The sequence below is a fragment of the Tenrec ecaudatus genome, chromosome 8 (genome assembly GCF_050624435.1).
Source record: "Tenrec ecaudatus isolate mTenEca1 chromosome 8, mTenEca1.hap1, whole genome shotgun sequence".
In the NCBI taxonomy this organism is placed as follows: domain Eukaryota; kingdom Metazoa; phylum Chordata; class Mammalia; order Afrosoricida; family Tenrecidae; genus Tenrec; species Tenrec ecaudatus.
In genome coordinates, this window is record NC_134537.1 from 143,007,574 (window position 1) to 143,071,085 (window position 63,512).

Consider the following 63,512-nt stretch of genomic DNA (forward strand, 5'->3'; position numbering starts at 1 on the left):
ACGAGGACTGGCTTCAGGGCCAACGGGGGAGTATCAGGAAATTGTGGGGGCCCCTCTGAGGTTGAAGCTGTGGGGGCACTGGGTTGTGCCCCCCTGTGGAGCAGGACCATGGAGAGATGCCCATACCCCACATGGGTGCCCCAAGAGCCGGCACCAGGAGCTGGCGCTTCCATTGTCTTCTTAGCCACCCCCTGTCTCTGCCCCTTCCCTGGAACAGCCAGAAATAGCAAGTGGTGGTGGGAAAAGGCGTCTCCTCCCCTATCCAAGTCCATCAGGTTAGGTCTGGTCTATTCTGGGCGAGGAAGAAAATTAACATGAAAATAAATTTGAGACAGAAATATGAAGCCAAACTGAGATGAACTGCATCTCCTTACACCCACGAGCGACCAGAGAGCTTGGGGATGGGCCCTTGTGGTTACCTAAGTGACCAGAACAGGAGATTCAACCTAGCGTTGCTGAAAGGCAGTGACGGAAGAGAAGAACAACATCATCTCTTCTCGTGGTCCACTAGGTCCAGGCTGCTCGATAACCCTGCCACAGCAGCCCATGAGCTGCGGGTCTTTCATCTCCTGGCAAGGGAAAAGTCACCTGGGTCTGTCTTCTCCCATGTCCTGAGGTCAGGGGTTCTGAGCTTTCCCATTCCTCCCCTCTACCATCCTCAGGACCCACAGTCACCTCCTCATGATCACAAGAGAGTTGCCACAGCCCCAAACATCACACGTAGCTACCACAGACAAGTGCAGGTAAAGCAATGAGGATGCGTTCTTCCTGGAGACCCTGCGTACTCAATGCATCTCGTATCCTAACCTAGTGCACTCTTTAGAAAGATGCTTGAGGCCACTATAACTGGCTTGGGCTTGGGGAATTACTGATAAAGAGTCCACCCTTGGTCAATGAGGAGTAGGGATGGCCTCTGATTAGATTACCCACATTGCCTGCCACAGTCGTGCACATGGTACCTTCTGGATTGGGGGGCTGGGGGTGGCAGGCGCCATGGGAAGCAGACCACCTAGAAATCCGGGGCCCCACTCTCACCGTCCTTGGGTCGGTGCCGACTCATGGCGACCCTGTAGGGCGGGGTAGAGCCGACTCCATTGGTTTCCAAGAGGGTAACCTTTATGGGAGTAGAAAGCCCTGTCTTTCTCTAGTGGAAGTGGCTGGTGGTTTTGAACTACCAACTTCAGATCAGAGCCCAGTCCTTCACCACTACACTGCCAGGACTCCTAGGGGCACTCACTCCTAGGCTGCATGAATGGGAGCATGGCATCCACAGCAAGACAGGGGAGGGCACCCGTGCTGGCCTGGTTGGGCTCCGTGTAGTACAGCAAGCTACGAGGGCCAGGCAAATGGAAGCTGCTCAGGAGAAGGGAGGCATTTCAACGGCAGAAGACGCAGAGGCGCCAGTCCATGCGGGCCGCCATCATGAACGGTGGAGAGCAGTGCCCGCGAAGGAGGGACGACTCCAGCTGGCAGAGGAGGGGAAGGACTGTCTCAGAGAGGGGGTGGTGTGTGTCCAGGTCAGGGCTGTGCAGGCGGTGCTGCCTCAGACACCCCACGCACTCCGCGCATTACTTTTCTCCCAAGACGAAGGTGATAGCGCCTGCCTTCCAGCTTTGAGATCTGCCAAGGGTGCGGCTCGGAGTAGGTGCTCAATATTGAGTGCGTCTTTTCTCCCTCAGCGTCTCCTTTACTGTTAGAGGGAAGCTGCTGGCAAGCTTGTCGAGGCAGCCAGAATGCCCTGACAGCCTTTTCTCATGGACAGGATCCCTCCTGATGATGAGAGTTTTCACGACGAATTAGGGCCAAGGACCAGAGGTATAGACAGAATACAACACAGTCCATGCCAACGTTCCTGCCCAGCGGCACCTCTGCTGCCCCCAGAGCCACTCAGGGATGTGGGCCTCCTTCCTGCACTCCCACCTGGTAGTCAGACTAGAAGATCCCACAGTCCGGAGGGACCTGGTCACATTCCCCTCCTCTAAGGAACAGGATGGGGAAAGAGTGCTGTTCCGGGCAGCTGGTCTGTGTGGGACGCACGAGCTTTTCACCCAGAGACCTGGTTTCCTCCACCTTGTCTTCCTGGGGAAGGGCAAGGGCCATGAGCTGCCTATTGGTTGTTCTCTGTCCGAAGCCTAGGACTTTGGGCAGAGGTGGCCCAGGGCATGTGTTGTTGTTGATGACCCTTTGTCCCCTTCTGCTAATGGGTCCTGTGCACCATGTCCACTGGGGGAATCTCCAACCTATCGGGTCCAGCCCAGAAAGCTGGGAGGCGCATGAGCAGGGACACTTGTTGGCCCAGGGGAGTTGGCCCTGAGATCCCAAATATCATGCCCCAAGGGAATGCCCTGTGCTGCCAGGGCTTCAGATGGAGAACTGGATGTGGAAAAGCCCACCTTCTAAGGCCCTTGGGTCTCTTTAAACCTCAGTTCTGTAACCTGTAGAAGAGGGGCTATTAATCTTTGCCTCCATCCCAAACTCACAGCCATCAAGTGGATGCTGACTCACAGCGACCCTGAAGGACAGTGTAGAACTGTCCCTGTGAGTTTCTGATGCTGTAATTCTTTGTGGGGGTAAGAAGCCTGTTTTTTTCCTGTGGAGCCACTGGTGGTTTTGAACAGCTGACCTTGCGGTTAGCAGCCCCACACGTCACCACTACACCACCAGGGCTCCTCCTACTTGTCAAACAGCTTTGTAATTGGAAAACGCTGTCCATGTGGATTCTTGGTGGCTCACTGGCCAGAGGGGATCACAGAGGTCCACCCCACCACAGGCCCTGCCTGTAAGTGCTGCGCCTGTCCCCACTCCCACCCCTCATGGCCCTCTGATGGCAAACAGGGAGGCTGAGGGGCGGGTGGTGGTAGATGAGTCTCCCGGTTTGTCCAGATGTGGATGTGGGAAATTTCCAGTCTCAGAATGACTCAACTCCAGAGTTTAACCACTTTCTTCTGAGAGCAGAGTCAGAGAAGGTCGGGCCTTCTCTCTCTCTCCCTCTCTCCCTCTCTGTGCATGTGGTTGAGGAGGGTGGTAGAAAGTTAGGATATCTGAATACTAACCTTGGCTACACCATTATCTTGCTTTACGACCTTGAGCAAACCACTTCCTTTCTGCAAACCAAATTTCTTCTTCTGAGAGAGAGAGAAAGAGAAAGAGAGAGAGAGAGAGAGAGAGAGAGAGAGAGAGAGAGAGCTGGCTCATGATCTAAAGGAGTGAGTGCGCACATGCACATAGATTTCATCATAATCTTTGACGAAAGGTTACGGAAGTGCCCAAGGCCTGTGGGTTCCAAAATGTCACAGCTCCTGCTCAGCTGGGCCAGGGGCGGGCATTCAGGGCCCACTGAGGATACAGAATCCTTTAGCCTTTGAACCTTCTCCCAGCTTTGGGTTTGGGGCATGGGAGGGCACTAGCTTCTTGTTGCCCATTGGCGATGATGAGGTGTGCCCTGGGGTAGGGGGTCATGGGGCCACTGTGGACAGTTACTCTTTCCTCTGGTAACACATCATCAATCAGGAAGACATCTTTCCCTGGATCTGGTTAACCCAGTCCCGCTCTCGGTTTCTTGGCTGAAGTTGAAGGGAGGCAACTCAAGGAGTGGGGCAGGCCTCAGGGAGGGGAGCAGGCTGAGACTGTAGAGAGAGACAAGTGGTCCCAGGTATGGGAGTAAGTGGACCTGGGGTGCATCGGATTTCTTAGCTCCAGGGAATTCTGTCACGTTGGAAAGGTGATATTTTAAGGTTCCAGTTCTGTATAAGAAGTGAGCCTGTGATTATTAGCTAGGTAACTTTTACCCAACCTGTGCAGGAGACATGGGACATCCCCGAGGCAGTGCTCTGCGATGCGGGTAAGAACATCTGCTTCAGAGCCACCAGACCTGGGTTCAAATCCCAGCTCAGCTGCCAACTCTGCCTGCTTGCAGGCAAGCCAGCTGCTCTCAGCCTAGGCTTCAGCAGCCACTCTTTGCCGCGAAGAAGTATTTTGCATTATTATGGTCTTCCATCACAGAAGCACTAAACTCCGTTCATAATTGAACGCGGGAGGGAGGGATCTGGCTTCTCTCTTCATCAGACAAGGAGCGTGCCAGGGATCAGCATTTCCCAAAGTGTGTGTGTCCTGGTGCGGTGGAACCCAAGCCCTGCAAGGATGCCCTGCGCATGCAGAGGCTGGCGTGGGGGCTGCGTGGCCGAGCCGTGCTGAGTGAGCAAAGATGGACAGTGGTCTGCGGCAGGCCCCTTCAGAACCCTCTCTAAGCTCAGGGGCTCCGTGAAGCTCCAAATGCACTAGACCAAGGAATGATTTTCCCTGAAGGGTATGCAGGGCCAGGTTTGGGGAGCAGTGGCTGGGACAGCTCGTGGCTCCGGGCAGACTTCTGTTGCCACGTGATACTCAGTGCCTACTTGCCATGTCAGCCCTGGTTCTGGGTAGGTTTCACCCCACACGCTCGCTTGCTCGCTCGCTGCGGTTCCGTGTTTCTATTTCTGTTTTTGCTTGTGTCTGTGTCTTTCATTGCGGGTGACCTCGGTCGGGCGCTGTGTGGAAGTGTGCAGGGTGGAAAAGCGTTACTTGACTCTAGGACCTCGGGCGATGCTGAGCTCTTAGGAGCGCTGGGCAGGGGCTGGGCTGCCGTTCAAGGCTGTCCCTATCCCCATCCTCACCCCTCATCCCCGCCCCCCAGGAAGACCGGGATGAACACAGCCTGTGGGACTTCCAGTTCTGTTTGTGATCATTTTGCCCAGGCGATGAAGAAAGGCTGGCAAAGGCTGGCAGGGTTACGTCCTGAAAGGACTGCTTTAAGATGGGAACAGTCACCGTGTCCCGACCATGGTGGACCTTGGAAATGAAACGGTTTCTGCGGTGGCTGCATTCATTTGGTGGTTCTAAGAGAGACCAAGGCAGCCGGGCTGCTGGGCAGTGGGCTCCAGCTTCGGATGAGGTGGCCTCAGGATGGGTGAGCCAAGGAACCCCTGAGGGATGAAGGGAGGTGAGAACCACAGGACCACAGGTTGGCTGGGTCCTGGCCCTTGGGGGACGTGCGTGTGCCATGGCTTTGCAGTCTGCACTCCCCGAAAGAAGCGTTCTCTCTGCCCTCTTCAATTGGACATGAGAGTGATGGAGAGATGGGCGAGGACTGCCCGTTATCCCTCTAGGGCAGTGGTTCTCAGCCTTCCTCATGCCGCGACCCTTTAATACAGTTCCTCATGTGGTGGTGACCCCCCCAACCATAAAATTATTTTCATTGCTACTTCATCACTGTCATTTTGCTACTGTGATGAATCGGGAGACCCCTGTGAAAGGATCGTTTGATCCCCAAAGGGGTCGTGACCCACGGGTTAAGAACCGCTGCTCTAGTGTATGTCAGTCTGCACACCTCCCTCCCTCCCTGCTGTTCAGCTGTTCCCCACTCCTAGCGACTCTACAGGGCAGGGGGGAACTGCCCCAGTGGGTTTCCAGGTTGTAACCCTTTATGGAGTGGAAAGCCCCTTTGTTCTCCCATGAAGCAGCTGATGTTTTCGAACTCCTGACTTTCAGTTTGCAGCCCAAACACATAACCACCAGAAATTGATTTAAAAAATACAGCCATGTAGAAAATGACAGTGCGCACTGCATGGAAAAGGGCTATGTACTATTTCACGAGTCATAGCTATTCAGGCAGGCGGACAGAGAGCTGAAGGTGGGGCCACAGTGCCAAATGTATTCAGTGTATTCAGTGAAATCCGGAAGCCAAGGGGCAGCTGACTCTGTGGCTGTTGGGCAGGGCTCAGACCGACTGACCAGGTCAGCCTTGTCCCCAGGTCAGAGGTGTCATTTCAGACTCAGAGGACAATGTGCCCTGAAGAAAGATATTTGCTGACCTGCCCCCTTAGAAGATGACCTTTCTGTGCCGGGAGGAGAAGGGCACCCCGACTCCTGGCTGGGAAGGAGGCAGGCCCTGCCAAGTTGGGGGTGTGTATGTGTCCGGTCCACTCCGTAGGCTGTGTGAGGGCAGGAGTGGCCCGGACGAGGGGGGTGCCGCTCAGCAATCAGCCCGGGCTCATTCCCTGTGGCCTGAGCCTCAGCTCACTCACTGACAAGGAGGGATCAGAAGGGGTGGGGGGTGGGGAGGTGTTTCCAAGGTTTCTGCGCGCTGATGGCCTGCCCCACGGTACTGCAGAAGGGAAGCTCAGACCCCGCCAAAGCCCAAGACCCGGAGTGCCACCATTGTGGACGCCGATCCAGGGTGTGCGGTGACAGAGGCAGCTGGAGCCCGAGCCTGGTCTCCATAGACAGTATTTATTAGGCGACGTTCTCGGTGTGAAGACAGATAGGCAGGAGGAGCTGAGGGGCGGCTGTGGCAGCCACAGCCCTTGGAATCCGGGGGCTGCCCAGGGTGTGAGTGTGGGGGTGGGGGCTCGTCACCCCCACATATTGCATATTCTGTGGCAGTGTGCCCAGGCATAAGGCATTGGGGAAGCAGAAAGGCTGCCTGCAGGGGCTGGGGAGGGGAGGAGGGAAAGCGGCTTTGCCTTCCGTTTCCCTAGGTAAAACCCAGGCCCTTCGCCATTCCCTCCTTGGCACCCAGGCCCGTCCCCTCTCCCTCCTCACCTCTCCCGCAGCGACTTTGGTTGAGGCTCCCTCGGGACTGGCTGGACAGGACCCCTCGAGGGCAGGGCCACACAGAGGACAGGAGCAGTTAGCATAGCCCTCCCGCCAACATACATAGACAGGGTACTCCACCCCCTCCTCCTGAGCCCCACTTTTCTTGGCCAGCCAGCTCCCCGACCCTGACACTGGACATCCACACAGGTCAGCCAGACCTTTCTTTCTTCTGGGCTGCCAGCGGCTAGGGGCAATGACTAGGCGGGGCTTGAGACTGATCACGTGGACCCCAGAGGTCCTTTCCCTTGCTGGGCAGTGCTGAGGAGCTGCCATGGGACAGCGTGGGAAGACAGGGTGGTGGGAGGAGAGGCCCCACGCCCACTCCCTCTGGGTGCTCTCCTGAGTCACTGTGCCAGTGCAGATGGGTCTTGACCATGGAGCTTAGGGTGTCGAGTCTCTCCCTGGGATTTCGGCTTTGTAGGTTGGTTCGAGCTGTGGGCACACTAGGTCCAAGGCCCCCACCAGGGAGGGGGTGCTCTTTGCTGCCGCAGCAGGTTAGCTCTCTAGGTTCTCGGGACACAGGCACCAACGATGGCCGTGGGGCCAGGATTAAAACCCCAGGAGGGTGGTTGGACAGGGCGGCCACAACAACAGGCTCAAACATAGCAACAAGTGTGAGGATGGTGCAGGACTGGGCAGTGTTTGGTTCTATTGTCACGATGAGTCAGAACTGACTTGATGGCACTTTACAATGACAAACAACAGGGCATCGAATCCCGTCCCCCACCCCCGGGACTCTTGGGGGGAGAGATTTGTGATCTGCTTTTATAAAGAGTACAGTCCAGAATACCTTCGTTCTGTGTCACACGTGGTCCCTATGAGTTGAGGTGACTCAATAACAGGATATGCCTGTCAGCTCTCTTGGCTGTTTCAGCCCAATTCCCAGACTCTGGGAGCCCTAAATCTTGGCCTTTCTTTTGCGAGACAAGGGCCTGTCTTGTCTTAGGGATTCATTGGGGCCAAGAATAGACCAGGCAGGACCTCTGATCTTGGGCCTCTGGTTCTGGTTTAAGACTTGAGTGCCTGCCCACTGCCCAGTGGTGGGCACGGCAGGAGTTGTGCTCTCAAGAGCACTTACACTGGGAAGATGCAGCCCGGACTTTTGCTCTCTGTTGCCTTCCGTCTGTCCGTCACCTCGGACAGATCCCTCCGCCCGTCTGGGCTTCAGGGTTCTTATCTGTAGCATGGGAATGAGACCCATTCCTCTGTTAGTCTAACGGGGGGTGGGGGGCTGTTGTAAGTCCCAAAGGGACGTGCAGCCAGGAGAGGGTTTTCAAAGACTCAATCACTCCTTGTAGGAGATGGGGGCTCTTAGCAATGGCCCTAAAGGGTAAGTCTGTTCTAGACTCCGAGGGCAGGCAGCTCCTCAAGGTTGACCCACCCCACCCCTCCCTCATGAGATGGTTAACTGGAGGTCAGTTAACCTCTCACAACTTGGGCCACCCCGCAGCCTGGGAAGCTACTGACTCCTCTGCTCTCTGCTTTCCTCCTTCCTGCACCTGTCTGTCCTTCCCGGTGTCAGTCCTGCCCTCTGGGGGCTAGCTTCAAAAGCACTGATAGGTTTCTACACTGCAAAGCCATGCAAAACCAACACAGAAGTGAGTGGGAGGGTAAGAGACAACAGCGGGGTTATGGGGAGGGGGTGTGGGATCGAGGGGTTGACCTGGACAAAGACACCCTGGCTTGGAGGGCCAAGGGGAGGTGGGAGACCTGGCAGGACAGAGTTATAAATAGAGATGCAAATGTACACAGAACATGAAGCCCCACTCCGGAGGTTGGGGTGTCTGGGGACCAGCAGGGCCTCTGAGGACTGGGGAGCCCCTTAGCTTTTCCAAGCGTTAGGGGATGCTCCCAGTTTCTGCCTTCCTGACCCCTGGCCCCCAAAGTTTCACATTTCTCAGAATCTGCAGCGTGGGGATGGGGGCGCAGGGGTCCCTCAGAGCCCAGGTTCCTGCCTGCTGGTGCTAGCAGGCACAGTTGGAGATAGGGGTGGTGGTGGTGATGGTGGTGGTCAGGGCCCGCCCCTTGGGGCCCAAGGCTGCGGGGCAGGCCTCTCTGAGGAGGGCAAGAGTCCCGGGGGTGGGGCGGGGGGGTGTTGTCCCAGCGCGACCCAGCGACGCTCCCTGCGTGCCAGGCCCGGGGTGGGGGTGGGGACCGGTGGGTCACACGGAGCTCCGGCGCTTCATGAGGCCGCGGAAGGTGGACAGACTGTGCAGGCCCGTGGACACGGAGCTGATGGCGGAGCGCGGCGCGGCGCTGCAGAGGCAGCGGTGCGAGGGGGTGTCGCTGTAGCGGCCGCCTCCCCCGGGCGACGAGTGGCTCTGCTCCACGCACGTGTCGGACGTGGAGAGGTCCCTCGGGATGATCATGGGGATGGAGTACTGCAGCTTCTCCCGGCTCTTGTACCACAGGCACGAGCACATGGACTGGAAGTGCAGCACCTCCGCGTACACGTTGCGGAAGCCGCCGCCCCCGCCCCCGCCCCCGCCGGCGCCGGCGGCCAGCGCGCACGAAGAGGCGGTGTCCGTGGTGTGCGCGCTCCCGCCCGCGCCCCCGCCGCCCGCGCCGCCCGCGCCCGCGCCGCCGCCCGCCTGCCCGTTGCGCGTGAGCAGCGCGCGGTGCTCGGCGTCGCGCTTCTCGTCCTCGGCGTTCATGGTCATGAAGCGCAGCACCACGAGGTTGAGGAAGGCGCCGATGACCGTGAGGCCCGTGAGGATGTAGACGAAGCTGAAGGCCACGTACTGCGGCTGCGTCTGCAGCGCCTGGTCCTTCTGCAGCGCCACGTAGTCGCCGAAGCCGATGGTGGTGAGCGTGATGAAGCAGTAGTAGTAGGCCTGGAAGAAGGTCCAGTGCTCGTAGTAGGAGAAGGCGGCGGCGCCGATGCACAGCGTGCTGATGCACGAGAAGAAGCCGATGAGCACCATGTTGGCCATGGACACGTCGGCGCGCCGCATGCCCAGCCCCTTCTTGGTGCGGTGCAACAGGTACTTCACGAAGGTGTTGATGCGCTCGCCCAGGCTCTGGAACATGACGAGCGTCAGCGGGATGCCCAGCAGCGCGTAGAACATGCAGAACACCTTGCCGCCATCCGTGCTGGGCGCCGCGTGGCCGTAGCCTGGGGTGGGGGTGGGGCAAAGAGGAAAGAAAGCTCAGGCCGTGCGTGCGTTGGGCCGCCCTTCCCTTCCCGCGACTCCCGCGCTCGCTCGAGCACCTGGAGGCTCGCTTCTCTCTCCTCGCCCGCCCTGCGCTCAGATTCTGGTCACTTGCTAGCCGCAGGGATGACAATAGATGGTAGGTAGGTCCTCAAGCCAAGTGCTGCTAGCCCCTCTGCTGATCCTTTCTTCTTCACCCTTGTGACAGTTCTCTAAGGTCCGGGAGACCAAAGGAGGGCGGCGGGGAGGGAGGGCAGGAGGAAGAGAGCAAAGAAGGGCTTGGGCGCCCCCACTCCCAGCCAGTCTGGGCCTTTGGGGCTCTGCTCAGGGGTACAGTGAATGGTGTGACCCTTTGCCTGGGCATGCCTACACAGTAGGGTATGCTGGGCCCCTCTAGGGTTTCCCGTATGGGCTCCAATGAATTTCTAATCTTTTGCTTAAAAAAAAGGCTTGGGAGGCAGAGTCACTCTCCTAAGGCCTAGGAGCCAGGCCCCAGGAGCCTGGGCGGCTAGGGGTTATGTATTAGGCTGCTATTTGAAAACCATCGTTCTGCGAGAGGAAAATGGGATTTTCTACTTTGGAAAAGAATCTGTTTCAGCAACTCGCAGGGAGAGTTTGCTGTGAAGCAGGATCTACTCCATGCTAGTGAGCTTGTTTGCCTTGGAGTCGAGTAGTCTGCCTTGGACTGGGGTCTGTCTGTCTGGCTTCAAAGACTGGACCATGTTGCGTACAGGTCTATGCAGTGAACAGACAGACTCTTGGCTGCTGGAGACTTCAGCTAGAAGCCCAGGGGATTGTGGGAGACTGGCTTATCAGCTAGGGACATGGGTTATTGTCCTGTGCCTGTGGACTTTGGACAGATTCTTGGTCCTTTCTGGGCCTCAGTTTATGGAGCTGCCTGGGTGTTGTGCGGTGCAGGGAGGTGGGTGGCCAACTTCCTGTGGGTCAGTATGGAGGGAGAGAAAGTGAGACCCGGATGGCTCCTCAATTTCTCTGCTGCCGCCCAGAGCTGATGGGGCATAGTTGGCAGTTGGCCGTAGGGTGGCTTGCCCATTGGTGCCTGACTAGGAGAAGGGAGACAATGCCCCGTTCTCCCTCTTCCAAGTATGTGAGTAACACCCCGGGTCCTGAGTTCCTAGACTTACCTTTGCCTGGCCCCAAATTGAGGTCTGCCCCATGGGGATGTGGTTATCCCAGAAACCTGGCATCCTTTGATTTGTGTGACTCCCACCTGTCAGATACTCTGTCCCCCTCACCCCCCTATGACCCACCAGCCCACACTGAACCAGGAGCCAGGCTGCAGCAAAACCTCCCTCTGAGCCAGCCACTAAATGGCCTTTAGCCTGCAATTCTGCTTGTCACGCTGGTCGGAGGAAGACCTTGATGGGAACTCAGGAGCTCTGGCCCTGTCACTCATGGCTGCATGACCTTGAGAGAGTTACTCTCCCTCGCTGAGCTCTTGTGTCCTCATTTGCATCCTGAGGTGTACTAACCCTGCTCCTGTCACCACCCTGCAGTTGAGATACTTAGTACTTTGGTTAATAAGAAGGAGAACAAGACAACTCAGGCAACCTTTCCCCCGTTTTCTTCGTATCAAAGCATAGCCTGATGCTGCTTCTTCCAGGCAGCCTTCCTGGGTTTCTCATAGCCCTGAGTGATCTCAGCCTGATTTGAGTGAGACACAGTGTGCTCAGCACCAATATCACCCCCCACCCATGCCCTCTACAAGCATACAAATAGACAAACACTGCCTTCAAGTTGGGGAGGGGCACTGTGGCCCATGTGCTCCTCTATGGCTTGCACCCCCACATGATCAGCCATGCCAAGGGACCCCAAAAATGTGTGAGTGAAGGGCATGGCAGATTGTACCGTGCACGTTGCTGCTGGCTCAGAGTTCGCCACCGGAGGACCGTGGACTAGCCAATTTTTTATTTAAAAGCCTCTCTGAGACTTAGTTGCTTCGTCTGTAAAATGGGGCTAATACATAGCACCAGCTCCACAGGGCTTTGGGGAGGAGGAAGTCAGATCCTGTGCGGGGTACACTTCGCTCGGACTGTGAGCTCACTAGCAGCTCCTTGGACTTGGCAGTGAGTAACGTGCCGGATTTCCTTCCCACTTCCAACAGAGCACCTCGTCGTGGGAGCATTTCCAGTGACACTGGCTTCTCTGCTGTTTCAGCCTTAAAGCTCAGAGAGGTCTGGGGACAGCTGCTGGGTGTGTGCATGTGTGTGCGCGCGCGCAGTTGCAAAACTGCCCTTGGAACAGGCTCCCTGGTCCCGACCACAGGGTGGGGCTGGGGACTCTGCCACCTCTTGCTGTTCAGCTGTTCAGCCACCCTGCCTGGCTCATCCACACCCCAGAGGGGTGAGAACAGATTGTGCCTGCCAGCTCAGCCCAGGCAGCCAGACCACAACTCACCTGGACAGCTGGGAAAGCCTGGAGCCAGGGCCGCCGCTCATCCTGTCCTTCCCTGTCCCCCGGGGCCACACTGCACTGGCTAGGAGAGGGCATGGTACTGTGGCTGGACAGGGAGTTGGGTATAGCCTTGACCCCAGCTTGTCCACGGACTGGCTGGAAGTCCCTCTCCTTCTCTGGGCCTTGTCCCTGGCCTAGCCTGCACTCTGGGCCCCATTTTCCTGGCCTGTCCTGCACTGGGGTGGGGGTGTTTGAGAGCGATCCCTCCTCATCCTGGCTGTCTGCCAGAGCTGCTGCTGCGAGCCAGGGAAAGACGGCTGAGAAGGTGCTGCAGCGCCCGCATCTGCTCAGTAGCAGCAGAAGCGCTGGGGTCGCAAAGGGGAGGGTTGCCCTGAGAATGCAGTCCTGGTACTGGGGTGGTCTCCATGGAGTTAGGCAGCCTCCTCCCACCAGTGGGGCGAAGGACCCCTTCTCTTCTCCACTGCCACCTTGTCCCGCAGTCCTTTATAGGCTGTGACTTCTCCCAGATGTACCTCTTAGAAAAACGTAGGGCCTCTGGCATCACTGCCCGTAGCAGGCCACACACCTAGGCCCTGCTCCCCCAACCCCCTGCTTCAAGGTGTAACAAATCAGTGGGAGAATCCCTCTTCTTTGGTAGGGCCCCTCGGCCACCACATGGGGTGCACCGCCCTCCCCCTCACATCCACAGGGCTTTCCTCACACACCCTCCTGCCCTGCTCTCCCAGCCCCTGGGTCCCTCAGGCCCAGCTTCAGGGTTCTCACACTTCCCTACCTCCCAGTTGGCAGTGACAACTTCGTCTGTCCCCTGCATTTTTGCTGAACTCAGTGACTTTAGAAGTGACACATCCAGGCTTCACGGAAGGCTCCTGTCAGGAGCAGAGCCAGCCCCGGCCCTCACGGCGTGGCTCTATCGAGGGCAGCCACTGCCCAGACAGACCTTATTCTTGGGCTCAGATACTCCACTGTCTGCCCTTAACTTTCTACCTCACCCACAGGTTTAATCACGATTTTGCATGCTATTAGCTCTGTCTTCAGCTTAATCTTCACAAAATTTCCACGGGGTCAGGATTACGATTTCATTTTACAGGTGGGGTCCTGGAGACATCTCGGGAGCCAACCAGGGTCATGCAGGGCACATGACAACAGGTCTGGGTGTCAGCCTCGGACTCTCTAACTCGGCACTCACCCTGATGCACTGCAGCCGATTGGTGAGCCCGGGAAGGGTGGCCAGCAGAGGAAGCTGATGTGGCGAGGAGAGCCTCACCACGGCCTGCTCTGCATTGCAGGTTGCAGAAGAGGCAGGGGAAGTGGGAAGCCTGGGGAGGCAGATGTTTCTAGGTCAGCATGCCCTGCCCCTTCTTCTGTCCCCTTGTCATTGGGTGAAGGGGTAAGGGAGCTGTGAGGACCTGCTGACGTCAGTGCCCAGCTAGGAAGGGTGCCAGCTAGGATGGAGGCATTCCCAAGGGACCCTGAAACTCCTGGGAAGTAATTGGGGATTTGGCAAGGCCTGCCTGCCTGCCCACAGACCCCCTGCCTTCCTGGTCTTTGACTACATCAGATTGGAGTTTATGAGAATGAGAGGGGGGAAGGTGTACAAACACCCCCCTCCCCCCATGTTCTCCCTGCTGCCCAAGGCTGCCTGTCTCTGCCCTTGGGTGCCACTGACACAGAGGCTGCTGTCCTCTGGGAGTCCCTCTCATAATACATGCTGACCAGCCAGCATGTGTGCCCTGATCCTAGACTCCAGCTAGTGCCTCTCAGAGTCCTGGCCAGGCCTTCCGGGCCGAGCTGGCTGTTTCCTCGCTCCTCTTCCTGCCTTGCCCTGAAGCTACCATCAGCTTCAGGATGCTCAGAACCAAAACGGCCCTTAGGCCAAGAGTTTGCATCGTGCAGATGAGGAAATGGAGGCCCAAGAAGGAGAGTGTCCTCAAGGCCACTCAGCCGGTGAATGGCAGTGCCAGTACTGGAACCCAGGATGCCCTGGGTCTGAAATGAATGCTCTGTCACTGGCCGCGGGAGCCAATAGAGCTGTTTACTCAGCCCAGGCCCAGCAGTTTAGGAGCATCTCACAGAGATGACTCTGGAAGCCGGTTGGAGACAGACTTCACCCCAGGAAGCTGCAAGGGAAGATAACAGCTGTGGTTGGACACGCTGGCCGTGGGGGTGGGGTGAGGGGAAGCTGGGGCCTCTGGGCCTCAGTTCTTTTCCGTTCTTTCTAGAATCACCAAGGAACTGAGAGACTGGATCTCTTGGCTTGTCTTTCTCGCTGCCTGGTCATTCTGTCCACATGGCTTGTTGCCTGCTAAGGCAAGCACCACTGGCCACTCTATGCCCTCAGTGATGGCCTTGGTGGGACAAGACTTGGCTGCCCGCCACACACTGGCCTCCTGTGCCCGCCTGACCTCCTACCCCTGGCCTTGCTGGCCACAAGGGCAGAACACTGGCCGAAGTCTTGGGTGGAGGAAAGAGCATGAGGCCAGGAGGCAGGCGACCTGGGGGGTCTGACCTAGCCTCGGCCACGACCATTTGTGCTTAGCAAGTCCCTTCTTTATGCCTCAGTTGTCCTCAACTGAGACATGGGGCGACAGGAAAAGAGATGAAGTCCCCACCTTTTTTTTATTGTTATGAAGATTTTTGATGATTTTCTCTATTCATCCAGTCATTCATCGAGACTAAATTTTGGAAGATTTTATTAAGTGTGATGTATTTATTGATCAGAGCACTGTGGATACTACACCATGTGGGCACTGAATAGATAGATAATTGTCAAATTAATAGTCTAATTGATCAAACCACAGTTAAATTATTTTCCCAGAACAATGGTTAAGAGGACATCTGCCAGTCAAGTTAGCATGAAAGAATTGATTTGATGAGACTGAATTAAGTTATTGTCATTTTGTGAAATACTGAAAATAGATAAGGAATCTTTGTTTTTGTGTTTGAGTTTAGGAGGAGTTATGGAAGCCCTGGAACCACATAGCTTTGGGACCCTGGCCAAGTTACTTAACTTTCTGGGCCTCAGTATTCTCATTGGTAAAATTGGAATAATGAGATATTTACTTCAGACAGTTACTATGAGGACTTTACGACTTAATAGACTTAAAATGCTTACTACGTACAGCTCAATAATGATTCATTATTATGATGATTCCACTGTGATCCTGTTTATTGTACTGTGGTGGCTGGTATGTTACTGATGATGGAAACTAAGCCACCAGGGGTTCAGATGCCATCAGGTCACCCATGGTGGGTAGATTTCAGTGGAACTGCCAGCCTAAGACAAACTAGGAGGAAAGACCAGGCCATTTACTTCTAAGAAAATTGGTCAGTGAGTAACAATGATAAATAGCAACAGATCATTAAGATGAGACCATCAGGTTGGAAGGCACTCAAAATCCGACTGAGGAAGAGCCGCCTCCTCCAAGTCGAGTTGACTGTCATGATGCGGACGGAGAAAAGCTTTTGGGACCGTCACCTGCTGATGTACATGGTGCAGACCGAGAAGAACTAGTTGGAAAGATCCACTAATACTCTGAACATAGACTGTACAAAGCATAAGTCTGTGACAATTAGAAGCCATCAAAAGTGAAATGGAATGGTTGAGATACACATTCGAGGCATTAGTCAGCTGACTGGTATTGGCCCTTTGGGATTAGACAGTCACATGGCTTACTATGCAGAGTGGAAAACTGGGGAGGAATGGCACTGCACATTCCTAAGTCAAAAAGGACATTTCGAGATCTATCCTGAAGTGCAGAGCTATCAGTGAAGAGATAATATCCAAACAACTACCAGGAAGATCGGTTCATGTGAGTATTATCCAAATCGACCCATGAACCACTCGTTAGAGATGAAGGAAGTGAAGATTTTTACCAACTTCTGTCACCAGAAATTGATTAAGCATACAATCAAGGTACTTAAATAATTACTGGCCATTGAAAGGCAAAAGTTGGAAACAAGAAGGATAGATTCTTGGAAAATATGGCCTCAGTGACAGAAATTACACTAGAGATGATATGTTATAATTTTGTAAGACCAATGAAATGCCATTGAAAATGCTACTTTCCCCCAACAACATAAATGTTTGACTCATGTGGACCACAGTGAATACACGAGATTCAGACTGACCACACCCGTGGGAAGATGACGGAGAAGCTCAGACCATTACTTACCCACAAGTTCAGGTCAAAACGAAAGAAAATGAAAACAAGTGCATGAGAGCCAACGTGAAGCATCGAGAGAGTCTCACCTGGATTCAGAGACCGTCTCAATGATAAGATTTGAGACCTTGAACATGGATGACTTCAAGCTTGGGATGACATCAAGAACATCATGTATGGAGAAAGCAAAAGGTCCTGGAAAAGCCAGTAAAGAAAGAAAAGACCGAGATGCATGGCAGAAGCGACTGGAGCTTGCTCTTAAATGTAGAGTAGCGGCGAGGCGGCAATCCGAGAAACACCTAGATCCCTAGCGAGGAGTCCCTGAAGCCCAGCCACGATGCTTCGGACCGAGGGCCTCGCGCCGAAGCTGGACCCCGAGGAGGTGAAACGGAAGATGCGCGAGGACGTGGTCTCCTCCATACAGAACTTCCTTATTTACGTGGCCCTGCTGCGAGTCACTCCATTTATCTTAAAGAAATTGGAGCGTATATGAAGACTTGGCATCGCCTGAGAATATGTGATGTGAAGAACCTGGTTCCAGTCTTCCTAGCTGCAAATGAATAGACCCTGGAAGATATACCAGACTCTGATTGAATGGACTTAAAAACTCTGCTTGACAAGAACAAGTTTTTTTTTTTCTTTTCTGGTGACTGACTGATTATATAAAATTAATTGGGTAATGTGAAAAGATTTCTTGTGGTATCACACCCTTTTGCCTCTGATACTCCGCCTTCCGTGAATGTTGATGTTATTATTATTACATCTTGTCAAACTTCATTTTCCAGCAAGTATTCATCACCAGTGTCTGCAGCAGGTCTGTCTTGACCGCCATCTCTGTGGACCTTTTTGTTTTTGTCCAGAATGTAGTTGTGAAGAGTCCATGACAGTTAGTTATATTTTGTGAAAGTCAGCACAGAACCACAATGATATCTGACCACAGAGCCATTAGTCTGTATTTTTTAAAAATAAATGTATCAGTGTGAAAAAAAAATGTGGAGTAGCTAGAGTGCATAGAAGAAATTATGTCAAAGACCGAAACAGAAGATTTCAAAAGGTGGCCCAGAAATTCAAGCCTCAGGATGATAACGGCAAGATATTGGATAATACAGGACGTATCAAGGGGACCAAGAAGAGACACAGAGTCACTGTACCAAAAAACTTGGTTAATGTTTAACCATTTTCGAGGAGATCAAGAACTGATAGTAATGAAGGAAAAATACAAACTGCCTTGAAAGCATTATTGACAAACAGAGTTCCAGGAAAACAGAGAAAACCAATCGAATTGTTTTAACAAACCGAAGCTGTCATGGAATCACTTATTAGTCTACGCCGAGAAATTTGGAAGACTGCTACCTGACCAACGGCCTGGAAGAGATGCACATTTGTGCTCATTCCAAAGAACGGTGCCCCAACTGAATGCAGAAATTATTGAACAATATCATTAACATAACATGCAAGTAATGTTTTGCTGATGATAATTTTAAAATTATCTCCCAAGTGCTACATCTACAGGGAATTATCAGTGATCGAAACTGATTTTGGAAGAGGATGTGGAATGTAGGATATCATTGTTAACACCCAATGGATCTTAGCTTTAAGTATAGACCACCAGAAAGATGTTAATCAGTATTTTATTGACTATGCAAAGACATTTGACTATGTCGATCTTACTAAACTATGGATAACATTCGAAAGAGGAAAAATTCCAGAACATTTATTTGTGTTCAGGAGCGGTGGTGTCATAACGGGTTACATGTTGGCCTGCTAACCACAGGGTCAGCAGTTCAAAACCATCAGACACTCCTCTGGAGAATGATGAGGTTTTCTTTGCTCCTGTAAAGATGGAAAACCTCAGAAATCTACAGGGGGCAGTTCTACCCTGGCCTATTGTGTTGGTAGGAGTCAGAATCGACTCGATGGCAGTGCATTTTTCATTGTTATTTTCATGAAGAAACTGTCCATAGACCAAGAGGCAGTCATACAAACAAAGACAAGGAGATCCTTCAAGGTTGAGAACCAGGCATGGTGTATGTGAGGATTGTACCATTTCAACATAATTATTCAGTCTGCACACTGAGCAAATAATCTGAGAAGCTGGATTATCGGAAGAGGAATGTGGCATCTGGATTGGAGAAAGGTCTATTAACCATCTTCAGTACGCTCGCTGAAAGCAACGGGGCCTTGAAGCCCCGCTAATGAGGATCAAAGACTGGAGCCTTGTGTATGGATTACTCTTCCGCATAATGAAAGCCCAAATCCTCACAACTGGACCGATGGACAACATCACGCTAAATGGAGGAAAGGCTGAAGGTATGAAGGATTTCATTTTACTTGGGTCCACAATCGGTGCACATGGCAACAGCAGTCAAATCAAATGACCTCGTGCATCGGGCAGCTCTGCTGTCCAGGACCCCTTCATAAAGCGTGAAAACGCAAAGAGGTGACTAAGGACTAAGGTGCATCTGCTCCAGGCAGATCTTCGTTGATCTCCTAGGCATGGGAAAGTCAGACGATGAAGATGGAAGAGCCATGAAAAATCGATGCATTGGAATGATGATGCTGGCAAAGAATATGAAACATACCATAGATTTCCAGAAGAACAAACACATCTGTCTGGGAAGAAGTACAGCCAGCATGCTCCTTGGAAGCAAGGGTAGTGAGGCTTTGTCTCGGTTACTGAGGGCATGTCATTAGGAGAGAGCAGTCCCTGGAGAAGGCCATCAGGCTTGGTAAAGCTGACGGTCAGTGACAATGCGTCAGGAGATGGACTGACACAGTGGCTGCAACAAGGGACTGAACCGTGCCCACAGTTCTGAGGATGGCTCAGTGCCAGGCAGGGTTTTGTTCTTCCGTGCCATGGGGTTGCCGTGAGTGGAGACCAACTCAGTGGCACCGGATGATGATGACTTTGCTCCGGCAGGTCACAAGAGTGGACAGCCTCTCCAGTCGCTCCACATCGAGAAAGAACGGATCCTCGCACAACTGGACCCGTAGGCAACATCAGGAGAAATGGAGACAAGTTGCCAGACATTTCGTTCTAATCGTGTCTCCACAATCGACACCCACAGAAGTAGCACTCAAGACATCGCATGATGTATTGCACTGGGTAAGTCTGCACAGGATCTTTTTAAAGTGTTAAAAGGCAACGAAGCGACTTTGCGGACTGGCGAGGAGCCTGCATCCTGGGCAGCTGGGCAATGATGGGAAAGAGTGCAGAAGAATGCGTGCACTTGAATTACGGCGTTGACGAAGATTATCGAAAGGGAGGATCGGCAAACAAGTAGAAGACGCTCAATAAGATACACCAACAGTGTCGTCCACGGCAGTGGTCCGTCGTTCTGTTGAACGTAGCAGGGTAGCTGAGAGCACAGACTCAGCAGCATCTCATAGCGACGACGACCACACAGGCGCTTTCAGTGCCAGTGGTCTGCGGCCAGCGTTTCTCACGCTTCATTCCCTGGGACACCATTTTCACGACTGTTACTAAGTTGGATGAGGAAAAGACAGCTTCTTAATTACGGCTAGGCGCCTCAGAGCCAGTTCGGACACAGGGTGGACTCAGGCACCCCTGAACAAAATGTCGACAGGTTCCGTGCCATCTCCACAACTTGTTACGTTTGAGCCCATTGTTGCAGCTAGATGTATCACTCCATCGCATGGAGGTCATCTCCTGCTATGCTGACCCTCTACTCTGCCAAGTAGGATGTCGTCTCAAGGGACTGGCCCCTCTTCATAACATAGCCTGACTACGTGAGAGGAAGTCTGGCTAGCCTTGCTTCTAAGGAGCACTCTGGTTATCCTTATTCCAAGACAGATTTGTTTGTTCTTCTGGCAGTCCAAGGTACATTTCAGTATTCTTTGCCGGCAGCAGAAGTCAAATGCATCTGTTCTCCGGTCTTCCATAATCAGTGTCCAACTTTCACATGCATAGGAGGCGATTGAAAAATACCATGGCTTGGGGTGGGCGCCCCTTAGTCCTCAAAGTGACATATTGTTCTTGGAATTGATCTTGTGCAGTATATCTGCTCAATACAATAGGTCATTTAATTTTTTGACCTCCATTAACATGAGGGTATGCTGCATCACACAGGCTTTCTTAGAGCTTACCCACATGTTAACGAGTGAGGTCCATTAAAATTGTCAGGACCTCGTGTTAACTGTTCTTACTTGGCCACTGTGGTAGCTACATAATCTGGTGTCAATTTGAGGATTCAGAGCGAAGGGGTAGAGTCTAGCCTGTCAATCAGGTAGTAGCTTGATGACCTCATTTGGAGGCACTAAGGAGATAAATAGCTCACTGGAGGTGGGCCACAGGCTCACTCCCTGTGAGACATCCCTGTGGAGAAGACACATGGAGAGAGGCTGATGGAGCCAGACCTCTGGAGCCGGAGAAGCCATGTGGAGACTCCTGCCACTGCTGAGATGCTTACAATGCCACTGGATCCACAAGACTGCCTACTGGCCTGTGGTCATCCCGCATTTGATGTCACTGTATGTGTTATTTGAGTCTGGTGAGGACTTTATAGATTGGTATCAGACATATTGATTGGCATCAACTAATATCAGACTTACGGACTTGATCTGGACTGAGCTGAGATACTTTCTTCATGTTCAACCACTCTTGTATATAAAGCTTTTTCTTACACACACATGCGTCTTTATGAATTTGTTTCTCTATGAATTTGTTTCAACCCGGACTAACACAGCCACCAAACACTTTCCTCACACAGTGCGTTCCACTCCACAAGTGTCCCTTAGAACAGGGTTCGTCTTCAGCAGCAGCAAGAACCTCCACTGTCCTTGCAGGCATCTGACTTGGAGATTCCCTGCTCTCTCCTATCTGGGTATCTCCAGCCTCTTGTGGCTTACAAACACACAACCCTCTCCATGGGGGGCTGCAACCTGTTTCCCTGCAGACTGAGCTGTCTAATGGAAGCAGGTGGACACACGGCGGATGGTGGCCCACAGCAAGAGGGAGAAGATGTTTCCTGAGAAGTCCGGAAGGTGGGGAACTCAAGATGCTGCCAAGCTGGAACTGGGGAGAAACCCTAACCCAGAATGCAGCCTGGTTCCAGGGCTTCCTCAGGGATCCAGGCCCAGAGGAGGAGTTGTCCCATTCATCTGGGGATGTCAGCTGTGTGGAGCTGGGAAGTGGGACCGGAGGCTCCCTGGGAACCTAATTGGTGTGTGAAAGGAGATGAGGCAGAAAGAGGTTGGCAGTGAGCCCAAGGCCTTGGGAGAGCGTGGGAGGCGGCTGCCCGGCCCGTGGAAGTGGGCAGAGAGCAGGTGCCCTCCTTTCTACACCTGAGGACCCAGCATGGACATCACCTTTCCAGATCCTTCTCAGCAGCTGGAGGGGCTTCCCTCTGGGCCTCGCCACAGCTCGCAGCTCTGGGTCTGCACACCCATGTCCACAGAGGGGCTCTGTGAACCGCCTGGAGTCTGATTGGAGCAGCTGCTCCGAAAATGCTTCCAAGTCAACCACCGGAGGAGGCCCTTGATGTTGAGGCTGAAGAAGTCCATGGTGCCAGAGAGAAAGGGGTATGTATGTGGGGTGAGGTGGGGGCGGCCCATCACTTTGCTCCCTGTGGCCCCCAGGCTCCATCACCATGAGGTTAGCCTCAAGACCCTAGAAGTTCCCTAGCCTGCTCCGCCGACACGCAGCCAGACAGGCTGGCCAACCCCCCTGCCGGGCCTGGGCCACCACCAGGATTATGGAGGTGGGGAGAGAGCCGGGCCTGGATTCCATCCCCTAGCAGGCCAGAGCTAGAGGAAGGGCAGCTTTGAAGCACACACCCTCCCTCCCTCCCTCCGCCCGTCCTGCCCCTTCAAGGCCTCTCTTCCTTCCCCTCACCCCCTCTCCCCTCCTTGCTCTTCCTCCTGCCAGCAGGACCCCATCTTCCCCCTTCCCTCCAAAGCTTTCCCACAGGGGGCCCACTGCTCTCGTTCCCTTAGCTGCCCCCTGTCCACAGTCACCCCTCTCACTCAGGTCTGGGGGGTCTCTGGTGTGGGACAGCCCCCAATGCTCCCATCCCTCACCAGCCTCAGGCCCACATGTGATTGGGGGGAGCGGAGGGGGAGGGTGCTGGTGTCATGGAAAATCCCTGTGGCAGCCAAGGTCAGTGTTTGCAGACATAGCCTGGCCCAGAGCCAGCCTGCCTCCCTGGCCAGCTCCCTCCGGCCAGCCCATCCCCATGGAAGAGGCTGCTCCCCACGGGGCCCAATGGGATGCCCTGGGGTGGCTCTAGGGGCCTGGGGGCAGGGGCCTCTGAAGCCATCCATCCAGAGGTGTGGAGATTAGTAGCTCAAATCACTCATTTCATCTGTGGATCCACTGAGGCTCAGAGAGGGGCAGGACCCAGGCTGGGGTCACCCACAGAGTTAGGACTAGAATTCAGGATCCTTGTCCCAGTTCAATCTTACTGCCTCACTCTGCAGAGTGGGTGGTGGTGGTGGTGGGGCATCTTAAAGTCCCTTCTGATAGGTCAACGGAAACTGGGTTAGAGACGTCCAGTAGAGCCAAAACTGGGTGGAGGTCTAGAGCAGGAGATCCAGCTGATCAAACCAGGTCCCCTCATCTCAAAACACTTTGGGGCTCAGAAGGAATCAGATGCAACATCTCAGTGGAAGTACTTGGAGAACTTCAGTGTAGACACAAATGAATAAGATATCACGCGGCTTAACACGGATGGGAGGCGAGGGTGGTGGGTGCTTTAGGAGGCATCTAAGCCTGTTGCCTGCAGGAAGGTTGGAGGGGTACAACTTCCAGCTAGGGTGTCCTGGAGGACCATAGAGAGGAGGTGACATTTGTGTGGAGCCCTGAAGGTTGAGTAGGAAATGAGGGGAAGCGTTGGACCGAAACACAGTGCTAAGAAGATCGGAGGCTAGTTAGGGACCGTGGGAACAGCAGCAGCCACAATGGATCTGAGCATGGGGGCTGGTGGGCATTCTCAGCAGAGGTGGTGTGGCGGGGACTGGCAAATCCCAGAAGCAGGTTATGATAAGAATCAAGAACCTTAGAAACGTTCCTAGCCCGGATCCTGCAATGGCCCTGCTAGGAAAATAACCAGAGGTCGGGAAAAAGATTTATGAATATGGATGTTTATGGCAGTGTTTTTCATTGTGCAAGATTGTAAACAGTCCAAATGTGCACCAATCAGGTTTAGTTAAATATATTAAGGTGTATTTATGAGGCGGAAGACTAGGCAGCCACTGACGTGCTGCTTGTGGGGCGTGGCTTCATCCCCCAGCCGCTCACCGTGGACAGTGAACTAAGTGACAGGATCCAAGACGAAGCAGGATCGCACTCTAAGTATATAAGCATCACACACACACACACACACACACACACACACACACACACACACACGAAGCAGCTGGAAGGAGAGACTCCCTCAAAGCCCATGGAGTTGATCTGTGCTCGATCCCGGATCGGGTGGACTGGGTTCCTCTTGATCCACTCTGCCTTTTTGACACAAAGGAGATCTTAAGAGCTTTCTAAGTAGAAGATGATAAACAGTGTACACCCAACAAGAACAGAAGTCCCTCTGGTTTCTCAGGCGCAGCTGTCGGCGAGGTAGGCAAGGGCCCAGATGAGAAGCGCTCTGAAGGTGGGCTCCGAATCCACATCCGTACCTGGAGGCCGGAGGGGCTGCTGACCACCGCTCACTGCTCACCGAGGCTCTGAGGCCTGCTTACCTGACCTCCCTGTGTGGGACTGATGGCCGTGGGAGCTCAGAGGCGGGGCATCGCTAGGACACTCCAGCAGGGGCCCAGTGGTCCAGGGCTCAGGCCCGAAGGTGAAGGAATCAGGATGTGTCGAGGTCAGAAGTGGAGAGAGTAGAGGAGGTGGGGTGGGGGAGAAGAAAGGAGAAGGAGTAGAGAGTCCAGGGGAATTGAGAATGAGAGGCAGGGAGGGAAGAGAGGAGAGCGGAGCCACAATGTGTGGGGTCATGGTTTGGGTTGAAACCCTGAGCGTCGGGCATGCAGGGGTTTGGGGCTCTTGTTCACGCCTAAGTTCTTTACCCTACATGCTTGGCACATCTTTGGCATTTGATAAATGACTGTTGAATGGATGAATTAGGGTGAGGGGCATGGGCAGGTGGAGACAGGGAGGGTGCATGGAGCTGAGGACCACTACATTGCAAGCCTGCTACCTCAGGGTGTTCTAGGAAGGGTACTGACCTGCCTGGGATCAGTGGGCTTTGTGAGGGGCTGTTCTAGGACACCAGGCCAGATGGGAGAGGCCTGGGCCTATTCCTCTGACCAGCTGGACAGGGCATCTGTGAGCTGAGGACTTCTAACAGATTGAATCTGGCGGGGTTTTAATTAAATGAATCCACCAGGGACAGCCCGGCGTTGAGACGGGCACGCTGAAGCGCAGTGCAGAGTGGACGCGGCTGCCTGAGCAGATGGCTGGAGAGACCAGGGCCGCTTCTTTCAAAGCTGCTTCTGGAACACTGGCATCTGGCTGAGAGAAGGCCCAAGTCTGACACATTGTCACTCCCGGACTTATCCTCTTTGGCTACTGAGGAGAAGTAGGCCTGGGTTGGCACCTCTGGTCAGACTCAACCAAAGGGGCTGAGCTGCTCTCCATCAGAGGCCCTGCTGGGCCACGGGAGGGTGGGGGTGGGGCAGCAGTGCCAGGCTCCAAGTTCCCTGCTGGCCTAGATGGAGCTTGCCCAGAGCCTGGCTGCTAGAGACCCCACCTGCCATCCATGCTCCACCCAAGCTTCTCTGTGGGGGGCTAGAGAGAGTCCTAAAGGGGCGAGGGGCACAGGAGTGAACAAGCAACTGGCTGGGAGTGGAGGCCTGGCTCCCTTCTTTGTTCTGCCTCTGCCTTGCTGGGGGCCAGGGCCCATATTTTATTCTTTGCAGGTGGACTCTGTCAGCAGCTCAACTCTGCTGTCCATCACTGCAGGAAAGCCACCATAGGCCCTTACATGAACCAAATGGGTGTGGCTGGGTTTTTCAATAAAACTTTATTTACATAAACAAGGTGGACCAGGAGCCAACCCTGCTGCAGGGTCTCTGGTAAGGCATGACACCTCTCTAAGCCTCAGTTTTCTTACCTACCGATTGGAAAATTATCTTGGGTGTATTGGACAGGGTTCTCTAGAGAGACAAACCAGATTGCTAGTAATTATAAATATATATATAAAGATAGATATATAATTCGAGAAACAAACCATTAAATAATATACAGATAGATAATATAAGAAATTAACAGTTAAATTATAAAGCAGTGAGACACTAGCAGTCCTTCAAGTTTTGAGAGCTGCCAGGTGCCAGCCCCCTTATGTAGAGAGAGCTGGGCTATATATACCCAGGCAGCAAACAGCAAGGCAGGTCCCCAACTGTCATCAACTGTCAGTCCCCAGCTCCAGAGATGAACATTCCAATCGTGTGGGCTTAAAGGGACCTCAACTTACAGCAACACAGTTCACAGGCTAGGCATCCCACAGGTAGTGTACCCCTTTAAACTGAGGCACAGAACAACCAAGGCGAGGCTCACCGAGCCATTTATCGCTCTGCCCTTCAGTTAATCCTACTTGTGTTTATCAGCCAGGCTGGCACAATACACCATAGCATTGGGAGACCCCTCAAATCTCTTCTCCATGGCGCCTCGGTCAGCCTGCATTGGAAGCACGGCGCTGGTGAAGCCCTCAAAGTACACAGACTGCCAGAGGAACAACGAGTCTGTCTCCGAAGCAGGATGGCCAGACCTCTCTTTGGAAGGAAGACCGGCAGAGACTTCGTCTCACGTCCTTTGGACGCACAATGAGAAGGGGCGACGGTGGAGGGTAAGAGAAAGGGGAAGACTCACCAAGGGGAAGACTCACCCAGTGGCAGCACCAAGGGGCTCAAGCGTAAGAACGTTCCTGAGGATGTCACAGGACTGGACGATGGTTCGTCCTGTTGGACTCACGGCGCCTAAGAACAACGACGCCAGCTTTCGTGGTGGGAAGGCAGATCTGAATAATGCTTGTGTTGACTGGCTTGCCTCGGACGGGGCTGACTTCCCTGAGAAGTCTGCGTTTAGGGTCTTATGAATGGCTGCTTCCTCCCATTCCACGTCTGGTGCCCACCGCAAGTGTGGAGTTGGTGTCCGGGGCTCTTGGGAGGTCACGTCTGTGTCTCCACATCCCCGCGTCTCGCTCATGCTCCTTCCTGCTGGATGGGCTTCTACTTCTCCATCCAAACCCATCTCCAATGTCAGCCTCCACAGGGAATCTCAGATTCCACCGCCTAACCAGAGCAGCGCTGCTGAAGGCAGGGCACACATTTAGGCCTGTCATTTTGTACAGCCTAAGCCAGGCTCGCTCGCTCACTTGCTCACCTGCTCACTGACTTCCAGTCGATCCCGGTTCAGCGCAATCCCAGGGCAGAGAGTCGAACTGCCCCTGTGGGTTTCTGAGATGGCAACTCTGTATGGGAGAACTTCAGCTTTCTCCTGCGGGTGGCTGGTGGCTTTGAACTGCTGACTTCATGTGTCAGCCACCTAATGCTTAACCCACTGCATCACCATGCTAGCACTCCTGGCCATGCTAGCGGACTGACAGTGGGGTTCTGGGCGGCAGGTGCTGCACCAAAGGAGGCTGAGCAGGGCCACCGAGCGACTGGGACCAGGCTGCATTTTCTAGGCTGGATCTCCTTCCAAGAGGGGGTTTCACAAAGCAGAGTGGTGACATCCCTTATCTTTGAGCTCCATTTTCCCTGTGAACGCTGAAGCCCTCTCTGAAGTCCCATGGAGGGGGGCCAGGGATAGGGGTGCTGGCTCCATCTGGGCCAGAGAGAGGCCTTCACAATTGCTCCCTTCTAAGTGGTCCTGGAAAATCTGTCCAGAGGAGAGGCCAGCAGCAAGACACTTCCTGTCACAGCAGGTTCGCTCTCTTGCGGAGACCCCCTCCCACGGAGACCCCCTCCCACACACCCAGACCCACTCCCATGGCACCCAGACTCCCCAGGGCTGTGGTGTCCATAGAAGACCCCTCTTCCTGCCTGTGCCCCAGAGCAGGAGGCAGGCATCGTTAGAAAAGCTGTCCACAGGGTGGGTGAGGAGTGGTGGTGGTGGGGGCTGGGCTGCACGGCCAGCCCTGGGAGAAGCCCCTGCTTCTGGAAGAGGGAGTATGGGGACCTGGGGAGGCCAAGCAGGAAGCAGGGGCCCTAGGGGGCTGCAGCCCTTGGCTGCTCCCAAGAATATCAGCTGAAAAAATCAGCAGGCGAAATGGCTTCCTTCCCTCTTGGCTTGTCTAAATCGATTAGCAAACATTTCTTAAGCACCTACTACTTTGTGTCCCGTGGGAGGCCGAGTCTGGGAGAGGGGACAGAGGGGAGGCCGGTAGGGCATAGCCATCTGGGCACAGAGACTGGTGGGGCTCAGTGGGGGACACTGTCCGGGAAGGATGGGCTTGCCCTAAGGCAGGCTCCCTCTGCTCCAGAGGGGTCCACTTGGGGCATGTGGAGCTGGGCACCCGAGGGTAGTGGTACGTGTCGGGCTGCTAACCGTAAAGTCAGCAGTCCCAAACCACCAGCTGCTCCCCGGGAGAAAGACGGTTTTCTACTCTGGTAAAGAGTGACAGTCTCAGAAACCCTCCACCCTGTGCTAGAGGGTCCCCAAGCGCCGGTCGGCATTGACTCGTGGCAGTGAGTGAATGGGCGAGTGTTGTCTTGCCATCGATGTTGTATGCCAGCCATTAGAGTATGGCATTTCTCCGCCCCACCCCTGGCAGGTTCTAAAGAGGGGACTGAACTCCTGGATGCAGCTCTCAAGTCCAGGGTCAGTGTGGGCAACCCTCACGCCCTGGTGGGCGTTTTGATCCTGCTAATGTTAGGCTGCTGACCCAGAAGATGGACAGTTCGAACCCACCAGCTGCTCCATCGAAGCAAGATGAGGCTTTCTGCTCCTGTCGAGATTTACGGCTTGGGAATCCTAGGAGCCGTTCTCCTCAGGTGGGGGTGGGGGGGTTGCTTTGAGTCAGAATTGAGTTGGCAGCAGGGGCTTTTGTTTTGGAATTTAGGTCCTGGTGGTAATCCCCAAATGGTTCAAATGGTTAACATATTCCTCTGCTTGAAGGTCACCCAGAGGTTCCTCAGAAGAAAGGCCTGGTGATCTACTTCTGAAAGATCAGCCCCTGGAACCTAGTGGAGGTCACCTCTACTCCTGCACACACTGGTCTCCACGAGCCCGCAGGCCCTGCAGGCTGCTGGTTTCAGGCCCTGGTTGTCAGAAGTTGGATCCAGGTCACTGGCTGAGGTCAGACTCTCTTCTCCCTGGTCATTCCTTTTTATTTGTCTATTTATTATTATGCTACTGCAGTTTTATATTTATAGAGTTATTGTGACTCTCTCCCTTCCCTTTTTTTTAATGGGTGAAAAAGAGATTTCATTCTTTACACATAAAAATAAATCAAGTGCCTAAAGGAAACATAAAAATATTCAGGTATTTTAAAAATGAAATCACTAGGTCTAGCATGAAAAGACAGTATCTATCCTTAATAGCTTGAAAGATTTTTTTTTAAACTAAGTAGTAAATCTTGTATTGAGCTCAAACTGTAGATTCCCTACCAAGCTCCCCACATCCTCACCCCCTGCCTTCCTTTTTATAGCCAGTCAGCACCTGCCTGCTCTGATGGACGCCTGGCTGACTGCTGAGTTCCTGCAGATTCCGCCCCTGCAGCCTTTTCCAGGAAGCCCACGGGCAACACAGCAGCCATCTCTGCCGCTCGCTTGGCATCTGGGCTGCCCCTATCTGGCTCATTGACCGTCTCCCGGAGGCACTGTGAGCACAACTCCTTTGGTTAAGTCCACCTGTGTAGAAGTGGGGACAGGGGATGACTGGCAGGCATGGGGGCAGGGGCAGCTGGCCAGGGTCCAGGCCTGGCCCTCTGAGTGGGGGTGGGGGGACAGTGTCTCGCTTCCTGAGCCTCTTCTTTGTCTGGTGCGGTGGGTCGAGGATGGGCTGCACGGCGAGGGAGAGACAGTGGCAAAGGACGCAGCCAGCCCCGGCGCGCTGGCATGGGCTCGAATTCGCACTGTGCTGTCTGTCGGCTCCTTTCGACAAGGAGTCCGAGGCTCCTTTCTGCTGTTACTGCGCATTGCTGTGGTGTGGATGTCAGCTTGGGCGCCCCTGTCTGTGTGTGCGGAGTGGAACAGTTCCACGGGGTTTCCAAGGCTGCAGACCACCAGGCTGTCTAGCACGGCCTCTCTGCTGGGGGACACCTTGCCAATCTTTCCGGCTTAACGGTCCATGCTGTACAGTGTCATCGAGTCAGTTCTGACCCATAGCGACCTCACGCCATCCTCACTATTGTTCCTGCAGCCAAGGTGTCAATCCATCTCTTCGAGGTCTTCTTCTTATTCCGTCCCTCCACTTCACCACGCATGATGCCCTTCTCTAGGGACTGGCTCTCCTGACAATACGTCAGGAGACACTGTCTACGGAGGCAATGGGAGGTTAATAAACCCCAGACTCCCAAACCCATTGCCACCGATCTGATTCTGACTCGATGACCCCATAGGACAGAGTGGAACTGCTTTTTAAGGCTGGTTAGGGAGCAGGGAGACTCTCCTTCTCCTGCAGAGTAGTGAGTGGGTTTGAACTGCTTACCTTGGGGTCCGCAGGCAGCCTAGCCGTGACCCCACTGTGCCACCAGGGCTTCTTGGGAAGCTGAATACCATTGGCCTGAACTCAAGCAGACAGCTCTTAGCCAAGTCGGAATCCAACTGAGGTCTTTGGACCTTTAAGATTCAGGTCTTTTCAAGCATTCGATCACCAGGGCATCCCTGGGACTTTGGGAACAGAGTGGAGACTCTGTCCAGTGGGTCATCTTGGCAGCCTCTCCCCAGGGTAGGGCTTGGTAGCCTGCAGGCAGTGGGTGCCAGAGCCACTTCAAGGTGCAGGATACCTTGGAGAAGTCCCTCTCTGCCGAGCCCCTCCCTTACTTTCTGCTCTGGCCAGGGGTAGCTAGTTATTTCTACCCCAGGGAGCAGCCTCCTGGTTAGCCTCTTTGACCCTCAGGGATGTCTGCCCTGCTTCACATGGCTGGGGAGGAGAAGAGTGTGCAGCTGAGAGGGCTGGGTCAGGGCTCTCAGAAGCCATCTATGGTAGTTATGTTTGGGGTGCCTGCTCAGTGTATGCCTCTTGGGAACTTCCCTCCCCAGGACAGTCCTATTCTGACCAAGCAGCCCCTTTGTATCAGGTGACCAGGCCCAGGGCACAGCGGTTGGACTGGGGATAAACACCTGACCCACGAGGGCGGGAGTTATTGGCTGGGGTGGAGCCAACCAGGCTCTCATCCCCTTGTAATGGGGGCCTTACAAGTTGTGTCAGCTTTGGGGAAGTCAGCGGCAGGGTTATAAAGAGTTGGATCTCAGCTGGGACCTGAGTGAGTCCCAAGCGTAAGTAAATCAGAGTGACCCAGAGAAGTAGATCAGACAGAGCCAGGAGTGAGGGGGAGGGGCCTGAGCTACTGCTGCCCCACAGCTGTGTCAGTTCTAAGTGGTGCTCAGTCCCTTCAGCGCCCCCTTTACCTTGCACTGGTAAAGGGGTGCTGTGCCCTGGCTAAGCCCCAGCCCTCCCGGATGGAGGGGCCCAGCGTCCAGATGTTGTATCCCAGGTGTGCCCCGCAAAGAGGCATTTTTTAGTTCTCAGCACCCTCTCCGGGGTCTACTCAGGAGCTCAGATGCCTGACTTAGTCTCAGAACAGCTGCCACGCAAGCCGGCCCTCTACAGCCCATTAGAGAACATTCCCTGGGGGCCTACTGGCCCAGGGAGCAGGGTAGTTGGGGACATTAAAGCCTGGAAAAATAAGGGGTCTTGTCCAAGGTGACTGGGCCTCCTGATTCCAGGTCTGCCACTTCCCCCAGCATCCTTACGGCCTCTCTGAGCGCTTCTCTTACTAAGGAGCTGGGTGGCCTTGCAATTAGTAATACAGGAGATAAAGTGTCCAGCCCAGGGCCTGGCATGTGGCGGCTACACGAAGCAGGAGCTGCCCGGAGTCACCACCGAATGCTCAGGCCTTGCTGAATTCCCCAAACCCACACAACCCAACCCAGGATTTCTTGGTCTTGTGTGTAAGCTAGCCACAGCCAAGCTGGTCTAACTCTTCCCTGCTCCGTCTCCCTGCTAGTTCGGGGCCCCTCAGTGTCCAGGGCTCTGTGCACAGTCCCCACGATGCACTTCCCTCATTCTGTTCCTGCCTCTTGTAGTTCCCACCCCCATTTCTTTTCCCAACCCCACAACTAAAGCAGAAGTGAGGACAGCCTCCTTCGGAACCCTTTCCCGACCCCCCGACCCCTAAGCTGGAAGAATCACTATGTTCTGCCTCTGTCTCAAACATCCCTGCAGGCACGGGCCTTTGCATAGTGCTGGAGCCCCATTCACTGGCCCACCTCGCCCAGTGCCCACAGAGGGTGCCCAACAAATGAGGGGAGCCAGCCGCATGATTGGGTTTGGAGAGCCAGCAGGTCCACTGTGGGCCCATCTGCATCACCTGCGCCCTCACTTTCTTTTTGGTCATGGCGAGTGGCCCAAACCACTCTGACTTGGCAGGGAATTTGGAGAAGGTGCCAGGCGATGTGAAAAGAGGCTTTTCTTAGGCTCAGCGCCCTCTCTGGGGCCCGGGAGCTCAGATGGGATATGTTGGCATGGTGCCCCAGGGAAGGAGGGACTCCAGGCAACAGGGACCTTTGCTCCCTCTGAGCCACCCTGCAGATGTGGCCCTCGGTGGAGACAGCAAACAGCCGCCTTGGAGACTGCCCTTCACCCAGGGAGCGGGGAGCAGGCGTTCACCCCGGCCTGCAGCTCCACGCCTGACTCACCGCTCCCACCCTCCCCACCCCCGACCTCGCATTCTCAGGCTTTTCAATGATCCCTGCCACTCCACCCTTCATCTGGGCTCCCCATCCACGCTGCTGTTCACAGCCCCCGGGTTGGACAAGAGCTCGGCCCAGGCCAGGGTATACCAGGAGAATGACTTCATAGTTCCTATGGCCCAGAGAGGCAGCCGGTTTCTGCTCTGGTGCCCCGAGTCCGCTTTGGCTTTTTATGGTACCAAGAGCTTCAAGCTGGGCAGCCTCCCCAGGACGCAGGCCGTGCCACTCTCTGGCCTGGAACCTGGCAAGCTGGCGTTCTCTGCACTTGACTTTATTCAAATGATTAAGTGCCTCGGTCACTGCTCCCCCCTCCCTAATTCAAAACAACACGACCTAACCTTTAGATTGCACAGACGCGGACCGGGTGCTGGGCAGGGCTCCAGACGAGGTGACACGTGTCCCTCATTCACGCCTCATACAGCCCATGCGGGAGGCCCAGGTATCATCCCTACTTTAAGACGTGGGAATGGAACCCCGGGGGCGGGGAGGTGGGTGTGTGGGGAGGCTTGCTCAAGGTCATAGAGCAAATACACGGCAGAGCTGGGCTCCCCCCCCCCCATCTACCTGCATACTGCTTCTCTTATTGCCTCTGTTGTGTGCTTTGCTCCCATCTCTCAGTGTAGAGGGGAGGTGAGGCCCCAACTGTGCCTGTCCTGGGTGCCACCTCGAGGCTTTGCTTCTGTAGATACCCCTGCCCACTTGAGGGGAATCTTCAGACTACCCTCTGTCACCCCGAAACAAAAACAAACTTATAGCTGCTGAGTCAATTCCAATGCATGGCAACCCTACAGGATCGGGAACAACTGCCCTAGTGGGTTTCTGAGGCTGTACCTCTTTACAGGACTAGAAAGCCTCATCTTTCTCCCAAGGAGCTGCTGGTGGTTTCGAACTTTGCCCTTGAGGTGTGTGGTAGCTACATAATATCATGTCCACTTGAAGGTATGGAGTGAAGGGGTGGAGTCTAGCCTGTCAATCAGGTCATAGTCAATGAGGCTTCTGTGTGGGCGTGGCTGTCCCATGAGGATTCTGGAAATTTCCACTTTTTCTTCTGGGAAGTGGACCATACTCTCTCTGTGATAGACCTTCTTGTTGACAAGCCACATGGAGCCATGCTGATGGCAGCCAGAGCCCTGGAGATGCATCCATTGCCATTGGACCCACAGGACTTTCCACTCACCGGCCTGTGATCTTCCTGCATTTGGCATCATTGCATGTATGCATGCGTGAATTCATGGGCTACTATCAGACTTATGGACTTGGTCTGGACTGGGCTGGTCTGCTTTATTGATGCATAATTACTTCTTAATGTAAAGCTCTCTCTTACACCTGAGTGTCTCTGGATTTGCTTCTCTAGTCGACCCAGACTAACAAGGTGAGCAGCCCCATGGTAACCACTGCACCACCATGGCCGTCACCCAGTTGCCAAATCGACTCTGGCTCATGGCACTGCCATGAGCAGCTCGCAGTAGAACTGTGCTGTCTAGACACCCCCCGCTGCCACCGGATTAGATCTCCAGGCTTTTCTTTCGAGGTGGAGGTGCCTGTGGGCAGACGCAAACCTCCAGCCTCAGCATCGAGTGCATTAACCGTTGGTATCACCGGACATTCCTCTTCCAGCTTCTCCCCGCTCTTGGCTTCAAAAGGGAGCTGAAGGGGCAGGGAGGGGAGGGAGGCGGCCTGGAACCCCTTCCTTGGTCTCCCTTTTTGAGTGTGACAGACCTAGAGCTTCGCTGAGCAGAGGTCCACTGATGCAGACAGGGCCACCTCGGCCACACAGCGCTGGGGTGAGGGGGGGGGTGTTAGGAGAATGGGGCCCCTCTGAGTGGATGCAGCTTTGGGGAGCATGTGGCTTGGCGAGCGGGTTGGCTTTCAGTCCTCTTCAGCCCCTCAGCATGTCCCTGTGAATGCTGTAGCCCTGGACAATGAGACATGGCAGTCCTGACCGCTGATGCCACCTCCAGCCTCACTGTCCCTGCATAGTTGGCCCTCAAGCAAGCTGGTGGGCCATTCTCTCGACGCCACACCCTCGCTCCCCGCCGGCCTTTCCTCGGTCTCCACTGCTGCCTCATTGTCATCACTCTGGGTGTGAGGTGGGTGATGGGCCCACATGGGCTGCTCTGATCCTGGCCCAGTGAAAGGCCACCAGCCTTTGCCCCTAGCTCTGACCCACCCCCACCACCTGGCTGACCCACGAGGGCCCAAGCCTGGTGGGGCTACTGGACAGGCTGTTTTCCCCAAGCTGGCCCTCGTGCTTTCAGCCACCTTGTCCTCCTTCTTCTCCCAGGCCCCCTGCCTTCCTCTGTCCTGCCGGTCCTCTTTTTCTTCAGCCATTCTATCTAGACCAGCGGTTCTCAACCTGTGGGTCTCGGGCCTTTTGGGGGTCAAACGATCTTTTCACAGGGGTCGCCCAAGACCATCGGAAAACACATATTTCCGATGGTCTTAAGACCCGAGACACTGCTCCTCTATCCATCTCCAGGCAGGTCCGCCCACACGCAGAAACGCTCACATAGGAGTGCCTGGCATGAAGACTGGTACCCATGCTACACCATGCTTCAAGACAACATTTCATTGGTCTGTCATTCGTAATAAATATTTCACAATATAGAATGACATATTGTTTTTGTGATTCATCACTATGCTTTAATTATGTTCAATTTGTAACAATGAAAATACATCCTGCCTATCAGATATTTACACGACGATTCATAACAGCAAAATGACAGTGATGAAGTAGCAATGAAAATAATTGTATGGTTGGGGGTCATCATCACATGAGGAACTGTCTGAAAGGATCATGGCCTAAGGAAGGTTGAGAACCCCTGTGCTAGACCCTCCTCCTCTCCTTGACTCCAACAGCAGCTCTCCCCCAACCCCCTACCCCGTTGAGTCTTCCCCAATCCTATTTTCAGATTCTGTGCTACTCTCCCAGGTCACTCCCTTGTAACAAACCTTCTGTGACTCCCTACTGCCTCAAGGGACAGAAGCCCACGCATTTAGCCGATACAATAAGTCCCCGCTGTAGCTCTTAAGCTGCGCACCAGGGGAAGGACTTTGGAGCTAACTTGGGACAACGCTTTCCCATAGCTAACCAGGCCCCCCGGTGACTTCGTGGTTACATGATGGACTGCTAACCCTGAGATCGGTAGTTTGAAGCCATCCGCCTCTCTGAGGGAGAAAGAGGAAGCTTTCTACTCCCATAAATAATGACAGCCTGGGAACCCACAGGGGCAGTTCTACCCTGCCCTATAGGGTGGCCGTGAGTCATAATTGACTGGATGGGAGTGAGGTTTTTTAAAAATCTTTATTCCATAGCTGAGCTGTCTGGAAGGCTGCCTGGCCTGGGCTTGGGGAAGGTGCTGGGGCCGAGGTGGCTCTGCCATGCCCTCTCCTCACCCTTATCCCACGCCAAAGCCAATTCTTGGCCGCCAGCAGCCTGATAGCTGCCCTTCCCCATGGAGGTCTGGATTCAGGGTCAGCCGGGCTGAGACTGGGGAAGGTGGGCCTTGGGGAAGGTGAGCCAGGGACGGACAATGGGCCTGTGAACCCCTCCTCGGTGGAGAGTCACTCAGCGGGAAGGAGGACGTGGCTTGGAGTGTTCAGTGGACTGTGAGTCTATACGGGGAGCTCCTCCTTCAGGCCTGCTTGGGCAGCCTGGGGCTGGACGGCTTGCCTTTTTTAGTGTCTTAACAGACTCCTAGGTGGCTCAAACAGCTAACGGTGTAGTGGATTTATGCATTGGGCTGCTGACCGGCAGCTCGGTAGTTCAAAACCACCAGCCACTCTTTGGGAGAAAGATGAGGTTTTCTTCTCCCATGAAGACTGGCTGTGTCAGGAACGCACAGGGCCAGTTCTCTCAGGTGGTTCTGGGTCGGCGTGGATGTGCTGGCAGTGGCGAGTTTGGCTTTGCTGGTTTGGACCCGCTGACAAGTACCTCTGAAGGAAGGCCTGGTGACCCTGCTGTTGAGCGGTCATGGCTACAGACACCCTGTGGGGCAGCTCTGCTCTGCACCCGAGGTCTCCGTGCATGAGAAGGGATCCCCTGGCAACGGTCTCCGTGCATGAGAAGGGATCCCCTGGCAACAAGTACCCATGACAAATCCCACTCAGAAGGAGGAAGGAAGGGGTGAGCAGGGGAGGGTCCTGGTCAGTGTGAGGAGGGGACGCCAGCACGTGCGTCCCCGGGGACCTCCTGCTGCCCGTGCACCAAGGCCAGGACTGGGCCCAGGAGTGGGGGCAGTAGGACCCTCCTTGCTGTCCCTTGGGGTTGGTGACTCAGGCACGCCATGGGGGCATGGCAGGAAGGGGGCACATTTCAACCTGCTCCTTTCTCGGCCCAAATTGGCACAGGCACCTTGGGAGGGCAGCCAGCCGGCCAGCCACGTGCCGGTGTTGCTTTAAAAATAACCCCGGGGAGAACGGAGCTTAAAAATAACCCCGGGGATGTGTGAGGAGTTAATTACTACTGCAATCCCCCTGTCAGGGCTCCAGAGAGCACGGACTGGGCTGGGGGGGGGGGGGCTTGGGTCTGGCTCCCCTTGGGCTACACTCCCTTCAGGATTCAGGTAGGTGCTCCTGGAGCAGTGGAGGCAGCTGGGCCTCCACCTTGCACCGGGAAGCTCCTTCTGGCTGCCCTTCATGTCAGAGACCAGGTTGCAAGGGGCTGGGGGTGGGGGGCACAGGATGGGCAAAGAGCTAGGCCCTGAGCCCCCCATGTTGTCTGGGGCTTGCCTGTGATTGCCCATTGGGGGCACGCTGGACTTCGAAGTCCTGAGTCGCCTCTCTTTTCTAGAGCAGGGACAGGGGTGGCTGTGGCCAGGTGGTCGCATTTGCAATGATGAAGCTCTTCTGGAGATCCCACACGGGCCCCTCTCTGGAGAAGAACTGGGAGGCCCTACGGGACTCATCAGAGGGAGAACACAGCCCTTCGGCTGCTGGTTCCAGGCTGCCTTCAAAGGCTTCAGTGGACTTCAAATCTCTGGACCTCTGAGCCCTGTCCCTCACTGTACAGATTGCACCGCGTGCCCCCCCACCAAGCCTCAAGAACCCCCAGGCTCTTCCTCAGAGGGCATTCAGGGAGCAGGAGACCACTTGAGTGCTGCCGGCCCGAAGCTATGGGAATGTCCTGCAGGGACAGGGCAGGGCGGAGGGGGGGGGCCGTGGGCCCAGCTGAGTACAGATGCATCGGGGATCAAAGAGGAAGAAAGGCAGAGCTTTCCGGGGAGGAGGGGGGCAGAGGCCGAGACTTCTGGAAGCTGACAGTAATGATCAAAGAGCCAGAACGCAGGGGGAGGTGGGAGGAGACGTGGAAAGAAATAGGGAAGGGAAGCAAGCAGAGGGGGTGAGGCTTTGGGTGTACCCCGTGCGGTATGAGGAGCAGGTGCTTTGGAGCCTAACAGCTGGACTGGGGTCCTGGGTGGCCTTTCCTGTGGGTGTGCCGGGCCCCCAGCTTGCTTTGCACTGCTTTGCACGGTGGGGATAATGGGAACTCCCCCTCCTGGGTGTTTGCAGGAGGCTCTGGAGCCTGGATGAAAGGCCTGCAAACAGGAAGCGCTGGAAGCTTATTTATTCTCCCCCCTGCCTCTCCTGGAAGCTGGCCCTGCTCCTCGGCTGAGACTCAACAAGTACAAGAGAACCTGGCCCCTACTTGTGGCCTTGGAAGCTGGTGCCGAATGCAATGCTGACTGAGTCCTTTCAGGGCTTTCCCGGATCCCAAATGGGGCTTGCACTATGGTCCTATGATGGAAATCTCCTGGTAGCTGCTGGCACAATGGTGTGCCCCCCCCCATTGCCCCTTTTCTTGGAGATTTCCTCTTGACCTCTGGCACCCCACCTCTAATCCCAGCCTTTCTCAGCCTCCTGGGGGATCTTCTTCTTGGCCCCACCCCAGGGCCCTCAGAAAGGCCGAGTCCTCTGCAGGTCTCTGCAGAGCTGCCCACTCCTCTCCAGCTGATCTCGTCTAGCCACGTGGCTCCAAATATCATTTCTATCGGACAGCTCCCAAATTGAAGTCTCAGCCTTGACCTCGCCCTTGAGCTGGAGACTTGTCTATTGAGCGGCCTTTGTGTAAGCAGCTGGAAATGACCCGGTGTGTCTACAGCCCAAGTTTTCCCTCACTGCGCCAAACTGGCTCCGGCCCAGGTTGCCTTTCCTAGCTCAGTGGAAATGCACCCCACACCCAGTTGCTTAGGGGCCAAGACTTAGGGGTCCTTCTGGATGATTCCTGAGGCCCCTTCCTTTCCTTATTCCTCCAACAGGTGCCTTCTACCCCTTAGGAACTTGACCTCTAGGTCATAACTCAGCTGTCCGTGGTCTCCGCCTCCACTACCACCATGGTCCGAGTCATCATCAGCCTCCCTCTGGAATTGCTCGCTGGCACCTGACTCATCTTTTCGTACTCTATGAGCTCCACGGAAAAGAGCAGCCATAGCGAGGTGGAGTGGAGACCCACAGCCCATCTGTAGACAATTGGACATCCCTTTACAGAAGGGTCACAAGGAAGGAAGGAGCCAGTCAGGGTGCAGTGTAGCACCAACAAAACACACAACTTTCCTCTAGTTCTTTAACGCTTCCTTTCCCCCATTATCATGACCTCAGTTCTACCTTACACACTGGATTAGACCAGAACATGCACACTGCTACAGAAGGAATCCAGGATAGATAAACCCCTCAGGGCCAACAATGAGAATAGAGATACCAGAAGGGTAAGGGTAAGGTCAGGGGAAAAGGGGAGAACCGACCACAAGGATCTGCAGATAACCCCCTCCCAGGGGGACAGACAACAGAAAAGTGGGTGAAGGGACACATCGGTCATGATAAATAATAATTTATAAATTATCAAGGGTTGATGAGGGAGGGAGGGGAAAATGAGGAGCTGATACCAAGGGCTCAAGTAGAAAAAAATGTGTTGAAAATGATGATGGCAACATATGTACAAATATGCTTGACACAATGGATGTATGTATGGATTGATAAGAGCTGTATGAACTCCCGATAAAATGATAAAAACCAAACCAAACCAAAAACAAAGAAACAAACTGTGAAGTCACATCATATCGCTTCCCAACCCCCTAACCCGCTGAAAACCTTCCAGTGATTTCTGTCACGCAGACACTAAACCCAGACTCTCGACCATGGCCTCCACAGCTCTGCAGGGTCGCCACCTCCTCTCCACCCAGGTGCTTTCTGTTCTGTTCCTCAAACAGCCCACAGACTCTGACCTTTCTGTTTGTGGGTCTCGTGCCCTGCTCCCCAGTCTTTGCTTTATACTGGGCCCCCTCCTCAAGAGCCTTCCTCAGACCACCCTGGTTGTGTTGCCCCTTCTTCCTCCTGACCAGCCTGGTCTACCGTGTCCACCTTGCTTGACTGGCCTGCGGGGGGCGTCAAGTGTGTGCACTGTCTTCTTCTCCTGCGATGTCGGCACTCTCAGAACAAGGGCTGCGTTTCCCCTCTGCTGAGTCTTTGGAGCCTAGCAGGGTGCTCGGTGGCACAGAGCAGTTCCTGAGAAAAACAGAGGGAGTGGAGGAGTGGAGGGTGGGGGTGCCTGGAGACAGAGACAGGAAGGAGGCTGGGTGGCCTTTGATTGTGAACTGCTGTGCGGCTTGGGCAGGTCACGCTCCACCTGCCTTCACATTCTCAGTCTCCTCCTTTGGAAGAGGGAAGGGTGGGACTGCTGTGGTGATGCTCAGAGAACCCAAGGACCACGGGACTTCCTGGGAGGCCACCCTCCTGCAGACCTGAACCCCCGCCCTGCGCCAGAACACGGGGCCTGCATGCTGACTCCCTCTGCTCCAGACAGGCTACGTCAGACGCTTAGTGTGACCGCCACTGGCCCGGGTGAGGGGGGGCAACAGGCATTCATGCAAAGCCCCCCCCCAATTCAAGATGTTGCAACCATCACAGTTTGACTAGCACCGTGGCTCCCCAGAGACCCAGCAGCAGAGGAGCGCTGCCCGAGGTGGAATGCTGGTGGGGGGCTGTTCTGTGGGCAAGCAGGACCTCTGGGGTCCAGGACTTGGAGGCATCTGAGCAAGCGCAGGGCCCGGATGCATCAGGAGCCATCAGCTGGGTGCGGGGAGGGCCAGAGATAGCTGGCGAGGAAGGCTCTGTCTACAGCTTCTCTCCTGACCATCTCCCAATGGGAGGCACTGCCTGGGGCCAGTCTGCTCTCAGCACCACCACACCCTCCTGAGTGCCCCTCTAGGGACCACTGTGGAGCGGTCAGCCAGCACAGGCCAGCCCTGGGTGGGGGAGGCTCGGCATTCCAGCCGTCTCAGGGGCTGGGCAGCAGACAGGCCCTGCTGATAAGCAGGACCTCGGCCACAGCCAGAAGTGCTTTCTTTCCAGAAAGGCATGACTTGGAGGTCCTGGACCAAGCTCTATTCTTGGGATGGGATGCAGAGGAAGTCCCTCCAGGGCTCTGACAGCACGAGGTGAAGTGGGGACAAGGGTGTCACCTTGGCAAGTGAGGTTCCCGGGAGGGGCAGGAGGGGGAAGGGTCCGGGGCTTGATGGAACAGAGACTGTTTAAGCTGGAAGGGGCTCCAGGCCCCAGCAGCCCAGCTCTCCCAGAGAAGGCCAGGGTCAGGGATGGGTTGCCTTAGGTCCCCAGCCAGGTGGGAACTGAGAAACATAGAAGGGACTGGCTGCCTCCATTCCCCCCACCTCCTACCCTACCAGCTTGTCTCCTCAACTGGAATTGGAGAGCTGATTCTTCCAGACGTCCTGCCTGCAGACCAGACAGCTCCACGCACGGAAGGCAGCCTGCTTCTACGAATGCACTGGCCCATCAGGCTCAGGACAGGCGGGAGACACCAGGTCCTCCTGGTGCCCTGTGAAGATAAGGACATGGGATCCCGGGGCTGCATGTGGTGCCCAGGGAAGGAGGGCTGCCCCTGAACATGGCCCCAGATTTCCTGACTCTCTTCTGCCTGGCGGTGGGTCATGATCAAGGGTGGGCCCTGCTCTGGACCCCCAGAGGCTCCCAGTGAGTCTTACACTCCCTGATCTTGACAGCGGAAAATCCATGACTGAGGGTCATGCAGAAGAGCAGCTGCTGCCGGCCCAAGTCCTCCCTCCTGGTTGTTCTGGGCTGGGTGAACCGTGCTGACAGCCCACACAGCTGAGGGACCTGTCCCCAGGACCTGGCTCAGGCCCTGCCTCTGACGGACACTCCTGTGTGGGAGGGAGGATGTGACCTTCTCCGGGGAATACCCCTGGACTCCTGCTGCCTCGGCCCCAAGGCTCCCTCCAGGAGCACCCTGTCACACTTTGCCCAGTGCATTCACACAGATTCTTCCCCAGCCTCTCCGTGAAGGCCAAGTCATAAGAAAACCCAGAGAGAAAATGCTAGTAGCTGGCAAGTGGCCCGGGCTCCCAAGTACCGAAGGCGGAGCCTACCAAGTTCCTGTTTAGCCCCGAAGCTCCCAAACGTGGCTATAGATTTCAACCACCTGGGGTGGTGGGGTGTTTAAAATTTTAATCCTCCCCAGCTGAATTAACTCCCAGGGCCAAGCCCTAAGCCCTGGGCCCAAATGGCTGCTGTTACTGTGGACAGCCGGGATGATAGGCCTTCTCACTTGCCTCCCCACCCAGCCACCACCAACAAGGACCCCTGTTCACATTGGGGGTTCACTCACACGGAAGAACCACCCCTTCCTCTGCTGGCTGCCACGGCCTCACGTTTACATCCATTTGGGTAGGATGATGTGAACAGAAGCAGGGAGCTAAGGCTCCCTGTGGCAACTCCCCACTCAGCATGAGCCTCTGCCTCCTGTGGCTGCGTGTGTGTGTGTGTGTGTGTGTGGTGGGGGTGGGGCTTCAACAAGATCATGGGAAATGGGAAGAAGAGAGAAAGGCATTTCCCCAGGAGCGCCCGTGCCTTTGACCACTGCCCCAGAGTGAGGACCCTAGTGTTTCCGGGGTGGGGGGTGAGTTGCAGCTTGGCAACTTGACTCCTCCCACATTGACTGGCTCTGGGTGGCAGGCAAGTGACCTCATCTTCTCAAGCCTGGCTTCTTCATTGGCAAACCAGGGATGAGGAGGAGGAGGACAATCTCAGGGTTCTCAACACTCTCCACAGCCCACTGCTCCTGGCCCTGCCTCCCACCTCCCCTCTGGAGACTCAAGGCTGGGGCACAGTCGTTCCCTAAGGCCTCCTGGCCCTATTCTCTCTGATAGCTTATCCCAGCAGCTACTGCTGGGTGGGGTAAGGGGGGCAGGCGGGTTAAATGAGACAACTTCCCCCCAGTGGAGCTGCCTTGGTTCATGTGTGGCGGAAACTGAAGCAGGTCCCTGTTGAGTGGTGGCATTGGTCGGGGGGCTGCTCCTGCCCGGGACTGGCAGGAAAGCCTTCCTCTCTCTGATCTGAGAGGCCGACTCTTCTCTCCAGGCTGTCCCGGGGGCCCCCGGCAGTGTGGGTGTCTGTGGAAAGCCCCCGAGACCGTCCTGTGGCTCTTGTTCTTGTTGGGGGTGGTTGGGTGGGCTCCGACCCATATGAAGCACTGCCTGGTCCTGTATCAGCCTCTCACACTACTGCCTGTGCCCGAGCCCATTGTGGTAGCCGCTGTGCCCATCCATCTCTCTGAGTATCTTCCTACGGCTGGCAGACTGGGATGTGACTCTCAGGTGTTTCTGAATCAGCAGAGTGGTCCTACACATTGCTGAAGAGGGACAGCGGGTTCTGAGATGGAACAGGGGATGTTGGGGCCCAGCCGTGTAGACTCAGGAGAGGGGTCACGGCTGGCCATGCAGCACATGCTCACTCAGGGCCAGGGGCGGCGGTGAGGGGGCATCCCTTCAGCCCAGCATTGCTGCTGCACTCCGCCAATAAGCGTAGGCTGGGTCTGTGCCTCCATTGTCGGCCAGGGAGGTGAGGATCCTAGAGGTCTGGATTCAGGGTCTCTGCTCTTGGGGGCAGTCTGCTCACGCTGCTGACTCCTCCCCTTCTGAGCACTTGATCCCGGATGAGCTCCATCTGACTGGACACCTCTGCTGCTGCTTGTATAATCTCGCATGTCTCAACAGAGATGGGCTCTAGTGACACTCGGCCTCCATCAGTCCCCTCTCGTTGCCATAACAAAGACACCCCCCCTCCCAGATAGGATCATAACCACCGACAGAGTAGTGAGGCTTGTGACCCATCCTTGGAGGGGGGGTGGTGGTGGTGGAGGAGCATATTTCAATCCCTAAATTTGGTCTGGGTTCTAGAGTGGTTCTTGGTCCAGAAAAGGGCACCAGGGAGAGGAGGGTGCGGGTGGGCTCTCTGCGGTGGGCTTGAGGTCTTCTCGGTGACCAGGGAGAGGGTCAAGTGAGGCAATCAGCATCCAGGTTTCCTTTGGCTCTGTCCAAGGTCAAGGGGCCTCTGGGGTGAGAACCCAAGCATCAAGACAGAGTGGGTCTGCACTTCCCTCCGTTCCTGCAATGGCTTCTGGTGCTTATTGAATCGAGTTCGCACCGCAGCCCCCAGCACGCAGGCCTCTCCAGGCCCTGCCCCTGTCCATCTCCCTCGACACTCTTATGGCCCTCAGCCTGGTCCATGTTACTCCCTCATCGCTGCCTACATCTTCACTCGTCATCAAGGCCACCTCCAATGCCGCCTGCTCCAGGAAGCCTTCTCAGACCCCTCTTCTGAGTCCCTTCACGTCCACCTTGGGAGAACGATGCGGCTCCCTGTCCTGGAAACCCACTGGAGCCATCTGTTTTGTCCCCTGGAGTCCCTGTGAGTCGGGACTGACTCGGCAGAAGTGAGTTGAGGGAGTCTCACTTCCTTTTAGCAACCATTCCATTTGTGGTTTTCAGGGTTCCCCTTGACCAGAGGCCTCTTGATCCCTCTGTATCATGCTTGAGACATGTGAGAGCTCAGGGAGTCGCAGTTTTGTTTCTGTGAACTCATCGGAGATGAAGGCAAACGCCGGTTCCAGGTGGAAGGTGCCCCAGAGAGTCTGAGAGCGAGCTCCCTGGACACGCCTGAGTCCTGGTCCAAGTACTCTGACCCCCCAGGCTGACCCCTTGAGGCTCAAGAAATGGAAATAGTTTTGCATTGTTTCATCAGGGTTGGGAATGATCTTGAACATTATTTATTGAACCCCTCAAAAGTCAAAGGCCCTTGTTGACAGCTGGGCCCCACGAGGATGTTTTTGATCCATCAGCTTGGTTAGGCTGGACTCCGAGTTCTCCAATCACACACCAATCCAGACACTGCTGCGGAGGCCTCTGGTGGCCATTCAAGTTGTGCTGGGTCAATAGGAGGGGCCGTGGGAACGTGGAAGGCCCTGGACAAGACGGATCAACAGACACAGTGGTTGCAACAATGGGCTCAAGATTGGGAACGAGGGTGAGAAGGGTTCTATTGGACACAGGGTCATGATCGGTCCAAAGGGACTCATTGGGGCTTCCCAACGTCTCTCATAGGGTGCCTGTCCGTTAGGGAGATTTATCTCTGGTCATCTGGCTGGGTCTGTTTCTATCAGCTGAGTGACCTTTGGGCAGAGCTGAGGAAGGAGATACTCCATCTCTGGATAGCAGCCCCAGTCCCTGATGGAGCACCCCAGCCCATCCTTCCCAAGGGCCTGCCCTGTGGGTTTTTGGGTCTTGCCTCACTGTCCCTTGGAGGGCCTGGGTGGTGCAAATGGTGAATATGTTTGGCTGCTAATCAAAAGTTGGAGGGTCGAATCCACCCCTGAGGTTCCTCAGAAGAGAAGCCTGGCAATCTGCTTCCCAAAAATCAACCCACTGAAAACTGTGGGGCACAGCTCCACTCTCCCTTGGGTGCAGTGACCAGGAGTCTGAACGGACTGGACAGACAGAAGAAAAAGCCACCCCCTTTACCACCAGCCAGGCCAATTTCAGACAAGGAATCTCGTTACCCACTCCATCTCCTGCTTCTCTAGCTGCACCCGGATGGACCTGAGCATCCTTATTCCCCACCCCCGAGGTCTGCTGCACCCTTCTTAGGGTGGGCTCACTGCCTCCCAGGGAACTCAGTGCCCCACAAGGCAGCTGAGATTCTCACAAGTCCTTCCTTCTCTTGGGCTGCATCCAGTCTCCCTGTAGACTCAGGGCTGGTGGAAACTCTTGAGGTCCATGAGCAGGAGGCTGGGCCTCTTTCCTCTCAACAGCCCAGCAGATATTTGAAGTGGTGCTTCCACCAGCTGTCCCTCAGGAGACAGGGTGCCCCCTCGGCTGCCCAGCTTGCTGATGGCTGTCTTAAAGTGTGCAGACATAGGGATCTGATGGGCCCGGGAGAGGGTAGACCTGCACTGCCCCCTGCATTTTACACCTCAGCCCATGAGGAGGAGCTGAGTGTCCCCTGATGTTACGGGGCCAAGGACCTGAGGACTGAAAACACCCTTAGAACCTGGGCCCCAGCCCGTCACCAGTAGGGGTCCCTTTTTAAGGGAAGAAATGAGCCCATACTTCTAATGGGGCTAGAGGGGTACTACAAGGGAGTCCCCACTTGGATGGCTAATCTCTGGGACCTAGCTCCCCATGAGTTCAGGGACCTTCCTTAGAAGCCTGGGGAGGAAAGGAGAACAGTGGGGGACCCATGGATGCCGGTTTGAAGCTCTGAGCAAGCCCTTCTCCAGTTCTGGACTCCTTTTCTCGGCCCTCCCCACATCCCTTTCGCTCACCCTGCAGATGCCACCCTCAGAGCCTCTCCCTGCTTCAGCCACACACGCTCCAGCCTCAGGGAAGCGTTCACCCAGCTCCAAGGCCATCAGCTCTAACATTCAACCACCAGATTCCTTTCAATAGCTAATAAACATTCTCTCTTAATAACCCAGTTCACACCTCGGGTCCACTCCCAGAAATCAGGTCCCATTTCTCTAAGATCCTTGTTACCCAGTGTGGCCATGGACCAGGAGCATCTGCACCCCAGGGCAGCTTGCAGGGCATGCAGATGAAGATGCTGCATTGAAGCAAGACCAGTCAAGCAGCTCCCCACCACAGTCCAGTTTGAGAAACAGTAGGCTGAGTGGTGCGCTCACAGCAAAATTGGTGGTTCAAGCCTACCAACTTCTCGGGAGAAGCATGGCTTGACAGGAGTTGGCCATTGTTGACTCCAAACCAAAAAGAGTAACAGAACTCTATTATGGCATTGATTCCGACTCATAGTGACCCTAAAGGATGGAGTAGAACAACCCCCGTGAGTTTCTGAGATTGTAAATCTTTACAGGAGCAGACAGCCCTTGTTTTTCTCCTTCCAAGTGGCTGCTGGTTTCAAACTGCCAACCTTGTGCTTAGTAGTCCAACTCCTAACCCACCATGCAACTATAACCTTCTTTCCTTCGGTGGGACCTGGAGATGCAGGTTGGAATACCAAGGCCGGAGGCACACCAGGGAAGGGCCTATCCTCTTTGGGCTCTTGGGGAATCTAGGGTGGGCTGAAGCCTTCCTTGGTCTTCCTTGGATTGAAGCAGGAGAATGGACAGGGGAGGCAAGGGGGGAGAGAAAAAGGGAGGAGGGATTAAGGAGTTAATGGAACCCAGTCACTAGCCCCAAGGCCAAGTTCTTGCCTTCTGGTACCTACTTGCCCCCCCTCTCACCTTGGAACAAAGAGCCCCCTATCTTTGCTGGAGGGGAACAGTCACGGGTTGGAAGGAGTGACTGGTGCCTGCTCTGATAAGCCAGGGTAAGAGGCGAGGGCCTGAGCACTACTGACAGGGGGTGCAGAAGCCCACAGACCAGGGGGAAGAGAGTGAGCTGAAGGCAGGCTCTGCCACATGGGAGCCCCAAGGCTCCATCATTGGGTGGACCAGGGAGAGCAGAGGAGGAAGCGGGGCGACCCAGAGGGGTGGGTGGCTCCAGGCTTTTCCTGGAGCCTGAAAGGCTTTTGTCATGAGGCTCCAGAAGGAGCTAAGGGCCAGCCAAATAGGCCTGGTTGCTCTCTCCTCTCAGAGCCTGGGCATGCATGGGTAGGGGAGCACCACTCCGGGAGCACGGAGCTAGTTGTGATCCCTGATGATAACTGTGTGTGACCTTTGGAAAGCCCCTTTCCCTGTATGATGAGAGGGTTGAATCTGAAATGTTGAGCTGAGGCTCCATCAGCCATTCTGAGAAAAAGGCCACAGTGTGGGGGATCTGGGACCCACAGACTCCAGGGCCTACCACCTCTCCTTTTTCAGCTCTACTCAGAAGGGTCTTGGAGAAGCTCCCTGAAAAGACACACTCCCTGGGGCTAAGCCATGGTGTTGCCCTTTCTGTCCGTGGGGCCTTGGGTGGAAGTCCACGTCTCTCTGAGCTTCTCTTCCCTTGATGGCAAAGGTGACACCTGTCCTCGCAGGGCTTGGGGACCAGCAGGTCATCCCAGGAGGCAGGGCCTGGAGTGTCAGCCGGCCCATACCAGCATGCTCCATCCATGTCGGAGTGGGTGGAGGGTGGGGCTGCCGTCCTGGGCCCGCCTCGGTGGTCTCAACCAAGTCTGCTCTTTCCTCCTGCTGCCGGCTGACTGTGGGGAAGCAATATGTTTTTTTTAAAAAACATTTTAAAACTCTAAAATCCATTCAGAGATTCACCGTTGGCACTGCCAGCTGAAAGCTGTTTCTAGTGGTGATCTGCGCCGTGTTCATCTGTGCTTGTTTATGTCGTTCTTGAAAATACTTATTGTGTTGGTCCTGTACTTGACGCGGCCAGGCATGTGTCTTCTATTTTTGCCTCTACTCCCCCATGATACCAGCCCCCAAATGACACCCAGGCTGGCGGCCTGGCAGAGCCAGGAGGTGCCTGTGGTCAAACACACCCACTCTTGAGATCGGAAAACCGAGAGTCACCGAGGGCCGGCGACTGGACCAAGTAGAATTAGAATGTCTGCAGCCTCGCTCAATCCAGGGCTGGTTCTCCACTCCTGTGTGCATCCTTCTCTGGCAGTTTTCTCCAGGGTCTGCTGCTCAGAGGCTCAGGGACCCTGCCTTGAGTCTGGGAACGCTGGGGGTCTGGATGGGAGCAAAGTGGGGCATCTTCCTGCTCCCCTTCCCACCCCATACTGTCCCTAACTGCTAGGAAGGTGCAGAAGTAGCTGCAGTCGTGCCACCTTTGGCACATAAAGCGGTTCTCTTCTGATGGGCAAAGCAGTCATATGTGAACGATAACCTTATTAACAGTAATCACTGTAGATCAAGCTTATGAAGTGTCTACTCTGTCCCGGCCACCTCTCTGCTAGTACCCTATGTAATCCCGGGAGGCAGAGAGGATTGCTCTCATTTGTGAAAGAACAAAAACAAGTTCAAAGAGATTAAGTAACTCGTCCAAGGTCACTCAGATTGTGCCATGGGGGTGGGGGTTAGGGTTGAGGGGAGAGGCCAGCATCGCTTTGGCCACCACATCACCCTACAGACTGACAAGCTGTGGCACCCAAACGGAGGTCTGGCCTGTGAGTGGGGATGAGGACCGGTGGGTGGAGGGAGAGCAGCACGTTTCAAGCCAGATGCCCCCTCCCCCGTCTAGGAAAGTTTGAGAACAAGGGCGTGATAAAAGCAGCTGGACCCTCGGAGCCAAGAGAGAAGAAGCTGGGGTGACTCAAAGGCCTGGACCCTGATCAAAGCTGTCCCCCATCAATGTGCTGTGTGACCTTGGGAGAATGACTTACCTCTCTGGGCCTAAATGGATCAGATGAGACAATTCTAATGCTTCTATTCACTCTTTTACTTTAGGGCTCTGGGATTGGGGTGGAATGAGTCCCCTCTATATTTCCCCCCTTGGAAAGCAGAGGTTCTCTCAGGAGTCAAATGCTGGAATTCACAGTCCAAGGGTTCCCAAGCCTACTGATGGGCAATGGGGGCCCGTGCTCAGCTGAGGACAAGCTGGGACCCGAGGGCATAGCAGAGCCAAGGAGGCTTTCCGCCCCCCATCTCCCGACCCCCAGCTGTCTCCCTAGCTTATCAATCACCGGCCTGTCAGATTCCTTAGAGGCACAAGGGTTCCAGGTTCTGTGGTGGAAGAATGGGCACTTGGAAGTCCACCCGTCGCAGGGAGAGCCTGGTACGTGGTCACAGCTCCGGCTCTTAGTCTGGTTTGGCAGGACCCAGGAGTGGGGGTGGCAGCGGGCTGACTATAGGGTGCTGGGGTGAGAGGCTTTGATGGAGAAAAGGCCAGTCTTACCTCCTCGGTGCCCTTGAGCTAGACAGATCTGGGCTGGCTCTTGAAGTGGAGACAAAAACTAGCCCCAATGTTCAGGCCCCAGGTTGAGCGTCAGGAGGCCCCGCGGACTATGGGTACGTGGCACACGTTCAAGGCTGAAGGCCTTGGGTGAGTCATTTATCCTCTCAGAGTCAGAGGGCTTTCAGCTGGAAAAACAGAGGACTGTCTTTCTCGAAGGGTTGGTGAGGCAATGAAAGAGGTGTGTGTGAAGCCGCTGGCACGGAGTCTCTCAAGAGTGATAGGAAAAGGTGGCTCCTATGATTATGGCTGTGGCCACGATTGGTGAAAATAATAAACAGTGGAAAAGGGAATCAGATTTGGTACCTTCTGACTGTGTGACCCTGGGCGACTCCCATCACCTCTCTGGGCCTTGTTCCTTATCTATAAAGGGAGGGGGTGGTACCAGCTGATCACGGGGGTGGGGGGCCTTCCTGCTCTGACAGTCTCTGGACTATGAATAGATGGGGCTGGATCCCTGGAGGAGTTTCATGACTCAACAGCTAGAGAGGTTAAGGCTGCAGAGAAGAGTTCCATTTGCATGTGAACTTCAGGCAGCACACAAAGGATGCTTCCTGCCTGGGAGACCAGGGCTGAGGAAGAGGAACCCTCGCTGCCAGTGGGGGATGTGACTAACCAGGTGAATGACTAACTCGGCCCTGACAACTGAACGCCAATCAGGGCTGCCCAGGAGTGCCCGGCGAGCTGGCATCTCTGAGCACGCCTTGGCAGAGGCAGGGCCCCAGCAGGGCCTCGGCCTCGCAGCAGATGGAAGCAAAGGCCGCAACCAAGAGACCAGCCGGGAGAGAGCCCTGGGCTTAGTCAGAAGACCCAGGTTCCAGCTCCAACTCTGCTGTCCCCCAGCAGGGTGACTTTGGGGAGTCACCAAGGTCCTCTCTGGGTACCGCCCTTCTGTTCTCTGGATAGCAGCACTCACCGAACCTGCCCCAGCAGCCTCACAAGCACAGGATGGGAGTAGACAGGATGAAACGAATGGGAGGCTTTGTCAGGGTCCCCACCTCAAGGGGGGGGGTCTTAGGAGGTGACCCCTTTAGGTTCCCAAGGAGACCAGGTGGCCAGAGGCTGCTGCCCTAGGGTTTGGGACTAGGGTCAATCTAACAGAGGGCCCTCCTAACCATCTGATGGTGGCTCAGACAGGTTTTCCCCAGAGCCAAGCCCTGTGGGCAGTGTCCTGCCAAGTGGCACAGCCAAGGCAGGTGGGGATGGGGAGGGGTAACACAATGGTTGGGTGACCCCCTTAGTCCTCCTCCCCTGCCCCCCCTGAACTAGGGCAGTGCCCTGATGTCACCTTAACTCGTGGCCAGCTCTTTATAAATAAATAATCACTGGCCCGCACTCTGTCTGCCTCCACCCCCAGCTTTTAGCATGTCTCTCCGCAAGGGCTATGGGCGGGCGGGCGCTCTGGGAATCGGCAGGGACGGACAATGCCCTTTCGTTTCTGCACTCCTTCAAGCTCTCATGCGCACGCACGGGCAGGAATGGGAACCCCAAGGCCCTGCCCACGTGGAGGTTAATTAATTACAGCCTGTCTAAGGAGGCAAAACGCAGCCCCTGCAATGCCAATAACCATTCAAACGCACCTACACGGTGTTCGCCAGGTCATCCTGACCGTGAGTCCTGCCCGGAGTTGTCCCGAGTGGTGGTCTGGGGGGCTTCAAGGAGGAGGTGGGATTTGAGATGGGTCAGACAAATAAAAGATTGCGGGAAAGAGGGGGGTGGGGGGTTTCCCCAGAGAGTAGTTTGGCGGTGACAAAGGACTCGTGTAAAGAAGTGAACAATGAAATTGGGCTTAGACCCGGAAGCCAGGTGTGGAAGGTCTTACATCTTGGGTGGGGAGCATGGCCCCAGTTTATGAGTAGTGGGGAGCCATGGAGGGCTTCTGAAAAGGGGGCTGGTATAATCAGAGCTGTCCTTTGGGGGGATTCTCTCTGGCAACTTCCTTCAAAGCAGCTGGAGGCAGGGAGAGCCCTTGGAAGGCTACTGTAGACCTGAGGAGGAGGGTGGGGTGGGGTGGGCGTGGTACAAGCAAGGTCTAGAAACGTGGGGAGAGGGGAGGGGCAGTCTGAGATTCTCAGACAGTGGGCAGCTACCAAAACTTTGGTCTGGAGTAGAAGGGTGGGAGAAGGCAGAGACCCCAGACCACATACCTGGACTGGTCTCTCCAGGGCCTGAACCTCAGCCTGGCTATCTGCTCTAAACCCCGAGGGTCAGCAGGACCCCTGGGTGGCCCCAGAAACCACAGAGCACCATTCAGCCTGGCTTCCCAAGACCAGTGGTGCCTCGGGACTGAGTCTTCAGTGGACCGTACTCGGCCCCCCCTTTCACCCGCACCACTCCTGTTGACTCCCAGGAAAACACTACCATCTTGTCACGGGGCCGTGCCAGGTGGCAGTGAGCCTCTGGGACCTCAGCCAAGACAAGGAAGGGGACCAGAAGAGGGGAAGGAATGGAGAAGGTGGAGAAGGAGCCCCTGGAGGGGCCTCAGTGGGCTTCATGGAAGGTGGGCTTCCCAGAATCCTTGTCCCGCAGTGCTGGGAGGAGCCGGGAAGACCATTCCAGTCAGGTGGGGCTTGCTGCTCAGAGGTGAGGCCTGAGTCTTAGGCCGGGGAAGAGACTTGGCCAAGGTCATAGAGCAGGGCCAGTGAAAGGGCCGGCTTGGAACCTTGGTCCCATTCCATTCCTGCAGGTGGCAGAGAAGGAGAAGGGCCTTCCCCCTGTCTGAACACCTTTGAATGCAGGACCCCTTAGGCAAGGCGGAAGGAGGGGGTGTTTATTGGTGAAACAAGCACCTCCCTCTGGCTCTGGCCCCCCCCCCTCTCCTCTGCAGGAGCTCTCTGTTTGCCCCTCTGGATGGAAGCTCTGGCCAGGGCTGAGGTGTGTGTGTGTGTGTGTGTGTGTGTGTGTGTGTGTGTGTGTGTGTGTGTGTGTGTAGAACAAGAGCCCTTCCTGTAAAGTGACTGCGAAGACAGCAGGGTAGGCTGAGAAGGCTTCTAGCACAAGCTCCACTACCCTAAGAAAATTACAGACACTGGCTACGGTGCCCAACTCTCTCTCTCTGACACACGCGCGCGCGCGCACAGACACACACACACACACACACACACACACACACGCACACGCTCACATGCTCGCACACCCCAAGCGACACTCACACAGCCGCACTCGCAGACTGTTGCAGGCACCCACCGTGGCTCGGAGCGCTGCCGAGCGGCGCGTGCCGGCACCCACATGCCGCTCGGGGTCCTAGCGGGTGGACCAGAGAGGCTCTGAAAAGCGCCCCCACCCGCAGGGACCGAGCGGCGAGGCGCGCTCCCGCCGCCTGACACCCCGCGCCAGTCAGGGGCCTGCTCCGGCCACACCCCTCCGCTGCCAGCGGGTGCCCGCCGGCCCCGGGCCCCTCTCACACACTCCAGAGTCCCCCGGGGCCTCGCGCAGCCTGGCGGGGACAAGTTCGCGCTGGCCGGGCCGAAAAGTCAGGTCCGGAGCCAGGAACCGATGCCTGTCCTAGTCCCCGCGCCGGGCGCCCCCGCCCGAGTCCTGACCCCGCGGAGCAGCTACCTCAGGCTGAGCTCGGGCTTTTGCGGGGCGCAGGGCTCGGCGCCCGGTCCCTCTCCGCGGAACCTCCCCCAGCCCTGTGCGGATCCGGGTTTCCCCGAGCGCGGCCCCGGCCCCCGGCCCCCGGTCCCCGGTCCCCGGTCCCCGCCCCGCGCCGGCGAATAGTTACCGATGGTGGTGATGACTGTGATGGCGAAGTAGAAGGAGCCGGCGAAGCGCCACTGCAAGCCGGCCTTGTGCGGCTTGAGGCGCAGCACGACGCCCTCCAGCTCCTCGTAGCCGCCCTGGCTGAGGTTGTAGCGCAACCGGAGCTCCTGCTGCCGCCGCTCCAGCAGCCGCCGCTCGGTGATCTCGGGCTCCGACTCGAGCGCGTCGAAGACCGCGGCGCCCACCAGCAGGTAGGTGAAGGTGCACACGATGAGCGCCAGCGTGCGCACGTTCTGCCGCTTCATGGTCCCGTCCGGGCCGCCGCCGGTCCCCCGGCGCCCCCGGCCCGCGCCCCGGCCCCGGCCCCGGCCGCCGCTGCTGCTACCCGGGAGGCGGCCTGGGGCATGGCTGCGCTCGCAGCTCCGCGCGCCCGGCACCGGCTCTGCGCCCCAGGGCCGCAGCTGCCGCCAACGCCAACGCCAACGCCAACGCCGCCGCCGCCGCGGAGCTGTCCCTTCAGCACCACCCACCGCCCTCCTCCGCCCGCCCCCCGCCCCCCCGCCGGCCGCCGGCTCCCGCCAGCCCTCCCGCCCAGCCAAATAAGGACTGGGGACACGGCTGAGGGCGGGAGGAGGGAGGGGGCTGGCCGCGGGGAGGGAGGGCGGAAAGCCACGGCGAGACCGGGCCGGACTGAGAGAGAGAGAGAGAGAGAGAGAGAGAGACAGAGACAGAGACAGAGACAGAGAAACACAAAAAACTACAGAGCTAGTGTGGGGAACGGAGCACGGAGCTGGTGGAGGGTGGGGGTGCACGCAGCCCGAGATAAACCAGAGGTAGATGAGTAGACACAGGAAAAAGAAGTGGCAGGTGGAAGAAAAAAAAAAGAGAGCCAGAGAGACCGCAAAGGTGACAAACGGAACCTGGGAGACCTGAATCCCTAGAGAGAAAGTGATCCACAGAAGAAAGACAGAAAGGGACAGACAGAGAAAGCCCCCAGGCTCACCACTTAAGGAAATCGCTGCGTTGCTCCAGTTGAGAGGGACCTGGGGCCCAGGCTCTCTAGTTCCTTATTGCATGGAGTGGGAAACTGAGGCAGGCAGAGGTCATGTGACATGCAAAGGTGCACTGTGAGTTAGGGGGAGCCCATTGGTTACACCAAGCTCTCGCTGCCTCCTCGTGTCAGGCTGCTGGTCCTATGAGAAGCAGGCAGACCACCGCGGTGGAGCAGGGGACCCATGAGCCAACACCCAAGGGAAACTTCTGCTTTGGGGAAACAGACCCCTCCCTGGGTCAGCATGCTTCCCAGAACTTGGCAAGAATGCCCAGGCTGTAGTCTCGGCTGGTAGCACAGGGTCCCAGGCACACTTGCTCTGTCTCCAGGAGGCTGCTAGGCTGTCCCAGAATCCTTGGTCCCTGCTGGGCACTAGGTACGGCCAGAGGGACCCCCAGATGCCCCTCTCAGGCCTCCTAGCAGAAGTGAGGTTTAGTGGAAATGGGGGGTGGTGGTGGAAGTGAGGAGAACCCAGCTCACGAGGGCCACTGAGAGGCTGGAGGGACTAGAACCCTCGTCGTGCCTCAGTTTCTTCTTTTGCTGACATGGTGGCAGTGATGGTAAGGAGTGCAGACAGATGGAGCTCACGGCAGGCACCACTGTCTGCCCCCCCCCACGAGATTCTGCCTTATCTTCTCCAAGTGGGCCACAGTAGATGACTCTACAGGGCTTTCAGTTCCCAGCAACGTCAGCCGGTGGATTGGAATCTAAATCCCAGTGCCAAGGAGGGTCAAGAAGTCCATGGATCCTGCCATGGGTCCTGTGGAGGGACACAAGCAAGAGGAGCCCCCAAAATCCCCGTGAAGGGTCGGCTCAGGAGGCAGCCAGTCATAAGCAGGAGCATCATGTGTCCACATGCTGACAGTGACCTGTTACTGCTGGATGTCCCTCTGCTTCCAACAGCCCCACAGAAGTCCCACCAACCCATTTGCTCCTTCGGCAGCCATCCACGTATTTCCACCAAGCACCTGCTGTGTGTCAGGCTAAATCCTTACCTCTGTTATCTCTAGTTCTTCCCACGATCCTGAAAGGGAGGTATTGTTCTTCCTCCTTAACAGATGGGGAACCAAACCAATCTGGGGAGAGGCTTCAGATCTGCCTGAACCCCAATCCATGCACGTCTCCATAATGACTCTTCGGTAGTAGGCTACCTACGTCCTAAGCAGGTTGATGTGAGGGCGCCAATCAGACACTGTGAAGCTCTGTAGCAATATCTGCTCCCGACGACTCAAGTCTGGACCAGAGCCTGATGAGAGAGCCCTGAACTCATGGCCCTCTTCCCATCTCCCCTCGCCAACATCTCTGATCCTTTGCAGATGTGAACTGTCTAGCTTTGCCTGCTGGCCTTGAACTCGGTTTGTTCTAGGTGTTCCCTCAGCATCTTGTGGCTCTCCGGAAGGAAAGCAGACACCCTTGGGTCATGGGGGAGGTTCAAGAAACTAATGTGCCCGTCTGCCCTACTGGATCCTGATCACAACCACCCCAGAAGCCAGTTTCCCCAAAGCCTGTGTCCATGAGGAAGTGGCGCCCTGGACAGGGTTTCCGGTGAGAAAAGGCTGTGTGCTCAGGGTCTGGCTGCCTGACCAGACAGTTGTGCAGCTGAAAGGTGATCTTGTGAGTAAAAGAGATCTGGCAAAGCTGAAAAAGCTCTCTTTAGGGACAGAGCATGGATTATTAATTACGATGAAAGTTCTCCTTGCAGTGCTTCGGATCTGGAAGGACCCCTAGGGAGAGTCTAATCCAACCCTTGCATGTCACAGGTGAGGAAGCTGAGGCCCAGAGAGGAGGAAGGGGGTTGCCCGTGGTCACACCATGACTGAGGGGCAGCTGTGATGTATGCCCGTGGTTCCAAGCACCCATTGTGTTCAGCACCAGCACACTCTCTAAAGAGCTCCCGGGGCCCAGGAAGAGGGAACCTAGGCCTCTTTTGTTCCTCCTTTCTCATGTTGAGGGGCGTTGGGTTGCTGGGGAACTGGGCTGGTCCCTGTCATGTTTCTGAGCAGCCCCTGAGACTTGCAGTCAGGAGCTCCATCTTCCTACCCTCAACCTGTGTGGAATTGTGCCCAAACCTTACCAACCAATCCAACTCGGGCCCTTCCAGGACCTAAATGTGAGAACGCACCTCTATCCTTTTCATCTAAAATGAACAATGAGACTGCTCAGCTGTGGCTTCTCCCAGGTGCTTCTGTCATGTGAAGCCCACTGTGACTCTCACGGAGTGACCTTTGGGATGAACAGGGAGTTCAGAGTCAGTGATGCTGTCAGCCTTGGGACGTGATGGTGGTCAGCCCCGTCTGGGATGTTTTTCTGAAGTCCTGCGCAGTATGGGTAGCACAGGACCAGCAGGTTGGTTAGCGGGGCTGGCAGGGCCTGGTTGAAGTCCTGTTTCAGTCACTCACTGGTTGTGGGACTCTGGGCCAATGGCTCTTGTCTCTGGCTCTCAGTTTCCACATCCACAGATGGAGGCGTGTAGACCAAGAAATGTCCAAACTTCCTGCCTCTAGAACAGCAGTTCTCAACCTGTGGATCACGACCCCGTTGGGTGTCCAATGACCCTTTCACAGGGGTCGCCTGATTCCTAACAGTAGCAAAATTACAGTGATGAAGGAGCAACAAAAATAATTTTATGGTTGGGGGGAGTCACCACCATATGAGGAACTGTATGAAAGGGTCATGGCACGAGGAAGGTTGAGAACCACTGCTCTGGAACATCCCCTGGCCTTCGTGGCCTGACTTTGGCCAGGAAGAAGTCTCCTACGAATCAGGTGGAAAGAGGGCATGGCCGCTGCTCTTAAGATGAGTTCATGAAGACAGGAGCATAAGCAGAGTTGAACACGTGACCCAGAATCTAATCTTCATCACCATGCTGCCTCCTCAAGCTGATTTCCACTCACTGCCACCCTATGCAGCCTTATGGTGAGCTCAACGGATGCACACTGCCACTTCTGTCACCTGGGTGGGGGTGGAGGGTGGCTGGCGGTCTTCACAGATAGCAGTCAAATGCTTTACCTTTGTACCACCAGGGTTCCTCTAGGTATCCGTCACTGCGCATGACTGTGCACAACACACACACACACACACATACACACACACACATATCCATTCCACTTTCTCTTCCCTCTGTTTCATTGAGACACAGCCCAGCACTTTCATACCCGCTCCAGCCTCACAAGCCTCCCATCTCTGTCTTGTCACAGTCCTATTCAGGTTTCAAGACCCAGCCCCAAATCTGTCCCCTCCCTGTTGCATGTCCCAGTCACCTCCAAGCAGAACCACTGACCCCCACACATACCCACAGCACCCCTCTAAGCTTCACTTCAGCGTGTGTTTCCTCTTGCCTAGGTTCCTTAACAACTGTCACCCCCCTGCTCAGTCTCATCTCTAGGGCGAGGACTCTTTACTCATGCCACACTTCGGCAGTGGTGTGCGCCGTGCTTAGCTGACATGCAGGGCATCCCGTGTATTCAGCATACTGGCAAAGGCATGGACACATTCTCTACCTGATGAGGTAGAGCCCCAGCAGTGCCCGTGGGAGAGGGGCATCCATGGCAGAGTCCTCAGGCAGGCAGAGAAAGGCCCAGGCAGTCTGCAGCCTATGACAGATCTGAATCCGTTTCTGTGGCTTTGGGGCAGGCACCTCTATCGCAGGAGCAAGCCCTGCCTGGCTTAGAGGAAGAGAGATAGGGGTGTCCCATGCTCCAGGAAACAGTGGGGAGTGAGAGAGAGAGAGAAACAGAGAGAGAGCGAGAGACAGAGACAGAGAGAGAGAGAGAGAGAGAGAGAGAGGTGCTGGGAGTCCCAAGAATCCTGAACACAGCTACCACTGAGTTGGGTGGTCTTGTGAGGGTCTGAGGGTATCTCTGCACCTCAGTTTACCTGTCTACACTAAAAAAGGATTGGCCCCTTCCTGCTGTGACATTCTGTGAGGTCTCAGAGGACCTTGGCTTCAGAATGCAAATTCCCCAGGGTTAGGGATGCGGTCTGAAGGGCAAGGGCGAGGGGCAGCTTTCTGGCCCTGCTTCAGCAGCCACGTGGAGTGGGTCATCAGAGGGGGCATGAATGCACGGATACCGAGTCACAATACGTTGGCGTTCAGGCCCTGCCTCCGCTGGCTATGTGCTGGACCAGCGTTTCACATGAGATGAGATTCTGGCCTGTTGTGTTGGCATCAAACTTCAAGGTCCCGCCCAGAGAGCAAGGACAGGGCCTTGCTCATCCTTGTGCTCACATCCCTGGCTCAGTGCCTGGCATGGCAGAGGTGCACTGTCAACTCGCCTGCATACAGATGCCCGTGGGCCTGGCTGGGTTGGTGCCTGGTCAGGTTGGTGAGCAGGATCGGCAGGGCCTGGCACCCCTGGTTTGCTGTGGGAAGCAGTGTCCTGTCAGCAAGTCATCTCAGTATCTGGAGGGTGGCAGGCCTCAGAGGGAGGGAGGGAACAAGGTGATCCCTGGAGCAATGAGGGGCATGGTCGTAGCTGGCACAGACCACTGCACCGGGGGAGTGAGCGTGGTCTCAGGTGGCATGGGGAGCGGGTCCAGGGTGCTTAGTGTATGCCTGAGCTGTCCCTTGTGTCCCTCTGTAGGGAGAGGACTCAGGGATTAGCCTGGCTTGTCTGAGCGTAACAGGCCCCAGCCCAGCCAGCTTGCGTTTGTCAAGACACACTATTTGTTTAACATCCCGAGCCCAAATCAAACACAACAGACAAGTGTTAACAAAAAGGGAGGTTCTGGGAGCTGTTGGGGAGAGCACCCGGGGCTGGGCGACTGGACACCTGGGCTGGTTCTCAGTCCTACACAGTCAGGCTGTGTGATTGTAGGCGAGCATTGCCCCTCTCTGGGCCAAGGGGAGCCTACTGCCAAATGGAGGATTGAATCCCAGTGTCTGTGAGGCTAGCCCCAGACCTACTCTACTCTCCTAGTGGAGTAAGCGTGAAGAGCCCTCCACCCCCACCCCAAGGCCTATCTTCCTGGGGCTGGAGTCAGAGTCTGACTTACTGCTGCTCACAGCTGCCATCCAATAGCAGGAAGCCTCCGTCCGTATTTGTCCTTGAATCTACACCCTCCACATTCGACCCCTCCCCCCCCATAGAGCATCCTGAGACGAATACCACGCTGAGCTGAGCAGCCTCCTGTGTGTGACTTTAAGGTTATGCATTGGATGGCTAATGGTAAGGTCAACAGTTCAAAACCACCAGCCGCTCCATGGGAGAAAGACGAGGCTTTCTAGTCCCAGAAAGAGTGACAGTCTCAGAACCCCCCAGGGGCAGTTCTGCCTTGTCCTGTCGGGCCACTAAGAGTCGGCATTGACTTGATGGCAGTGAGTTATGTATTGCCACTTGGGTCCCCTAGGTGGCACGGATGGTTAAGTGCTGGGCTAGGAATGGAAAGACTAGCAGTTCAAACCCTCCCGGAGAAGAAGGCACCTTGGAAGAAAGACCCCAGCCATGCAAACGCCAGGGAGCACCGTTTCCTTGGAAACATATGGTGTTGGGTGCCCTGAGATAGAATCGGCCTGATGGCCACTGGCGAAGAGTTTCACTTGAACACATGCCCGAAGTGGTCCTCGCCACGACACTGGTGCTGCCCATTTTCCCTGTCCCCAGCAGAGCACTCCAGTGCTTGGGGGGATACTGGCACTAGCCTGGGTCCTGACCGATGCTGGTATCATCCAGCTTCTTGGTTTTGTTAGCTGCGTGCCTCTCTACTTTCTGTTCTTCCCCGCCCTCTTCCGTCCCTTCTCCTTCCCCGTCCACCCCTCTCCTTCCTGGGCACATGCGGGCTGGGAGAGTGGCCAGAGCCAAAGGCCGCCAGCAGGGGAGGGGAGAGGGAGACCTGAGAGAAAGCAGCAGCTGTCCTTGAGCCTAGCGTGTTGTGTTCGTGTGTGTGTGTGTGTGTGTGTGCGTGCATGTGTGGCGTGCTACGCCTGAGGTTTCAGCTTTGGTTTTTCTCTTCCCTACCTTGACTCCCTCTTTGTCCTGCTTAGCTCCCCTCCATCCCCATTCTCCTCTGTACTCAGCCAAGGACCCCGGGATCCTTGGAGCAGGAAGAAACCTTAAGCAACCCAGCGCCGGTGAGGAAATGGCAGCCCAACCAGGGGAGCGAGCATCCCAAGGCCTCACCCGTGGCTGGCTCCCATCTCCTCCCAGGGCAAGAAGTAAGTCCCTCACGCCTATCCTCAGCACAGGCGCTGTAGTGGCCCCGGCCTGCCTGTGTCCCCCGACAAAGGTGTTGCAGCCCAAGAAGAAAGTGCGACTGTTGAAATCCTTCTTTGCAGGCGTATGGCTTCTGAGAAGCAAGCAGAGGCAGTCTGTTCTCAGCACTGAACACAATCATGATAATAGCACTTGGAGTGATTAATCAGCCTGTGCGTATTGAGTGGTGCCTGCGAGTGTGTGCGGCAGGGTGTTCCTGGGGAGGGGTGGGCCAGGAGGGAGGGGAGGCTAAGCTTTACTTCTGACGAATGAGTGGCGATGTCCATCTCGTTTCTGTCTCAGGGGAGGGCAGCATGCCCCGGCCAGGCCTGCAGTGTTTCCGCTCGGGGAGAAGAGGACTCCTGTCCCCGTGCTCAGGCTGCTGGGCTCCTGATGTTCTGGGAGAGCAGAATTGACAAACAGAAGCAGGTTCCAGCCTCATCAGCCAGACTAATGAGGGGCCTCACAAGCCTGATGTATGTGGCTCAACTGAGGGAATTGGATGTGTGGAGGGGTGTTTAGCTTGGAGAAGAGACACAGGGGACATGTGAGCTGTCACTTGGAGAAGGGATGACGGGGGGCGGGGGTGACCCTCAGGGAGCACTCCAGTGCACCAGCCTGCAGCTCAATGTAACATGGAGAGTTCCCCAGGCCTCTGAAGAAGGAATGTGTGGGCTTCTCAGAATGGTAATGAGTGCCTGGTTCCTGGAGGCATGCAAGCACGGCCTAGTTGATTCCTTGGGCTGAGGCTGTTTGGGAATGAGGGTAGAAGAGATGAGTCTCTGGGTACGAGACCCCAAAAGGTGGGCGGTTCAAACTCACCCGAGGTGCGTGGTAGAAAGGCCTGGTGAAGCCGATGGAGTACCGTTGATCCCGCACACGGGCATGCTCATGAGTCTGACCTGACCCGATGGCAACTCACAACAGCTAATAACCAGGAGCTAGTGCAGGGCCTTGCGCCTAGTGAGTCTGCAGGCAGTGCCGGGGGACCTGCTGGTTGTGTGTGTTGAGTTTGTGTGATTCAGTTGGGTCTGGGTAAACATTTGGGAAACAGCTGTCTGGGACACCCTGGAGATGCTACCATGCCCTGCTCCAGGTGGGAGGGTGGAGGTGCTGCACCCAGTATTGCTTCCTCCCAGTCTCCTCCCCACTCTGCCCTTGGCCCTAGACTCAACCACTGACTCCCTTGTCCCTGCCACCTGCACAGATCTAGCAGGTTGGAGCAGGGACCTGGAGGCCCTGGGACTCCGGCAAGGGAAATGGGTCTCTGGTCGGCTAATTATTGGGAGCTGATTCTATTAAGCAGATAGCTCGCTCTAGGCAAAGCAATTGTGTCTAATCAGACCCTGGCAGCAGCAGTCTGAAGGGACCGTGCTTGAGCCAGACGCAGGCCCGAGCAATAGCATCAAAGCTGCCGGAGGCTCAGACTTGGGCCGGGCTGGAGCCAGGGGCTACTTAGAAAATGACTCCGGGGCCTCTTCCCCAGGCTCATATCTCTCAGGCGACAGAGGGACTGTGGCTTTGTGGAAATGGCACTCGGTGGGGTCTCAAAGACCTGGGCTGTGGAGGTATCAGAGGTATCAGTCTCCCTACCAGTCCAATGAGACGGTGGCTCAGAGAAGACCCTCCTGAGCTTGAAATCCTAGCCATGGCGTTTGCCTCCTTCTGTGGTGGGTTGCTGCTGAGTTGGTTCTGAAGCATAGTGACCCTGTGTCCCACAGAATGAACACTGCCCAGACCTGCGCCGTTCTCACCACGGTGAGGACCCGCATCCTCACACCCCACCTCACGATGGTTCTTAGGCTTAGGCCCCTTGTTGCAGCTGCTGTGTCAGTCCATCTCGTCAGGGGACTTCCTCTTTTTCGCTGCCCCTTCACTTCACCAAGCACCCTGTCCTGCCCCAGTTTCACTCTTAGTCCAGGCTGACCAGTGAGAGAAGACCCTGTCTGAAATCCCTAACCATGGAAATGTATGCTACAGGATCTAATTATTCGGACTCTGTTTTTAAAAACAACTGATGTCACACATTTTATTATTATTTTATATGTCTATATGGATGCCCTCCCAGTGGAATTTCCTGCTGGAATCATAATGAAATGTATGCTCCCAAACAACCGGCTGTACTTTCTTTCTTTTTGACCATGGTCTTATGGCTTTTGGGTCCCAGTATTTTGGAGGAGAAGTTGAGTCAGTGAAGCAATGAGGGGCGATCCCTGGGAATGAGGGGTGCCGAGCAAGGTGGAGATAGGAGACGGCCACCACTGTGTCCCCACATCTGCGACAGCTCCTGCGGTCTTTCCCTTCTCTAGCGAGGAGCCTTGGTGATGTGGTGCGTTCGGCTGCCACACCAGGTTGTCAGTTTGAACCCACCGGTCTCTCTGTGGGAGAAAGACGGGCCTTCTGCTTTGGTCATGAGTTACAGTCGCGGAGGTTCACAGGGGCAGTTCTACCCCGTCCTGGAGGGTCACTGTGAGTCAGCATCAACTCGCTGGCAATGAGATTTTTCTCCTTTTTAGGGGAAAAACGAACACCCCCTGAAGGAGTTCTGGACACTGCCAGCGTGTGAAACAAACAAACAAACAAACAAACAAACAAACAAACAAGCATTGCCAGAGTGTCCCTGTGTATGGTTATGGAGGGGGTAAACCTTTATGGGAAGAGATAACCTCGGTTTCTCCCTTGAGGAAGCTTGGTGGGTTTGATGCTCAGACCTTGTGGTTCAATAACCTTTAGCAACCCAGCACCTTCCCGTCAGCACTGCTGGGGCTCCTTGTGAGGTTGCTGAGAAGGGTCTTAGATACAGGTCTCAAATATAGGATTCTGAGATTGTATCGAGCCACTGGTGTGGCCCAGACTTTCCGGGCAGGCAGCTCAGTGGGGTAGATTAGAAGGCAGGAGACCTTAATGTTTTAGCCCCTTCTTTGCCGACTGGCAGGGTGGCCCATGGCTCCTCTCTGTGCTTCAGTTTCCTCTTCTGCAGTCGTGGGAATGAGCTGTCCCATCACTCACGTGGCCTGCCTCGCAGAGGGACGTGACACCGTGAGGTTCTCATCTATGAACCGTAGGGATGTTCTGGGCCCTGATGTCCTCTCCCCACCCAACCCTCTCTTGGCTTTGGATTTCTGGGTTGAAGCTTGGAGACCAGGGTGTCCTGGATG

The 63,512-nt window shown here is 55.5% G+C and overlaps 2 protein-coding genes across 2 annotated transcripts; one reads left to right on the plus strand and one right to left on the minus strand.

Moving 5' to 3' along the window:
• Positions 1-8,795: 8,795 nt before the first annotated feature.
• On the minus strand, positions 8,796-53,417 carry KCNK3 (potassium two pore domain channel subfamily K member 3). Its single transcript, XM_075555804.1, has 2 exons — positions 53,135-53,417; positions 8,796-9,748 (listed from the first exon to the last, which is right to left on the minus strand). The coding sequence occupies exons 1-2, from the start codon at positions 53,415-53,417 to the stop codon at positions 8,796-8,798; spliced, it is 1,236 nt and encodes a 411-aa protein (XP_075411919.1).
• Positions 16,719-17,315, plus strand: LOC142454514 (mitochondrial import receptor subunit TOM5 homolog). Its single transcript, XM_075555803.1, has one exon. The coding sequence runs from the start codon at positions 16,719-16,721 to the stop codon at positions 16,872-16,874; it is 156 nt and encodes a 51-aa protein (XP_075411918.1). The 3' UTR covers positions 16,875-17,315.
• Positions 53,418-63,512: the final 10,095 nt, after the last annotated feature.

Coding starts and splice junctions, on each gene's coding strand:
- LOC142454514 (XM_075555803.1), top strand. CDS start 16,719: ATGCTTCGGACCGAGGGCCTCGCGCCGAAGCTGGACCCCGAGGAGGTG.
- KCNK3 (XM_075555804.1), bottom strand. CDS start 53,417: ATGAAGCGGCAGAACGTGCGCACGCTGGCGCTCATCGTGTGCACCTTC. Junction 9,749..53,134: donor CACAGTCATCACCACCATCG/GTAACTATTCGC, acceptor CCCCCACCCCAG/GCTACGGCCACGCGGCGCCC.